Source organism: Onychostruthus taczanowskii, unplaced genomic scaffold, assembly GCF_017590055.1.
Source record: "Onychostruthus taczanowskii isolate IOZ18803 unplaced genomic scaffold, ASM1759005v1 scaffold52, whole genome shotgun sequence".
NCBI lineage: Eukaryota > Metazoa > Chordata > Aves > Passeriformes > Passeridae > Onychostruthus > Onychostruthus taczanowskii.
The window spans coordinates 2,997,438-3,069,526 of NW_024502791.1; positions in this window are offsets into that span (position 1 = coordinate 2,997,438).

Here is a 72,089-nt window from a genome sequence, read left to right on the forward strand (position 1 = left end):
ATAAACCATTCTTGCACACATTCACAGTCTTTCGAACATGTAATTTTATCAATGTTTACCATTCTTCTTTATGTATTTGCAATTGGCATGCTTTCTGTGATTCCCTTTTGGCAGAATGAGTGAATGTCAGATTTCATTTTGAATGTCTGACCCCTATAATAATGAATATGAATAACCAAAGTTGCTCTCTCTTTCATTCTTTCCTACGGAGGCTTTTCTAATTTGTTTACATAGATTAATATTCATTAGGTCAGAGAAAGAGACTAACTTTCCACTTTACCAATAATGGCAGTCACCTTGAATATAAAATATGAAGGCTCAAAATTACTGTTTGAAATCATACAGAGCAGAAAGACAAGCTAAGATCTCCAGTGTTCCAGGTGAGCCACTTTTACACCCCTGGCTTAGTGACACCTTAGGCTAACTCTTGTTTCCTACCTCTTTCCATTGAAAATTTCATTTTGAACTGGAAATGTTTCAGAGAGAGAGAAATTCTGTTGGAATTAGAGCATGTTTTGTGTAGTTAAATGTTCTGATGTGATACACTATGTTGCCAGAAGAAAATACACAAAAAAAATTCCTCACCAGCATGTTAGTTTTTATCTCAGCCTTTTTTTAAAAGACGCTATTATATTAAAAAGACATGATACTACTGAAAGAATGTGGCCTGTATTTTGTAGATTTTTCTTGTAGCAACTTTTTAATTGGTAATCAACAAAAAGGAAAATACCATTTGGAAAGTAATTTGGTATTACATGTTCATTATTTTCTGAAAATAAATAAGACCAACCGAAGAAACACTTGCATGGTAGCCCGACTCACTGATTTATTTAACCCTTAATAGTATATCTACCTCTCAGTCAATATAATTACTTTTTCTGGTGCTTACCTGACAGATCTGCTAGTGTTTATTCCAAACCAGCCATGATACATCCCCCAGTCATGCATACCCAGTATATACCTTAGGAAGTGAAAAATTTCCCTGAGATAGTTTTTTAGGAAAATATCATTTTGCACATGAGAATCAAAAGGATGAAGATCTATTTGTAAGGAGACATTCTGGATGTCATTGTGAGGATAGCCAAAATTAGGAAGGGAGTTTGTTGTCATCCTTCTCACATTCCCCAACTGTATTTACTCCCTTAGCTTCTGAGAGAAACAGAGTGACACACACTCATCTCTTGTAGATGCAATTTTCTTTTCTCCTACTCTTGTTAGTATTCTTCATTGTATACAACTTTATTTGAGCTAAGACAGTAAACTACTTTTATGTCCCTCCTGTAAAGTTATTTTAAATTAAATTTCTCTTGAGCTCTGTATGCATTTTAATCCTAGGAGGAGTACTTTTCTTTGCTTGTTTAATTAGGAAGAACAGAAAAACTGCTGAAGCATTATTCTATCAACTTGTGAAAATTAGAAAACCAGTCAGGATTTCTTTGTAGAATCCAATTTATTGATATTCAAGACTCATGAGCCTGTTCTGTAACATTCAAAATACTTGATACTTTTCTCTACTTTCTTATGAAATGCATTTTCAGTTTACTGAAATTTCTGCATTTTCAGTCTAGGATGGAAGAATATTTTGGTTTGTTGCTCATCAGTGTTAAAGCTTGGAACATAAGCATGAAATATCAGTTGTAGAAGAAGAAGCTTGTATAGTTCATTTGCTATAGATGTCTATTTTTCTTACTCCTCTCTGAGCTGATTTATATGAGCATTTATGAAGTGCTAGAAAGATTAAGTGTAAAAGCAAACCCTAGTGCTGGTGAGATAAGCATAGCTCCTATTACAGTTTAGAAAAACTTTAGTACTATAGTAAGAGAAAAACAAAACAGTAATACAAAAGTATGTGTTGCTTCAATGCCAGATATACATTCAAGTTAATTTTTGAAAGGCTAGCTTTCTAAAAGAGTTCAGATCCCAGAGCTTCTTCAGTCTTTCAAGACAATTTTTATCAGAATCGATAAGAATACCAGTACATAGGTACATTATACAAAAATATACCTTTCAGCAAGTTATGGAAGTCCTATAAAAGAATTCTATCCCTGTACTATTTTCTCCAATGCAAAAAATTAGAACACATTCAGTGTAGTTGATTGTACCTCTTTTTATTATTGTTTTACTTCATATTTAGTAATAACTGAAAAGAAATAGTTCTTGCATGATCTGTAGAGTCATGTGTTTTAAAAGTTTAAAAATAATATATCTGGTATGAAACTGTGTTTTTTCAGGAGTTTTCCAGTTTTATTTTCTCCTTACATAGTTATTTAGCCAAGTTCTTCATTATGGCCTGTTTGTATAAATAAATGTATACATATTAAAAAAAAAAGTGTACCCCAATGGATACTTACACCATGATTCACTTGAAGCATTCTGCAGGATCAAGGAATTTAATTCCCATTCTTGAGACTCAATATCTGAGAATTGCTCATCCTAGATTACTGAAACCATCACAACAGCTTGAACATGTATCCTGGCAAAAGTAAAATTGTCACTGATGAGGAAAATCTTGATAAATTATTGAATTGCTTTATTCCTCTAACTCCATTTATTTTCTTATATATTAGTTAAAACATTGACTCAGATTTTTAAAACTCTCTTCTCTTTTTGATAATTTTGGTGTTCCCTTTTGCTAATCGTAAGAAGGCCTGCTTTGACCAAATAATGGCCTCACTTAAAGGCCCCCATGAGAAACAACTGCTTATGGTCAAGAGAAGTTAAAACTGCTTATTCAAGCTTTAACAACAGTTGCAAGTGAAGCCTTCAGAAAGAACCAAGAGTGTTGTTGCCTGCAATATCTTCTCCTCTCGATACTGCGCCCATTGGTCAACAGCAGCTGGCTGTTTAAACAGATGTCTTTTTTCTCCAGGTTTTCATTATATTAGAATACTTTAAGTGATGATAAGTGCATAATATACATATCAAGCTGTGCTTGTATGGACATTAAAATTCAGTGTAAAAAATGCTAGAAAAAAATCCATTACATTTCTACTCAAGAAAACTCTTTTTATAGCCAGCTGTAGTAATTTACTAACCCTCAAATTTGATAAAGTTTTAAATGACTGTTGAACAGTGCTAAAATAAAACATAGTCTCTATACACAAATGTCCTTGTGTCCTTATACTTTGTGTGCATGTTTATACAAATATATAAAAAGAGGTACCTTTTATTAACATGTCTTAATTGCCTCTTCTGCATAGTAGATTTGAAAACACTCCTACCATTGCAATTAGACTGTAATAGAGTTAATATACATGTACTGGCCCAAACTGAATTCTGTCCTTTCATCTTAATGACATAGACAAAGTGATGAGATGCAATCTCAGTAAATTTGTAGACAACACCAACCCAACTTATGTGGTTGACACAACAGAAGGATGGGATGTCATCCAGAGAGAGCTGGACAAGCTTGAGAAGTAGGTCCATGGGAAGATCACAAGGTTTGAAAAGACCAAGTGCAAGGTGCTGCCTTGGAATCAGGACAACTGCAGTTATCAACACAGCCTGGCGGATGGACAGATCAAGAGCCCTGCCGAGAACGGCTTGGGGGGGCTGGGGGATGAGAGGCTGGACGTGACCCAGCAATCTGTACTTGAAGCCCAGAAGGCCAATTGTGCCCTGGGTTGCCTCCAAATCAGCATGGGCATCGTGGTGAGTGTGGGGATTCTGCCCCTCTGCTCCACTCCTGTGAGATCCCACCTGGAGTGCTGCAACCAGCTCTGGGGTCCCTAACATGGAAAGGACATGGACCTGCTGGAGCAAGTTCAGAGGGGGTCACCAAGATGATTAGACAGATGGAACACCCCTCCCTCGAGGAAATGTAAGATAACTGGATTTATTGAGCCTGGAAAAGAGAAGGCTTTGTGTTGATCTGGTTGCAGCCTTCCAGTATCTAAAGGGAGCCTACAAGAAAGAAGGAAAGAGACTATTTACAAGAGCATGTAGTGACAGGACAAGGGGGAATACCTTGAACTGAAATAGAATAGATGTAGATTAGATATTAGGAAAAAATGCTTTACTATGAAGGTGGTGAGGCACTGGAAGAGGATGCCCAGAGAAGTTATGCATTTCCCATTCCTGGGAGTTCAAGACCAGGCTGGATGGGGGTCTGAGCAAGTTCCATCTTCTGGAAGATATCCCTGTCCATGACAATGTATTGGAAGCAGATGATCTTTAAGGTCCTTTCCAACTCAAACCATTCTATGATTCTACAATCAACTGACAATGCAAAATACCCTGGAAATATGACAAATGGCCACTCATAGACAAATTATGTCTTCTATTGCAATGAAAACCTTGTGAACACTTTTAAACAGCAACAATCTGTGTAAGCCAGAAACTCGAAAAATCAGTTTTCATAGTAATGTGTGTTATATTTTTCACCCCTTTTCCCTTACACTGAGGATAATTTTTATGCTATAAAATATTCTATTCCTTGGTAGTTCGAGGTCTATCCAATAGTCTTTCAAATTCTGCTAAAATGTAGCAGAAAATTATTGCCCCATATAATTCTTGTCTTACCCCAGCACTTTTTTGGGGTCACCACAATGTGTCTTTTTTCCTGCTGCCTTACATCATACCTTGATATTCAAAAAAACAAAATCATAACAGAACACACCTTGGGACAGAAAACTGCTTTATTAGACTCATATATATATATTCCCCAATATTTTAAATGTTGAGTTAAAATTAATTGCATTTGGAGAGGTTTGAAGGCATTTTTGTTTATTTGTTTGTTTTGAGGGTTTCTTGGGAGTTTTTTGGGTTTTTTGGGTTTTTTTTCATCATTTTGTTGTGACTTTGGAGATTTTTTTGCTTCTGTTTTTGGTCTCTATGTGAGCCAAAGGGTACTATCTCATTAACGACTTTTTTTCTCCGTGACCATAATTAAGGGTCACTAAGCCTATCCTGCAGTCCCTGAGGGACAAGGGATTTCAAGAGAGTAGGAATGAGTATGTTAATATCTGAATAAAAAAGAGACCTAACCTTGGTACAGAGAGATGTTTTCATGCTCAGCTATAGCACTGCTGATACTTTTGTTAATTTTCTTTCAGAAATACACAGCGTTTCAGAGCTTGTACTCAATAATTAGAGGTGTTTAATCCCTAGAGATATACAGCCGACACACATACCTCCAAAGATCATTCACCATTCAGTATATTCAGAGTTCTATATGCTTAAACAGTTGCAAAAATCTGTGGCAATTTTAGGCATTACCATAAACTATTTTAATATATCAATATAATTTCTTCTTTGCTGATTTAAACAAAATTGTAAAAAACCCAAACAATACTCATTTTTCTAAAGGATACTCAGTGTTCTATTTTAAAAGATGGAAAGATGATATTTAATGATTATCATTATCTTTTCTGACATTTCTTCATATTTATTTTCCTCAGAAAAGGAGCAGTTTGCTGAGCTTGTCATGGACAAAGCAAAGAATTGCTCTATGACTTCTGCTTTTGCAAAATATTGGAGCTGTCACTATTTTCACAAAGACAACAGCCGTGCTGTCTCCTCCTACTTTCTAAACAGCTGCAAAAACTAACCAGAAAAAAATCAATAAAAGAAGCTTTAAAATGAGTTCTCCATCAGCTATGTAGTGATCAAGGAGATGGCTTTCTTCTACTGGAGACAGATGACAATATAAGTAGTCACTTTAAGTCAAGAAAATAATGTCTCAAATTTTGACAAATGAAGCACTTTATATTTTTATGCCAGTATTTTATTAATGTAAAATGATTAGGTACATATCATATTGATTTTTGAGCCCTGTTATTGTAAGGATTTATGCTCTCACTTCAAGAAGTCCAAGCAGACTTTCCTGGGAGTACTTACAATACATACAATTAAACACGCAAAATCAACTTTCAGGATAACATTTTGCATTCCACTTTCAACACTGTTGTAGCTTTTAAGCTCTACTTATACCTAAGACTTGATTCTCTTTCAAGTTTTCTTTTTCTCAAAATTTGCTGTGCATTTAACTTTTCCACTGCTACATCACCAATAAATAACCTGCTTTTACATTTACGTATGTTTCTTCTATATTTTTAAAAGTTTTTGAATCTTTTCTTAGTGATACAAAAATAGATCAAAATATTAAAAAACCCTATCATAAATACATCCTGCAGAGACAGTCTTTGACCCACACATTTTAAACTTTTGATGTAAGGCAAAGAAGTTACAAAATAAAACTAACTTTTTCTGTTTTGTATTCAAACAGCTATTAGATTACAATGGGCTTGCCTTTAAATGCTCAGTAACATAATACAGCAAAAAGCATTTTTACTGCTTGCAGTTAATGGAAAAGTTTACTTCCCTTTAGAAGAAAAGCATATAAATATCTACATATTCATAATTTGTCAATATTTATTCAGCAGGAATCAGTATTATGGTTTAAGGCATTCATTTTAACTGGCAATTATTACCTTCTAGAGATTAATATTAAAGATCAGTAAGGTACAGTAACATAAATGCAATAGCAAAATAAACTCTTGTTAAGTCCTAAGTTTCTTATCCTTATCAGATTTACTTAAATATGTAGATTTGCAAAGTGAGTAAATGAAATCACAAAAGAGTTTGATTCCTTGTAGTACCTGCCTGTATCTTAGGCACTCAGTTGCTTGGTTGAAAACTAGGTGGCCAAATGTGCTTTCTGCATGCTTATTGTAACACAACTATTAGATATAGATTCTGTGAAATTAGGGAAATGTATTAGAAAGAGTATAAAATAGACTATTCTATGAGTTTTCTATATTATAATTATTTGCTTAAATGCAATACTATATTTAAGAGAGTTTTATTAACACTGGATGCAGCTACATATCAGAACTAAAATCTACTGTAACATTTTGATACCTGTAAGAGAGAGCACCAGTTTTTCAGCAGACATTTTAAACTATTGGAAAGCAAAAGTTATGAATCTTTTTTGGAAACATGTCATATAGCCACAAAGCTCTGGAGTTACCCTCCTTATTTTCAGAGAATGCATGAAAAAAAAATTGCAATAAAGACTTTTTACTAAAAAAGAAGAAATTTCTTCTTAGTTTGCAACAGTCTAATCTATGGTCTGTTTATATGATTCCTTTTAAACCTGTAGAAGTACTGCATGTGCTTGTAAAAGCCATCCTTATGCCACCTTTGAGACTATGGATTTGATTTTACATCTTTGGTGGTACTGCCACAACATCAGTTGCTTTCAATTGTACATTACCCCCATTAAATTATCTTCAGAAATAACAAATAATGGGTACTACCATCAAAATGTACTACCATCAAAGTCCCCATTACCAACACAAATATGGGTAGAACCAAATCCAAAAAAAGGAAGATTTCCCGGCTTTTCAATTTTAAACTGTGTTTATGTTCAATTTAGTAGAAATTTTTTCTAAAGTAGAGCCAAAGGGAGACTCCTTTCCTCCAAAATAACATTTTAAAGAAAGCGCTATAGGTTATCACACATTCCAATATAGTGGAAGGAAAACATGGCTCCATTGTAATAGTAATACAAGATGCCACAAAATATTTCTCTTCCCTGGGTTTAACAATTCAGCTTTAACCAAACAGATAGATCACTTTATTAGCACAGTTTCAAATTTGAAGACTTTTCTATACAAGTTATATTTGGGCAAGATGCACAACTCCATTTTTATCATAAGCAACAAGTAAGAAATATAACTCACAAAGTTTGACTTCCAAAGTAAGGAACCATGTTATCCCATAAGCTTAGGGAAAAAAAAAAAAAAAAAAAAAAAAAAAAAAAAAAAAAAAAAAAAAAAGAGATCTTGTTCACGCCTTCCTGACGAGCAAGATACCATGAAATTCCCAGGAATCATTATCCTTAGAATTGGAAAGTAATTCCTTTCTAGAACTGTAAAATTATTCCTTTGTGTTCTTGTTCTTTTTCTCTTCCTCCTTCTCTTTCTTCTCCTTTGAGTTTCTCTATAGTTTATCTATACTTTTTGTAACATCATCAGTAAAAATATGCAATAATCAGAATCACAGAATCACAAAATCACAAAATCAGAGAATAGTTTGGGTTGGAAGGGACCTTTAAGTTCACCTAGTCCCAATAGGCACCGTGGGCAGGGATACTTTCTACTAAATCACTAAGGCGATAATTTTTATCATCAGACTTCTCCCTTGAAAGGAGAGAAGAGGGTTCTTTGTGCCCAAGAACCCTTTGGAAGTGCCCCTGGTGTGACCCCCATTGCAGTGTTAGACTGACTGGTATGGCAGCCAGTATGGCAGCCAGTGAAAACCATAACTGGCAGCAGGTAACCACAGACCTATGCCATCTCCATCCCCTCCTTTGTGAATATCTGAAAAGTTTTTGCCATGTTTCACAGACTCACAGAATCATCAAGTTTGGAAGAGACTTTCAAGATCATCTGCTCCAAATGTACCCCAAAATCAGTTCTAAAGAAATCCCCAAATGTAACATTGAGAAGGTGACTCCATCACCTCCCTGGACAACCTGGGCAACCTCACTATTCCAACCCTAACTACTCTTCAAGTGGTTTTTTTTTTTCCAAATATATAATTTGAACATCTCCTGGCACAATTAAAGGCCATTTCCTCTTGTCCTTTCACTTGAGATATGGCAGAAGAGACCAATCCCCAGCTCAAGAGAAGCTTCTTTCAGATAGTTGTAGAGAGCAATGAGTTCCTCTCCGAGCCTCCTCCAGACTAAACAATGACAATTCCATCAGCCATTCCTCAAGGGATCCATTTTCTAGACCCTTCACCAGCTTCATTTATCATCAAGGTTTTCTTCTTTAGGCTAATTAATACCAATGACATCAAGTGTTCCTCAATTTATTGACACGTTCTACAGCTGATGTCCATCTGTATTTACAGTGAATGAAAAGGAGGAATTTTGTGTATATTTTGACTGCATCATCTATTAATCTTTGTTTCCTGTCTTTTTCTTACTTCTGTCAAGATCTCCTTGACTGCAGACCTGTCCTCCAGCATTGCTACTCCTTCCTAATCTACCTTCAACTAGAAATTTAGTACAACAGAAAGCAAATCAGAGATAAAGCCAGCAAAATGAGACTTAAGACAGAACCTTGAGTAGCATCAGGGAATAAATCTTTTCTAGAAAGAAATTAGCAATTCTCCTCTATTTCAATTACTTGTTCACAAGGCTTAACACAGAATAGGTCCAAAATTCAAAATGTCTGACTACTGTTTCTTTGCCTAAAAAAAATTTGTTGCCTTGTTATGAAATAATATAATTTGCTCTTAACAAACCATATTGGTATTATTTCCTTCTTATTTCTATATACTAAAATCTATTTTTCCTGTTTCTGGAAAAATTTCTTTTTATTTAAATTTTCTACTGTAATGGGTTATGGTGGGTAGTCCCCAAACCTTGTTATTCTTCAATTTTCTCCTTGCTTTATTGTGTTGCATTAATCAACAGCTAATGAAAAATGCAAAGTTAAGCATTGTTAAAATGTGTATTCAACTAATGAACCATTTAACTTTACCGTGTAAGAATCTTATACACACCTTTTTATTGTTGTTTTCATAATAACAAGCAGTGTTTCTTGGAAAAGTTCCTTATTTTTATGTTGAATACCAGATGTTATTTTGGATGCAGAGATTTGAAGTTATTTTCTTAACTGTTTGGAAAGTATCACTGGTCTTATATCATGCTGTGATATGAAGGATGGGCCTTTCTCTGATGTAATTACAGAATTTTAAATATATGGCAGCCAGTCTCCTTCTAAAGGCACAGGAGAGAGAGAGACACCCCTCTCAAAGGCTTTGTCACTTTCAGATTTACACCTCAATTGTTCGTCTCCATTGACCAGAGAAGTAATTTTTTTATATTACATTTGATGAAAAGGTCAGAGAAATGGATGCCAAGATGTAATGTGAAAGGTAGTACTTATTTCTGCTGATAAAATATCTAACTGTGAGTTGGTAGGAGATACACCACTTAGGCATTCCTAGACTTTGTGTGACATTTAGGGAACTTCTGAGGCTTCAACAAGTTTCTTTAAATGCATGAACATATCCTTCAACATGGTAAAACTACATGTATTCTTGAAATAGAATGAATAAAATATTTTTGGATCGTTAAATAAGAAAATTAGGTGTGGTGCCAAAATACTCAGAGAATCAACACAAAACTTCTCACTATTTATTGAAAGTGTATGTTTATTTTCTGTACCCTGATTTAGAAATTTATTATTGGGTTTTCAATTCAAATTTTTTTATGTTTATTCATATGTTTATGTTTTGCAAGATCTGTCCCAACACAAAAGAACTTTGACCTTGAAATGTCAACATTAGTAAACTACATTGATTTAAATATACATTTTTTTATAAATTACTGCTGAAAGACATGTCTATGCTCCTTACAGAGCTTCACAGTCATTTTATTGATTTGGAAGGAGGAATTAAAATACTCTACAAGTTCTCCATGACATCATTAATTTGTGTTCGTTAAAAATCTGAAGAATTTCTGAGGGAATCATGAACAATACTCTTAATCATGACTTGCAATTGTCTCCAACTCACTGTGGTATTGCATTGCAGAAACTAAATAAGAGAAAAATAATGTTAACAAAGTTGTTTATATTGGATAAGAAAGGAGATTTTTCTTTTTAAGAGGGTTGGCACAATGCAGCTGTTTACAGTTGTCATTTCATAGTTCTGACAGGGTTGGAAATAGAAGAAATTATGTTACAATATACTGGATTTGAATTTTTAAAAATAGTGCTTTAGAAATCTTCCTAGAGGGGAATGTGGGAGTCTTGAAATGCCCCACCAGAGTTTAATTCTAGATTCCCTGGAGATGTTGTGCCAGACTCCTCTGTTCCTTCTCTTTGATGTGTTTAGTTTTGTAAAACTTGTGTTATATTATTAAAAAATTACATAAAGTAAGAAACAGAGGAAAAAGGTATTAAAAAATTTATGCCACATGAAACTTACACATTAATTAGATAGAATATCACTAAGTTCTGCTTACAGCAATTTTTTAAACTTTTCTTACTAGGAGAAGATTGAGAGAAATCTTTTAACAAGTAGCCCTGTACTTGAATCAAGGTTTTCTGCAGCTTTAGTTATCTGCTTTCCCTAGATTTTGGAATATTTACCAGTCAGTAGCCATCATCATGTTACTTAGAAAACAGTGAAGAGAGAATATGAATAGAAATGTATTCTTGAGTACAAACAGAAGTGTCATCTGATATGCACAAGACTGATTTTTGAAATTTGTAACAGAAAATGCTTACACACAATAGTTTTCAAAGTATATTTAGATATACTTTTTTTGGTTTTGCCGATTCGTTGTTAAAATGAGACAAAATTTACAGAAGTAAAAGCAATGCCTCTAACATGTGTTGTAGCTCACTGCTTTGGACATTTTGATTTGCACTTGTCTTTTAAGGACTTGATTCTCCTGTGCACTTGTTTTCACTTCTGCAAAGCAGGTAGCACCTGCTGTCACATTGCCTAGGTAGTACTTTACACCAGATGCACACCAGCAGTAAACAGGCATGCATTACTGGTATGAAGTCTGTTGGGTTAAGAGAAATCACTCCTGAAGTGGGTAACTATTTGCTATGGCTAAAGGTGTCGAAATGTAGTTCACTCTGACTTGTTTTGGGGGTTTTTTTGGTTTTTTTTCTGTGCTGGTTTGCAATTACTTTGTGTATATCAGCTTGGGACTATAGGCAAACCTGGACTACACTTTAGAAAGGCTGCTAATATAGAAGACAGAAGCCATCACAGGAATGTATTATCAATTTTTCCTTCAAAAACTGTTTGACCCAGTTTTATGGCTTTTCTCATAACCCTAACCTTAACCTCCCTTAAGATAATTACAGATTGTAATAGATAAATTATAGATAGTTATAACTCATAAAGATAGAGGCATTTACTTTGAGCCAACAGAAGATTAATTTAGCTTTTAATTTTTTTTTTCCTGAAGGAATGCTAATTAAATAAAATAAATAATTAAATGTAAGTTACTGATTTGCTGATCTTGAATTCAGGCTGATATCTTGGAGGATGTGTCATGTTTTGCTCCAAAATTCCCAAAGGTTTCAAAATTTCACTTTGAAAGCTGGTACTTGAATAAAAATATGGGTCTTTTGTTTGCCATGAAGGTGAAAAATAGTGTACTTTATCAGGACAGTTTCTTTATCAGCTGGGTAGTTAAACAATTTAATACTGTGTATTTCATGTCTATGACTTTTAAGTTATCTTAAAAAGCATCTAAAATTCAGCAGTCATAAGACTCATCTCTGTGTGTCATAATAGAATTAAAAGTTCACCTCAGGTAATGGCTACTCTTTTCCTTGTTTTTGAAGACACTATCTGAAGACAATATTTATCGCATTACCTTTCTCCAAGGAAGAGTACTTTTTAAAGGGTGCAATTATCTATGAACATAGAAAACTATAGAGTAATACAAAGAAAAGCAAAGAAAAATTATCAGGTCTATCAAAGTACAGCCAGAGCTTACTTGTTTAGGAGCACTAACTCTTCTAAGTGAAAAAAAGGGTGAAAACGTATCACATTCAAAAGATTTTAAGGTTTTAGGACAGAATAAATTACTTTTGAGGGAGCATTTAATTATTATGTAAGGGAAAGCATGTTGCAGTTCTTATATGAAAAAGGAATTAGGACACCATTAACATCTGCCTCCATGATTTTGTTAGATTTATTTTTTCTTGTAATTTTTTTTTATTAAAGAATTTTTCTCTTTCTTACTTGAGCCGCAAGAGGATGGAAAAAAGGTCAGCTTATGATAAAGGCTGTAAGAGGAGCACAGTGAGTCCATACATTAAGAACGTAAAAAACATTCAAGCTTGGACAGGATTATTCTAAAACCAAGAAGTACTTTTACCTGAATTCTCTCACCTAAAAACCTCATATGGTTTGAAGGAGAGAGACTATTTTCCTGGTTGTCTTTGCAGGCTTTTGAAGGAACACTGAACCAAAACTCATTCAAACTAATTGACAGTGTCTAGGAGTTCATTCATTAAGGACCTCTTCTTAGTGGGGCCAGTTTCTATGGAAGACTTTGTCTATCAGATCTCACATTTAAAAAAATATTTTAAAATAATGCAATAAGTTTGCAATTGAAAACAAACGGCAAGAATTCCTATTTTTGCTGAAATAAATAAATGTCCTTTTTAAAAAATACCAACATTAGGAGTCCTAATATGTTTAGTGTAAGTTGGTCCATAATTTTAAGTTCCATTGAAAACACTGTGGCTATCTAAGTTGATAGTAAAGGCCATTAAATGAAATAAAAACTGAGTAAAGACAACAGTTACAGAAAGCTGGAAACAGGGAGTTTTAGCAAGAACAAGTGGCCAAGTAATGTAAACAAAACTATGAAATATATTCACCGATACCAAGCAGGAATAAGCAAAACTTTTTCCTGTTACTGTGCAAATATTAATAAAAGGAAACATTTGAGAAAGGACCAAAGGCCTTAAATTTTTTTTCTGAAATTTATTTGTCTAATTAGGTGATTATATTTACTAGATGAAACTAGGAACACAAATGAGGAATCAAATCCTTCAAAAGTCTTTTTCACTCCTTTAAGAATCAGGTTGGTTTACCCCAAAAATTTTTGTAAGTCTTAAATCTAAATAGCTGCTTATATTCATAACCTATTATCTATGGGTTTTTTTATAAGTCACAAAAATAATAAACACCAAAAACCAAAATAAAACACAAAAAACCCAAGACAAACCAAATCAAACCAAACCAAACCAAACCAAAAATAAACACCATGAAACATACAGTACTTATTTGTTCCCTCTCTTAAAGAAAAAAAAAAAAAAAACCCAAAACAAACAAAAGACCCCAAAACAAAAAACAAAAAATTAAACAAACAAACAAAAAGCCAGAAAAAAACCCAAAAATAAATACAAACTAACAAAAAAAAAAAAAAAAAAGACAGTTTAACTGCTCCCTACAGTTAGTAACTGGTTATTCCTAGTGATTGTTTGAGAGCTGAATGAAAGATGAATGAACATAGGAGGCAGGTGATAATCTTTTAAAAAATCTGCATATACTATCATGCCACAGTGACAGAATTACTGTGCAGGAATACAAGCCAGCACTGAGCAATCATGTACATCTACACAGCGTACTCTAAAGCAGGATGACCACGTTAGACAGAACGTGCAGCAAAGGTAAGAGCCTATTTCTAACCACAACTCATCAAACTTCAGAGGGTGCTGCAACAATTCCACTATCCTGTGTCTGTAGCAGGTCATTCTGAAATATCTCTGTAAAAGCACAGGCAACAGTGGCAATAGTTGCAGCCAAGTGAGGAAGCCATTTTTGCAGAAGTGTCTGGATTCTCCTTCAGAAAGAGAAATGGGCTGATATGAACCTCAGGAAGGTTAACAAGGGAAATTACAAAGTTCCTGCACCTGTGGAGGAACAATCCAGGTACCAGTGATGGGGACCACCCATCTGGGAAGCAGTTTGGCAGAAAAGACCCTGGGGGTTCTGGTGGACATGAGATGAACACCTGCCAGCAACGTGTTCTTGCTGTGAGGAAGGGGAAAGGTATCTGGGGCTACATTAGACAAGATACTGACAGCAGATGGAGGACAGTGATCCTTCCTCTTTGCTCAGCCCTGGTGAGGCCACACCTGAAGTGCCGTGTCCAGTTCGGAGCTCCTCAGTACAAGAGAGATATGGACATATTGGAGACAGTCCAAAAAAGGCCACAAATATGATTCAGGGACTGGAGTATCCCTCTTGTGAGGAAAGGCTGAGAGAGCTGAGACAGTTCCGCCTGGACAAATGAAAGCTCAGGGAGGATCTCATCAAAGTATACAAACTCCTGAAGGCAGGGTGCTAGAAGGACAGAGCCAGCCTCCTTTCAGTGGTGCCAGCTGACAGGATGAGAGGCAATGGGCATACACTGGAGATTCCCTCTGGACATCAGAAAGTGCATTTTTACTGTGATGGTGAGCTAAAACTGATGCAGGTTGCACTGAGAGGTTGTGAAATCATCCTCCTTGGACATATTCAAAAGCAAGAGGCATCTGGACATGGTCCTGGACAATCAGCTCTAGGAGGCCCTGCTTGTGTATAGAGATTGGACCAGATGATCTCCAGAAGTGCCTTCCAGCTTCACCTATTCTTTGCTTTTGTGATTCTTTAAGGAAATATTCTAATTTTTTATGAACATGTGCCATTTCATTTTGCACATATTAAAATGACAACTTCTGATTTTTTCTGGTTTGTTTTTCCAGATCTGACAGAGTTGTGGACTGTAGGTTTATGAACTATATCATTATCAAAGACTAAAATTTGATCTGGATTTAAAGACAAGAATGCAACTCCACAGATAAAACTAAGTTTCCAAAAGCTGTGAGAATTAAAATTCAAGCTTTATTTTCTACATTCATTATTTCTTTTAAAACATTGTCTATTGCTTCAGTTAGCACAGCTCTTTGATGCAGAATTTTTTGCTATAGGCTAAGTGAAGTAATTAGCATCATATTTTCAAGCTCAAAATTCTTCATTTTTATTATGATACTGAATGGTTTTATAATTTCAAAAATATCTACAAAAATTTACTTTGTTAAACTTATATCTAATTAGGACAAGCAGAAATCAAAGATTCCCAAAAAGATTCATTGGATTTTTTTTCAGACTAAGCACTCCAAATCTTTTATTCAATATCACAAGACTTTCCTGTCAAATTATGTCACAATTTGTTCCTGTCCTCTAGCATCTACTTGTGCTCCATCTAACTACACAAGATAAGTAATTTGATTGTAAAGAGGAGATGTGAAATGGAACCCAATACAAAACTTTTCTTCATCCACTGCTTTTTCTAATGTAAAACAAAAAAACTATCATGCATTTACATGAACAGAAGACACTATTATTATAGAATTTATTTGCAATTTCATCAGAAACATAGAAAATGGACTGATCACATACAGGAATGACAGTAGTATAATGCCTGGCTTTTATTTTCTTTTGATACTTTCCCTCTTACAATTTGTCTGTGGTGGGAAATCCATTATGCCTGTTTTTTCTTTAATGTATAAAATTAGGCTATGTGTCTGGGTCAATAGCTATCTTCTTTTTCTTCAATATAACCTCATTTTCCTTCTTTCATCACCTTTTCTTGTATGGCATGTTCTAATTTTTAAAACCATGTGATTCTTTACCTGTCAAGAATTGAGAAAGGTAAAAGAAACACTGAAAACATCCTCTCTTTTTGTAGAAGCAAGCAGGTAAAAGAATATAACAGTGGTATCACTTTCCTTTTATGATTAACATAAAATACTAAAAATGTGTATAAATATCTTCATTTATAAAATGAAAGACGGAAAATTAAATGTTCCTTATTTTTATATCTCTCTGTAGTGTTCCAGGTAGAGGAACAGTCTGCAATGTTAGATCTGCAGCTGTTCCTTACATTTGCTTCCCACGAGGCTCTGTAACGCATTTTGTCTCATCAATTTAACACAGTTTCCAACTTCTGAATACTCAGCACTTAATTTTGCTTGTTTTTCAACGTTTTCCTAAGTAGTGCCTAGTGTTGTATACATTTTAGATCAACTAACTGTGACATATCTGCTTATGACTGCAGGGCCAAAGTCGTGGCTTGTGTAAAGTCTGAGCAATTGTGCTTTGTGCCTGAATGTAGGGAAGAGTTGAAAAGATGAAATTCTGTCTCCAAATTAGGTTTAAAGTGTGAGTCCATAACACAGCAGTGCTTTCATCCATTCAACCCTATCACCCCTGTGAATCCCCTGTTGTCAGTCTGGCATGTGAATCGTGCACAAAGCCTAACCTCCATTACATTACAGATCCCAAATTATTTTCACATGACCTGAAGAGATGCTAGTCAGCTCTTTGCACCAAGCACTGAAGTTCAAGCCACCCTATAGAATCTAATTATTCAGGATGTACAGGGCAACTCATCTGAATATGTTGAGAGCCAGATTTTACTGACAACAGCTATTAGATTACCTCTCTGAAATAAAATTCTTCCATGTAAAAAAATGCCAAAAGTGTCTAGTGACCTACTTATAATATCACTAGTAATTTGATTATTTTAGTCTGTTTCAGTTACTATTTTTTGTCATTCAAATAGATATCTGTTGAGAACCAGATTTTACTGACAACAGCTATTAGATTACCTCTCTGAAATAAAATTCTTCCATGTAAAAAAATGCCAAAAGTGTCTAGTGACCTACTTATAATATCACTAGTAATTTGATTATTTATTCTGTTTCAGTTACTATTTTTTGTCATTCAAATATTTCATTCCAGTACATATTACATATGATCCTAGTTTAACATGCTAGTTCCTGTTAGGAACATGTTGGATAAGAAAAAACTACAGAAATACAAAGAAGAAGTACACATGCATGTCTGGAGTAATTTGTGTAATGGACAAAGAAGGATATTATCCCCAGCAAGTCAGTGCTAATTTGGACTTCAAAAATAAAGCTGACCTGATTTTCACAGAAGATTTTACAAGGAGATGACTATTTTTAAAAGCCAGTAGAAACATTAAGATGTGCTGCTTGTGCTACAAGCATAAATAAAAATATTTTCCACACATCAATAAAGCAAAATAAAGCATAAACCTCACTCTATAACACCACCTAGCAGCAGGGGTGGAATTATTAGAGCTTTCTTGTGTTTTCGGTGATCTCCACAGGCACCTCAAAAATTCATGCACAAGAAATGAACTTCCTCCTACCCAGTTTTCCAGATACTGAGGTTTTTGAGTAGGAGACTATAAAACAGAAATTACTTTATGCTGACAGTACAAGCAGAAGAGAGAATAAATAAAGTTTTCTGCTTACAAAAAGCAGTGCAAAGCCATCTTCTTGTGCAGGTGAATGGGATTTCAAAGTCATCCAGACATACCAATTTAAGCATTGGTCTAAAAGACAAGTTATACATATGTGACTAGGCAGGGAAGTAACTTATTAGTATATGCCACATTAGCAACTTATTAGTATATGCCATCTTTCCATGACTTTTATTGTTTCAAATAAATACAGTGGCAACCTCTTTGAAGAAGACTAGTAACTTAAAGAATATGAATTGACTAAACTTTAGAAGAATTGCAGTAATTAGAGTAACAAACCATTCAAAAATAGTTTTTAACTCTCAGGAAGCATGTTTAAATACTAGTCTCATAACTACAATTTGTGTACTCAGGCTTACACTGTTAATTCATATGAATAATCTTTAGATTGTTCACTTGAAACACTGCCTGAATTTCCTGTGAGTGAAGAGTAGGCTAATTTGGAATCATTAAAAAATTCCTCAGCTAAGTTGGTTGTTCATATTTTAATGTCCATGCATCTCTAATTTCCACTGACATCTTACAAGCTACAGTACACTTGACAGCAATCCAACACAATAATCCTCTTGCAGATTTCCAAGATATATTCTTTAGACAGAAAATTTATATCTGTAATTAATACCTAGAAGAATTTATGTACCATGAAAATGAATACAACTTCAGCTGAAATCAAATGTTAAGCCATCTGCAGAGGAGATGTGCAATTTCATTGTTGCTATTATTATTCAGCAAAATAAAATATGTACTCAATGACAAATGTGTAAGCTTTGAAAAGTTTTAAAAATAGCAATTTGGTTTTAGTTTCTTTTCATGGTCTTTGAGAAAGAAAAGGAGATCCATGTTCACTGGACAAAGACAAATGTCACAGCCACCTTCAAAAAAGGCCAGAAAATTAACCGTAGCAGATACAGGAAGGTTGGTCAGCCTTGTTTCAATTTCTGGAAAAATTATGGACTGTGTCCTCTTGGAGCGCATTTCTAAGCATTTGAAGTTGAACACGTGACTGGAAGTCATCAGCATGACTTTACCAAGAGTAAATTATGCTTAACTAATGTGGTTGTCTCCTATGACAATGACTGTATTTGTGAATACAGGACAAGAGCGGATGCTTTTTTTGCATAGACTCAATCAAGATTTTAGCACTGTCATCCATGATATTTGTATTGGAGTATTACAGTCTGCATGTCTAGACAAGTGAATGGATCAAATATGGGGCTCAGAAGGTGATAAACAGGTCACACTTTACCTGGATGCCTGTGACAGATGGATCACCAGAGGCATCTGCACTAGGAGCTCTACCAATGACGAGCAGGAGGTGACAGAGAACACCCTCATAAATTTTGCAGATTATGTCAAATTAGACGTACAAGTCATTACAGTCAAGGACAGGGCCCAAACTGGCTGAAGAATTGAGTCACCAGGAGCATTATGAAACAGCAGAGACAAATGTCAAACTCTCTAAACATCAAGAAACTTCTATTACAGGGGAAGAAAAGCTCCTGCAACAACACAATACTATGTGGACATGGAGAGGCCATGAAACAGCTCTGTGGGAAAGACCCTGGGGTGGAGGTGGACAACAAGATGGTGTTTGCTGGGAAAAAAGGGAAGCCACCAACCTCCTGAACCATATGAACCATGGCATAGCCTGTAGGTCAAGAGAGTGGCTATGTGGCTCTTCTCAGATACAGTCCATCTAACTTTGCTCATTTTTTCAAGAGGGAAGACATGGACAAACTGAAGGGAGCTCAGCAAAGGTCCACTGGTGTGGTGGAGGCTGGAGTTCTGACCATTTGAGAAGAGAATGGAGCTGGGTCAGCCTGGAAAACGACACCTTCAACGCTCTTAACAGACCCCACAGCTGACACAAGACAATCCTTGGATGGAGGCAGGCGGGAGGGCAAGAGAAAACTGGTGTACATTGTGACAAGAGAGTTTCAGAAACAGATAGAAGAGGAAACTTTAATCTTCTGAGAACTTTAGGCTGCTCTGAAAATTGTTATCTCTGTTCTTGGAGGATATAAAGTCCTTGCTGGACTATGTTGTGAACAGCCTGGTCTCCCCCAGATATGGACCTGCTTTGGGTGGCCTAGAGGGTTCCTGAACTCCCTGCCAGCCTCCCTTACTCTTTGGTGCCATAGAAAACAAAGATATGTGTTGGAAATATGCTTTGATCCTGTATTGTGAAATAAAGAAAAATGACCCATGGAAGCACAGAGTCACTGGAGCTTAAAGACAGAATAAATAAGACTGGAAATAGGGTAAATGACATGCATAAATTGTTATTTTCATAGCATTAGGGAAAGAGAGAGAAATGAATACAGATAATTACATTTAGAATTTTGCAATATATATGAAGTACTCAGCACTCACACAAAGAAATACTGCATATTTTCTGGTGTAAAATGAGTTCTGTGATTGCAGAAAATTATCTTCCTTTCAATTTCAGTTCAAAGTTATGCGTTGTACTCCCATATGGAGATGTGCCCAGTGTTGAAGGCGTAGTAAGAGTATATAATTTCTCAAAAATATTCTGCATTTTCTGGCACAAGTGCTGAACTTTAATTGGTTTTCTTCTGTCCCTTTTTGTTATCTAATTTTTTAACTGAAATTTGAGTTCCGTGACTGTCTGAAGACCAGTGGACCACAACAGATGTGGCCCCAAAAAAACCAGAGCAGTTTATTGCATAAGAACCTGTGTCATTTTAACATGGAGGAGAAAATAGCTTGGCAGGAGACTGAGATTGATTGATCCTGGAAAGATTTTGGGTTTTCTTGTGAACAGTTGGATTGGTAAAACAGACAGATGGGTTGTTACTGCAAAGAGTTGGTGTGTTGCTAGGGAGACTTGGAATGGTACACTGGGCAGGTGACAAAATTGTGAACTGGTGTTCAGAATAGATGTGGCATTATTTACATACATACATATATATGCATAGACAATGGAGATATATATATATATATATACACACACATGTGTGTCAACTGCTAATGCAAAACTCTGCACTGTAATCACAGACATATTTTCACTATATCTAGAATATAAAGGCTACATAACCAAAGGCATCTTTTGACAAAAGCCAAACAGACATGGAATTCAGAAGATAAAATTTTATAAACAGACCAGCACCATTCCAGTATGTACTAAAATCACATTCAACTCCTATTATGATAATTACTGCCTTATTTGTCATTTAAAGTAGTATAACTCTCATGCTTCACATGAACTGATTTCATATGACAGCACTCCACAATCAAGGTACCAAACCAATTACTGTGTTCTGTGTAGATTATGAGAAATAAAATCAAATCTTAAATTACCTTCTATCATCCTTCCCTTCTACTCTGGCTTAACTCTGTTCTAGATTTTCTCTAACTCCTCACCTCTAAAGGCACAAGGGGACTGGGAATGCAGGCTGTGGTCAGTTCATCACACATTTTCTCTGCTACTCCATTCTCACTGGGATAACTCCTCACCTTTTTCTCCTGCTCCACCATGGGGTCTCTCCTACTGGAAACAGACATCCATAACTAGGGTTCTTCAAGAACTGCTCCAGCATCAGTCCCTTCCATGGAGTGGGAGTCACCTTCAGAAACAGACTGTTCCAGTACTGGTGGGCCCTGCTGGAGTCACAAGTCCTGCCAGAAAACCTGTTACTGCTCCAGGATGAGGTCCTCTACCCACAAATCCATGGGTTGTGATAGCCTGCTCCAGCACAGGCTTCCCATGGACTCCTTTAGGCATGCACTTGCTCCAGCATGGGGTCCTGCAGGGGCTTCAGGTGGAACTCTGCTCCTCCATGGGCTGCAGGTGCTCAGCTGCCTCACCACGGCCTGTCTGCACCACAAACTGGATAGGATTCTTTGTTCTGGAGCTCCTCTGGCCCCTTCTGCCTTACTGACCTTGGTGTCTGCAGGGTTCTTTATCTCACATTTCTCCCTTCTCTTTACTGATGCTGTTGTACAGAAATTTTTTAATCTGTTTCTCAAATCTATTATCCCAGAAGTGCTACCACCATCAGTGGTTGGCTTTACCTTGGCCAGTAGTGGGTTCATCTTGGAGCCAGATGCTGGACATGGGGGAAGCTTCTGGCAGCTTCTCATAGTAGCCCACTGCTATAATACCCACTGCTTCCAAAGCGATGCTGTTTAAGCCCAATGCACCAGTTTCTAATAATTTGTACATTTAAAGATAAAAATCTATTAATAGCCAGAGTCATGGTTTTTTGTAGCCCATTGTAACAGAAACTAAACAAAGAATGATGCAATAAGTCTAGTCTATGTGTAGCTAAACACCCCTTAATTCTATAGCTATGTTATACCATTATAACTGTAGTGTTCAATAACTATCTCCTCACAAAATACAGGTGTTGGTTTCTCTGTATTAAAGAACAATGTACATTTAAATAATTGAATAATAAAAGAGTTAAATGAACAATATAACCACATACTGTCAGATGACATATTTTTTCAGAAAAAGATATCGTATTTTGCACTTTTAAATAGTTTACAGAATATTATGAATTTTCAGGGAATTTTCTTGCCTTTTATTTAAAAGATTTTGGGTGGGCTTAATATTCTTAATCTTAGACTGTCTGCTAAATATAGCATTAAGTCATAGGAAGAGGTCAGTCTAGAATATTAGTTGGGTTAACATACTGTGTTACTTTCATTTCCCCTTACCAACTTCACCGAAATCTTATAAATTCACAAGCTTCATTAAATACAATGGATTCTAAATTTTTAGAGTATCCTTTGCACTCAGCCTTAAAAATAGCATCAAATGCATTAGTTATATTAAAAAAAACCCAAGCTTTTGCATTTCCATTGTGTGATTTTTCTTACAAATCAGGTTTTTCCCCTATGTAGTAATGAAATAATGAGAAAAGAATAGCATCTGTTCATGCTAGAAAGAGACACGATACCACATATGCATAGGTATATATATGTATACATGTAAATTTGTATACGTATATATGAATATATGTGTATATGTGTGTATATGAAGTCATGGTAGAAGGAAATTGGAAAGTTACCTATTTCTTCTGAGTGTTTTAATGGATTTTTTAAACTTTCATTTTGGAAATTTCCATTAAATACAAGAATGAGATTTTAAGCCATTTAAATAGTTGCTCTCTTTAATAATATTATAAAAGTGTTGAGTAATTAGTCTCTACATATGCAAGATACAATGTACTGTTGCATTTTCCTACAATCCAAACCAACGTGACATGGTAAGTTCTTTAGAGTTTTTAACAAGTTTTAAATAATATTAGAAACATATTAGCGCTCATATGCACACACATGGCATGAAAAATAAAAGTTCAATGAAAAAGTTCATAAGGCAAAACATCCTCCATAGATAATTTATAAGCAAAATAGGTTTCAGCAGCAAGCATGATAAATATTTTTCTCAATATATATTTTTGTCAATGGAGGAAAGAATAAAAATATTTCATAAGATTTTTTATTTTAAAAAATCAAAAAGAGTGATGCTCAAGTTATGTCATTTCTTGCAGCTGTTGAGGAAAGTATCTGCAGATTTTGGATTTGGACCAAAGGGAAAAAAATTCTCCTTCTAAGAACAGATCCAAAAAAATTGTTCCTTCTTATCTGGCTATCCTTTAAAGAGAGTGAACTAAGTCAATGTGCATAAGAAAATAGAAACAGATGGAAGAATACTCTCAGAAACCATTTAATCACTTTCTAGTGGGTTCCCATCTGCCCTAAGTTATTTTACCTTGTTATAACAAAAAGGGAACAGACCAGAAAATCAAAACCAAAAAGCCTTCATGAAGCTAGGTTTGAAATCTGCCATCAAATGAGTCAGTCATTCCTATCCATCTAACCAAAACCAAATTTGCTATCGCAAGTGATTCCCAATCTATGTTACACAGGCTGCAGTTCTTGAAAATTCAGTTATTTGCAACATTGTCATAGCCACAGATTTCCATTCCATAGTTTCCTTTATTTTTGTTTTTGTAAGAGATATTTCAGTAATTATGTCTACCAGGTCCAGTTCTCCTATTGATGCAGAAAGGCCTAAGCCTTAGCAATATATATAAGCAGATAAAAATATACAATATATAAGCAGAAAAAATGTGTGTTATGATGAATACACTAGCATTTCACAACAAGCACATTTGATTTTGCTGCTTGTGTTCTCTGTGATGATGAGAAACTGGCACTTGACTAAGTTTCAGTATAAGCTACTCACACATTCCAATCTTTTGTTACTGAAATAAGAGCTGCTGCTGAAAGTAGGTCATACAGGAACAAATATTAGTCTGAAAATACATTATTTTTGAAAAATAAAGTGATGCTTTTGTCTTGCCAGGACTGGTTTTGACATTGCTGAAATATTAACTGATTGACCCTTTCTCATTTGCATGCCAACATATGTGGTAGTCCTACATAGAAATACCAAAAGAAACAGCCCTTCCTGTAGTCTTTTGATGACTAACAGCCTGGATCATCTGGGATGTAAGGAGAAGCTGAGAGAGCTGGGAAGTCTCAGGAGACATTATTCATGTGTATTAATACAGCATTGTGGGAGTAAGAAAGACAAAGTCAGGCTCCTCATCAGTGCTAAGAGACAGGACAAGAGGCAATGGGCACAAACTGAAACAGGAAATTCTGAGTTTAAGAGGACACTTTTCTAATATGAGACACCATTGGACAGGCTGCCTAGAGATGTACTGGAGCCTCCATCCTTGCTGATAGTCAAAACTTGACTGGATACAGCCATGAGCAACCTGCCCTATCTGACCCTGCTCTGAGCAGAGATTCGGATGAGAATATCTCCAGAGATGCCTCAGCCATTCCGTGATCCTGTGTGTGATTCAACATATAAGACAGAGAATGGAAATTGATCATGGCTGTAAGCCAAACAGACATTCTAACCCTCTTTTGCAGGATGGCATTGTTCAGTCCTTTTATTAGCACTCATTAACTTTGTCAAATGTCACTCTTAGATCAGCTGAATTATATAACTTTATTTACCAACAAGTACGTTAAAAAATAAGTATGGATTTTCTGCAAGGTCTTTCCGAATTTCAGAACCCTTAAAATTACATTGGCCATTGATTTTTAAAAGAAAATTGCTATTTAACTCTATCAAGCAAATAAAGGAAAGTGTATTTTCTAGGCCATAATGCACTGAACAGGATGTTCTGCATGCTATCTTAATTGCAAGCATTGTTTGAGACTAATACAATATTAATTTCAGGGAGTACAAGAGATTAATAGCAGAGTATATAAGGTCTGAAATATTCTTATTAGAAAAAAGACTGAAACTTGCAATATAGGCAGTGCATTTTCTAAAATCTATGCAATTTCATGCAAAAAAATTGGAGAGGATATTAAAGAAATGTGACATGGTAAGAGAAAAGCAACCCATATGCAAGAGCAGAAGGGATGAAATACAGTACCTCAAAAAAACTGCATCAGAATGAGGCCATATGTATAATCTGAGACTCAACCATTCCCCTATTTCTGGAGATTAGCACTATGCTAATCTGGCAAAATTTTGTGCTAGCAAAAGTACCACTAGATACTCTTGCCCAATGGAACATTCCACCAGGAACCAGCTGGATTTAGGATCATTCAGGGCAGCACACCATTTAGACATCAACAGTGCTATTAGCACCATGATAACAGAATGTTCTTCTGCAGGATATACAGTTAAGAATGCAGATATTTTTACCCCTTGGAGTGTGTTACTCTCCTATTTGAAAATTTCTGCCTGAGATACTGTATATAAGGACCATTTTTGATGGTCCTTAAACTGCTTAAACTGCTATTTTACATATAGTATTTCTTTTGTGTAAAACCACCTATTTATAACCTCAACTGTGTTTGCAATGGTAGAAATGTGCAGTTGACTGTAAATGACATTACATTTTTAATTTTTCCTGACAGTATATTAAAGGTTACATATGACATAAGTCATCTGAGTTTGTATTTCAGATATTTCATTTTCATCATGGCTTTTTACAGGAATAGATGGCAATGTCACCAGTGTTAGTTGCTTCCTGGAAATTGTATTATTTAACACTTCTGATTTGATGGCTTTGTTTTTTATTGTAGTCAAATTAGTCATGATATTTAACAATTATCCCTACTATAAGCTGTATTCAGATCAGGCACATATACTGAAACAGGATGTCACCTGTAAAGAGACATGTTGCTATTAAACACAAAATTTATATACAGTAGCTGTAGAGTACAGGAAAATGCATAACATTCAAAAGAGTGATTTATACTGATTAGAAGTACCAAACAGCTGCTTAGCTAAAAGCTTGACTCAAAGCCCTCTGAAACAAATGGAAAGATTTTCATTGATTTAACTTCTTTCTGGATCAGGTCCAAAAATGCCAATTTTTTTAGCTGAGAGAGAAAACTTTCATTAAACTGGGTATTAATTTATCTGGAAAAGAAGATGCCCAATGGAAAAAAAAAAACTTCTCAATATGGAAAAAGTAAACACCACCCAAACAAAGACAAAGGTTTTTTTAAATCATACCACAAGTAGAAAATTAAGTAAACTAATGTAATTATTTAATACTGTAGTTTAAATTACTCATATGAAACATGTCAGAAAACAACAGTTTCACTTACAGCATTTAGCATCCATGAGTTTTCACAATATTTCAGGGGAAAAAAAAGAGATGGCTGAAACGACATAATTTCATAATATATAATTCTCCTTTTACACTGTTTTTCATAAATTGATTCATTTATCATTAAAAAATATGTGCTCCATGCTGGAACTGAAAATGAAAATCTTTTAATTATAAAGAGGCAGATGAAAAAGAATATATGAATTACAGCAGAAATATTAGTATTTTTAGTTTGTCCCTTTCCTCACACACTCATACACTTACAGGTAATTTGTCAAACACAAATTAGATCCTCAAAATAAGCTATGGAAATTTTAGTTTTGCTTATACATAAATATTGCTTGTTTAGTAAACTAGTGATAGCAAAACTGAACAATTTTTAAAGAAAGCGCTTAGGACTGTTTTTCAGAAAATAAAATCTGTATACTTGTATTCCTTACTATTATTCAGAAGTTATCACAGGTCTCCAACCTTATGTCTATTTGGTCTTTCACTTGGCTGATATGCAGATTTATCCAGGATCATTGTCCCAATGTGGTTCCATCCAGAGTATAATCTTATACATGGAGGTGTTTGAAGTTTTAATGAACTGAATGTTAGCTTTGATAGCAAAAAGATTCAATTTATGACATTCAGCTCCTGTAAGAACAAAGAAAGTACGATTGTTAAGTTTCAGTTTGCCCAGTTAAAAAACTGAACAATTTTTTATGATAGTTTTACTTAAAATTAACATGCTCTCTGAACAGCAGCTATGTGCATATTTGTTCACTAAAATAATATTTATGCTGTTATGATAAAGGGCAGTTGCCACAGTACATAAAGACACAGAAAAATGGGACACTCTTCCTTGCCTTTGCCTCGATTATTCTTGTTTCAACAAAGAAGAGGATGAAGAGTGAACTCCATGATGTTGTCTCAGAACAGCTGTTTACAGAATACACTCCACTGGTCACCAGCAAAACATTTATGCTTTATATTTGTTATTATTTAGTTTGCAAGCTCAATTTTTCAATCAGTCTGAACATTTGCACTTGTCTTGAGAATTATGTGGATTAAAATAGTATTAAAAATCATACTTGTGAAAGCAAAAATTTTTCTTTTTTATTCAAGTACCAAGAAAAATTACATGTGAAAAAGTTAGAATTTCTGTTTGAAGCCAGAGACTCACTTTACTCCACCACATCCCAGCAGTCATGGTAGTGATTTGTGACAGTTCCAGGATTCCTCAGAAACCTATATATTCAGACATAGTCTTTAATTTTTGAAAGGTTTTGAAATATGCTTGTTTTGTCAGAAAAGAATTTATTTGAAATAAATCAACTTGCACATGGCAATAAAGCTATCTCCCAAGTATCAATCATTGTAATTAAAGATTGCTTCAGTGGGCAAGAGCACATCATGACACAGCATTTTCAGAATGATGTTTGTCTTTTTTCTGTATGTTAGGTAAGCTTGTGTTTATCAGCATCTTTTAAAGAATTATAAGAAAATTTGTGAGCTACTGACATAAAGCAGCATAGAAATGAAAATTCTAAAGAAAAGCATAGTAGTAACTTCTTTATAATCCATTTTATGGAGTGAATTTATGTAGCGCGTGGGCTTTCTTTTTCTGGAGATGTATTGTAGGACACTACATTCTTCTTTATTGTACACAGACTGCAATATGTAGACAAAATGTTGCTTTAAAAAGTGACTGCAATTAAGCCATTGTGTCTGTGACAGAAAACATGGCTGATTGCTGTGTTGGAATGCATTATTAAATATGTTTGCAACTGAGCCATTGAATCTGTCATAGGAAACATGGCCAACAACATGCATCGAGAATGTATTATTAAACCACACTCCCTTACAAGTTGCGCTATTATCCAACTTTAGAAACAAAAGCACATTTGAAGTGGCAGGTTAGGGAGTGGGTCAGCAGTATGCTAGTTATTCATGATGTTATTACCCATGTGAAGGGTCTTCTTCTCAATGTTATGAGTGGAATAGGGATAAGCCATGCCACTTTTGTCTTAGGATAACAAGAGCAAGCTGGAGGAAGTTCTAAAACAGTTTGAAGTTATCCTCTATCTTGTTTGTATAGCATGCCATTAAAAAAAAAAAAAAAAATATATATATATACTGTAATCATAAAAAACAAGGAATCAAAGCCAGCCCCATCAATTTTCAAGGACAACAGTATCTGCAGTACTACCTGCAACTTTCTATCTCTAATGATGCATCAACGCATCAACGCCCCACATTTAACTTCAGGAGATGCAAAGTTTTTCCACAGTCTTGGTCTACATGCAAAGCATTTAAAGATCAGTCTGTTTTACTATAGGCAGTCTAACAAAGCTTAGGCTTGTTAAAGAAAAGGCACTATTATCTACAAAGTTCAGATGCCATCTTTTCAAACATCTGTCAGTGATTGGAGTGAAGGTTTTTGTCTCTCTCATTAGCTTGTTTTTTTTCCGGGCCATCAAGATGATCAGAGAAAAATGCTTGAGCAAACAAATTATTCTTGATTTATTTGATTTATTGGAAGCATTATATTTTAGTTTGAAGGGTGATGCAAATTTTAAAAGTAATTATTCATTAACTCTTTAGCAGCCCCCCAAAAGCTTCATTATTCCCAGTGGACAACAAGCAAACAAAATACCCAGAAAACTTTTTTAAAAATACAGACTTTCTCTTGCTGTCAAATGTTCAATAATTTCAAATAGGAGAAAAATTATAAACTACTCAGGGGTATTATAAATATTAGTATAAAGAAGTATTTTGGTTTTTTTCCTCTAAAAAATGTAAAACCACTTCAAAATCCAAAAGCTGATCACATTTGCTTCTGTCAAACAGTATACTGAAGTAAATGTTAGCTAGAAGCAAGCCCCCCTACCCTTGTAATAAAAGCAGATTTTATCCTTAAATACTTGTATAAGGTGCTTAATGAAGATAGGAGAGTGGAGACATACACTATAAATTGAATGAAATCTTTCATTTTAAACAAGGATCATGAAATAAGGTGCTGCTAAATTCTTCTTCAGTTGGAATGTACCACCAGCTTCATGTACAACACAGCAGAATATTTTTCAATTCTTTCATTTATACTCCCTCCCCTGTTCTGAAGAGCACTGTATTTAGAACACAATATACAATATTTTCTTATTTAATGCATATTTTGTTGGACAGATTCCTAGAAGCAGACTGGGAAGACAAGCCTATCAGTTACAAAATGCCACATGTAATTTAACAAGTGGATAGTTGTTTGGGATACTGGCCACTGGCCATTGAACATTGTGCGTATTTGCATTTGGCACAGGGGCAGGAGGTAACAAACAGCAGTTTTCAAGACTGTGAGAATGGAGTTTAATATTTAATGGTTTCTAAATGTTCTAGATTTTGCTTATTTTTGGAGTGGTGACTTTAGGTTGTCTAGTGGGGTTCATCTGCTTTTATAGTTAAAGAATTAGTAGAAAGATTTATATTGCTGTAGCTAGAGTTAACTTCGTAAGAATTGTGCAATTTTTTCCCCAGAATGTTAATGTACATATATTTATGGTAACTTTTCATTCTTGATTTTAAGGCAGGATTCCCAAAGCTAGAAGGAAATACTGTCTTGGCAAAAGGAAAAGTTTATAGAAGCACAGTCCAAGAATAAGCTGTATAAATCAATTTCAATTTTGTCTCTCCTGAGCATTGTTGTCATCCTGATCCATGTAATATTTGCATCCTATCACACAACTATGTCTGTTTTGAGTACACAAACACAAGAATCAATGAGTAAATCTTCATTTCTTGAAAGACAAATGTAATCTATGAAATCTTTAGAGTTTATCACAGTGTTTTTCAGCTTTGTTGATGGTAAAAGCAAATATTTCATGTTCAGAAATAGATGTAAGAAAAAAGTTGAAGAGCAGCTTTTGGACAATTTTACCTGATTAAACCATTTAAAATTAATTACAGAATATTTGCACACAAGCACTTTTTCATTACTTCCTGAATTTCTTAAAGTCATTCTCAGACTCTCTATTCTTCTGTCTACTGTGAGCAGATACCACAAGCAGCTGCAGAAAAATCAGCTCCTGCAGTTGTGGCTTGGAACATTGTGCATATCGCTTCAACTGCTTCTTTGGCACACTTCTTTGCAAGAACTTTACACAGACTTGCTAAATCCATTGCAGAAAGAATTATGATTTTTTATGTGCATATATATATATATTTGTATCATGCCACTGGGGTTTTTATCTTGTTATACTGCATGTGCCAAATTACACTGCAGTAATTCCACAGTTACGCTGGTGAGTTCAATAGAGGCAATCCAGATTTACAATGGGATGACTGATTGGAATCTGTGTAATGACTCCTTTCCTGAAAAGCTCTTAGTTTGAGGCAAGATTCAATACTAAATTCTATTGAGATGGAAACTGAGAAAATATGATAAACACTACCTTTATCTCATCCTGTATATAGACCAACCACACAATAGTTTCCTCCAGAAGATCATTTCTTACAAACAGTATTCTTGAACTATATTAAATGACTCTGTAATTCTCTATTATTTATGCGAAATATTGCACACAGATGGAGAAAAGGGAAGACTACAATTTTCTATTACTAATGCAGCATTATATCCTTAAGTGCATAAAAACACAAGTTTTCTGGTAGGGAATGTGTTTTGGTAGCCCTCCCCCTATGCGTAGCATTATGTACAAACACAACATAAGCAGAATAGAACAATTTTTTCTTCATGAACTTCAAAGACATTTCAAGGAATTAAAGCCATTTTTAGTGTTGCCTAGAACAAGTAATTAATTACTAATTCATATTGATTTGTGTTACTTAATATTCGTGATAAGTCTTTTAAAGCTTTCTGTTAGTAAATTAAGACTGCTATTGATCTCACCAAAGACAACATGAATGCAATTAAAATTACATAGCTCTGTTTTGGGATGAAAAAAAAAATTAAGTGGATATGCATTCATACCAAGCTAGTATTTATGATAAGAACAGCATAAATAATACATAAGATTTACAGATATGCATAACTTTTTTTTTTTTTTTTTTTTTTTTTTGACACAGCAAGGGCTATTGAAATTAAAGAAAACATTTTTAACCATGAAAGGAAAACTGTGTCATCTGCATGAATTCTCAGTGTGTATTAATAAGCCAGTATCATCTCTGCACTGAGTTAATGAAGAGTGGTAGCAAATATATTTTTGTTACTGAGGAGAAGTGAAAGATTTATCTCACTGCCTTGAACACTTAAACTTCCTTATGGTGCTCACTTATTCTTCTTAATCAGGATTTAGACAATGTCTTTTACCAAACTGTTGGCTCAAGTCTGAGCAAAGTAATTCTATCTTTCATGCTCCAAACCAAAGCAGTCCAGTAATGATAACAATGCATAAAGGGATATTGCCATATGACTTTTGCATGCAAATCAGAAACTCCATTGTATGAGTAATCCAAATAGCAGAACAAATTATGGTTATGGATCTCTGAAGACACTTCCCAGAGTGGGAATGATACCTGTGAACAGGCACACACAACACCATTTGCAAGAAATAAGTTTATTACTCTTAAAACCTGGTGCACACAAGGGAAATACAGAAGGTGATTTCCTGCTGTACTGTATCTCAGAAAGGGATCTGAAACTGAGTCACACAAACGTACATTGGTAGGTCTACAAATGAGACAATTGTGCCTCATATAAACGAGGGCATTTATTCCATCAAGCCACTGGCATAGGTATGACTGCTATACACCAGGGCAATTCAGAAAGCTTCTCCCAAGTGGAATATTTCATCTTGACAAACACATACATGTGTGTACACACTGCCAACACCAGCAAGGGAAAGAGGAGAGAGTTTTATGCCTCACAGAGACTTTGGCAGTTAAGTATGTGATATCACAGAGACATTTGAGCCACATAAGTAAAGATGACCAGGATACATCTTGGATATGGAAGTGCTAAACTAAACCTGGAGTGGAAGATTAAAATCATCCTGGAGGGGTTCAAAGGATATTTCTAGCTCTTTTAATTGGAACATAATTGGACATGCAGTCCATCAGGAAAGAAGGGGCAGGACCCCAAACAGACATGCATTAAGAAATAGTACAGTAAATCTTTTGAAAGATTAAGCAGAAGATATTTTTTGTTTTAAAATTAAAGGGTTGAACAATGATTAGGACTCCTACTGTAAGAGTGAAAGAGAGAGATACTGTATGCACCCATCTCCTGCTTCACTTATGTACTCATTTGCTACAGAGCCATTCATGTGAACAGATTAAGCATTTCCTCTTTCTTTATCAGTGTCACAGTTTTACCTGTGTTGTGGCTTTTGAATATTGTGAATAAAAGCTTTCCTCCAAATTTCATTAGTAAAATTTCAAATTTCATAGGTTTCCTCCAAACCTGAGTCATTCCTCAGCAGAAAAGCACCTTGACAAATGTTCTTCTGCCCTAAATTTGCTATAAATTAGCAAGTAAGTAAGGAGAAAGGGTGAGCAATCCTGAAGCTATTACCTGAATAAATTTCTGTCTGAACCATGGTCAGTGCTGAATTGAGATCAGTTGCTCAGGTCTTTGCCAAGTCAAGTCATGAAAGTCTCCAAAGATGGCTCCCATAGGGTCTCTGGTCAATGTGCTCCAATGGTGACTGAAAAACAATGCAAAAAATTCAAAAATCTGTTTTTTATATATATATATGCATATTTTAGGGACTCATGTTGTATTCCAGCTGGTGTATAATTCCTAGGGTTGCCCCCTGTACCTTATTCTTGAGCATTTCTTTCAATTTTCACACTGTATTAATTATTCATATTAGAGATTCAGAGAATTCTCAGATGCTCTTTCAAGATTTTTCGGCATCCATTATATGGACAAGTTAGTTTGTAAATTTTAGCCACAAGGTCTTCACTTCTTTGCTACAGCACCACATTGAATCTGTACTCATCTCTGTTTGATTCAGATGCTGCACAGGAGCATTCATCAAAGAGTCCTGCAATGTTTTCAGTTTCTATCAATATGTGATCCATGGCATTACTTGTTCTTAAAAGATATTTAAAATTCTAAGCTTTGTTAATTGTTTCCCCAAACGATTATATGTAGTTTAAACACATAATTTACAGATCCATTATTTTTTATCTCTTTTTTAAAATAATTTTTCATTTTATTTATTTAGTCAAGTACACCAGCACCAGTTGTCCCTTAAAGCATATATATATATGCACACAAATCAGAGAATTATTGTAAATATAAATATCTATGTATTGTACATATAGCAATGTTATCTAATGCCTCAGCATCAAATTCCTGCAGACCTGCATTTCTGTTGATCATGATCTTGCAAATCACTAGAACTCAAGCAATTTTTTTTCATGAAGAGTAAGTCTTTCACAGTAACAGATGAACTGAGTGTTGTTCAACAATTTCATCATGCAGCACAGTGAGGAAATAAAGAATAAAGAAATATAGCTACAATATGGCAGAATCATTTGGTACAGTGAAAAAAACTGTCTTGCACAAACAAGTAAAGAAAGAAAAAGTTTAAGAGAAGAAAACTAGATAGCAAAACTAAAAAAGGATGAATCGTTTTAAAGACAGAAAAATTGCTTTCTGAATCAAAAATGTTATGGTCTTTTAAGTAGAATTTCAAGGTCTGCAGAGGAAAGCCTCCATCATAGATAAACTTTAGACATACAGGAATTCAGTCAGTTTTTTGGTAACTTCTTTTTTAATCCTAGTAATAATATTAATTTAAATAAAATAGCAAGATACAATACTCTTATTTCAATCTAAACAAAGCAATAGTTAAATAGATTTGCTACTTATTACTCAAGCTCTTCCTGCTAAATTTTGGTCCCTAGGGAGGCCCAAGTTAATATCTGTTTCATACATGATATTTCACAGCTTATTCAGCTGAACTAAAGTTCAGCTGGTTTAAACTAACTCATAGTTTTGTGATAAAATATATGTAAAATTCATATTTTATAGAAACTTATTAATAATTAGAATTCAATGATCGGTCTACATATATGCAAATCTGTTCACATTACCAACTATCTTAAGTATTTACATCAAGCATATGGATCAAGATCCTAATCAATTTGTACTAAGCAATGTCACTGAGATTCACCCAGTTGGTCAGAGCTTGGTGCTAATAACACTGAAATTGTGGGTTCACTCCACATGTGGGCCATTTACTTAAGAGCTGGACTCGATGATTCTTATGAGTCTCTTCCAACTCAGAATGTTCCGTGATTCTGTAATTGCAAAAATTATATCAGTGATTAACTTTTGATGCCTACTAAAAATTAGTCCACTACTAAAATGCTCTTGCTGAATACAAGACTTGCTGTAAGATTTTATTAGTTTCATACCTAGTAAACCTCTCTATAATACCATTCTACAGACTATATCCTCAGTAACTTGTGTAGAATAGCAGATACAGAATTATAATACAAAAAATGAATAGATTCTTAAAGAGAAGATTTCATTCACACATTAGTATTTCTCAGACATTAGTATTTCCCTTAAACTTATTGTTTTAAAGGTTACATGTTTAATTATTTTATGGCATTGTAATCATTAGTTATCTGTGAAACAATGGTATCTTTAATGCAAATATGCTCTTCCCTTTTTCTTGTTATAGCCCAATATTATGGCAGCTATAACCATCTACTATCTACAAGAAAAATTCTGTGATAATTCAGTTATATCAAACAAGATATATTCCTTTGAACCCAGAAAGATCTTGAGTTTTCACTTGATCATTGGTATAAGGAATTTCTAAATATCTCCATATCTGGTTTTTCTTGGGTCTCTCCAAGTTCAGCAACAAAAGACTTTGTATAAGGAAGTTATGGAACCATGATTACCTTGGCCCCAGTCTTCAATTTTTTCACTGATTTAGGCCTTCCAAATTCTTTACTAATTTATGAATGGGAATTTTCTCTTAGAAGTAGGACAAATTCATTAGAACCATCAAATAATTTGTAATGAGTATCCTGTGTTTCCTAATTTTAAGCTCTTATCCCTCTACCATTTAATCTAGGGCTCTGCTCTTTTTTTGCTTATCTGTGAGAACATTCAAAAGAAATTGCTCACTTTCATCTCCCTCCACAAGCTGGCAAATTCCTCTACGAATGTCCACATTGCTGCTATGTATCATCAGCAATACTCATTTACCTGTAAACCCCTGAAATTTGTTTCTATGTTAAGAAATGTCTTCTGGCTGATATTTTCCTATTCCTTCCAAGGCAGCTAAAGTTGTTTATTTTCTTTAAAACACAACACAATTGGCTTATCAATTGTCCTTCTATTTGAAACCCTGTTGGGTAAGTTAATCAGCTTCAATATCACAGACTTGTGCTTTTCATTTATATTCCTGTTCTGCCTGAGTATTCAAGCTCTCACCTTTGATTTAAAAGTAGGGAATAAGAAAGAGAGTCTAAAGTCAGTTAAAGCTTGCATGCATAGTATTCTGTATATGAAGACTCCTTTTCATCTTTGGCAAAAACATCTTCTCAGGTTATGAGTTTCACCTGATCTGAATTAATAATTGGTTAGGTGGTTTCCTGAAGTGCAGAAATTTTTATATGGGTTCTTATAACTTCGTCGGTTTTTTTCTTTTTAATATGTCTTACTTAGCATTGGATAATGCTTCAATACTCCTAGTTAGGATGAATAAATACCCTTTTTTATTCTGCAATGAGTCTATACCATTAATTTTAAATTCCTGACTGTAATTGCCTGTTGTCTTTTTTGCTGACAGATCAAAAAAGCCAGTTATTTCAGACTTCACTCTACTACTGTACTAAATTATAAAATGAAAGTTAATGTCTTAGTGATTGATAATAGCAAAATAAAACTTAATATTTCCTTTCTGTAAATTACTAAAAAATACAGTGTTGAATACACAATGTTTCTATTGCAATGTAATAATTCAGGAAATGAAAGATGGAATTGTGAATCTTTGAAGCGGAAAAGACCCACAGTTTATATTCTACATCGTTGAAAAATCATAAAAAATACTTAAGTTTAATTTAGAAAGGCCAAACAAAGATGTTTCTGTGTGAGGTAAGTCATCATTTGATGGTCTAGAGAACAATCGAGGGGCAAGGAGGCATTAATATGTTTCACTAAAAGGAGTCAACCTTAAAGACATGGTTAGTCATCACTGTACATGTAGACAGTGCCAGATTCTAGATTATATATTACCACTTAGAGAATTCAAAGTCACAGTTGCTTATGTCTTAAAATGTCAGCTCAGTTTTCCCCAGCAGTCAAGGGGAAAAAAAAAAATCTGTGTGAAAAATTATGGAGAAAGGAACTGAGAATAAGGCAGAAAACAACCTTGTGATATTAACAGCTGCTGGTAAGTACACACCTTGAATATTATGTATGGCTCTGGCTGCTCCATTTCAAAATGAAAATCGTCTAACTAGAAAGTGAAGAGAAACTATCAGGGACAAAGAGATATTCTGTTCAAGCAAATTATTTAAAATTTGGTAGACGTATTCTAGAAATCAGATCTCCTGCCTGAAGAACCCAAGAGCTAATGAAGTCTACATATTACACGAATGAGAAGGAAATGTCAAGAAAAGAAACAAGCACCTTTTTTTCCCTTATACATAGGATGAATGTGTTGTGCATTGCTGACATATACCAAATACAACAAAAGAGGAGATGTTCAAAGAGAATGTTTATTGCTGAACAACATGTTTAAACAAAAAGAACTTAGATGCAGTCTTTAACTTAAAAGTTAAAGGTTTTGATACTCCCTCTCCCATGAATCTTTCCCTCTACTATGAAAGGAATTTCTTAGTGAAAAGTGAAGAAAAAAATATTTAACAGAGGGCACACAGGCACAGGAGAAAAAGAAAAACTGTTAATATTTGAACCTTCTTGCTGTGGAGAAAGCTGTTGGATTTAGAGCTCTGCTCAGCTTCTCCTGAGGTCCAGAGCTGGGATGAGGCATCCCAGGTCATCCTCGTTGTCTCCGGTGATGGTCTGCTCTTGGACTGGAGTTGAACAGAACAGTTCCAGAAGAAGCCACAGAAGTCAGTGGAGAAATGCTACATGCAGTCCTGGGAAAACTTCTTGCCTCAGCTAACAAAAAGAAGCTGGCTAAAAGCAAAGCATGTACTCTCTCCCCACTGCACAGCATAGCTGAGGGAACACAGTTGGTGTATATTTGGACACAGACCGCTGAAAAAATTGCCCTGGTTTCCCCCTGTCTCTTGGACCCAGCTTAAAGTTACAGGACCCATTCCTGGGCATAAAGCAGATGATAGGGGATACAATACTATGATAAAGCCACCCCAAGACAGGCTTTGAACTTTTGATTCCCAGAATGTGAGTAAATAATAGGATTATATTTTCCTTAACCCAACACCAAACATCTTATACTCTTTGCACTCAGAATCATCAGAATCATCATACCAGGTGAGGTGGTCTTTCCCTAGAAAAGAAACTTAGACTGAGATAAGCCTGAACTAATGAGAAAAGTTCTTTAAAACTCTCCTGTCTGCTTTTATTTCCATCTTCTCTTCCCCTTAAGAAATTATAAACCAAACTCAAAAAAAGAAAAAGAAAATAAGAAGCAATAATTTCTTCTTGAATTAAATGTGTCTGTATCTTCTAAAGGAAAGTCTTCCTTACATTTAAAAGTAGGTAAATATCTTTCCAATAAATAACTCTAAGCCCTGACATATCCTTCCTTCTGGCAGAAAAATAAAAGGTACTTTTGATTGGTAAATCATTCAGTCATTGCAATCAAGCAGACAATACACATGGAACATGGAGCAATTCAAAATCTTTAGACTGCAAAAACTGTTAAGATAACTGAAGGAGAGTAACATTTTCATTGCATTCATACTGAGAAGTTAAAATGTAATTGGAGGACGCAGGTTGCATATCCCAAAGTACTGCAAAAAAATCCAATAAGCACCAGGCAAGGCCCTTTGAATTCAGAACATGTATTACCTTCTGTTGAAAAAGAAATGTAACTCATATAATTGATCACAAATAAGATTTTCATTTGCTTTCATATTGCAAGCAAGAAAACAAAACATTTGCAAAGATTTTTTTTTCTCTCCAACAGATGTGATCTTGGTGGATTTATTTACTTAGGTAGCAACTGTACAGAATTAAACATGATATTACTTACACTGACAAGGCTAACATTAAGCTCTCATTAGGCTGCTACAGACTGCCATAGCACCAGAAACTGAGAAAATGACCTGCATTTGTACAAAAAATTGCATGGTCATTCATTAGAGAATACTTAGCTGACATAAATTTCAGATAATATTATGTAGACCAATCCTTAAGAACAAAAACCATATGTGTCTAATCTCCAAATTCTCTTCTAGAAATCATCTTGTGATCAAATCATGTGTTTGATCATAGCACATTGAAAAATCTAAATAAATCTTTAAATGTTGTGATTCTGAAAGAATCTGACTAAGAAGTGTGTAAAGCAGAAGTAATCTCTGCCCACCCTTTTCAAATAAAGACTTCACTCCTATGATATCTCCAACAGTACCAGAAGGTTTGAACAGTGTTTAGGGACTGTCTGACTAAGGTGATGCTACCCATGTTTATATAAACTTCCTACCTTTTGTATCTACAGCATGCAAAAGTACTCATAAGTCACATTCATAATTCTGGTGGTAAAATTCCTGAGGACACCCATCAGTGGGCTGATCAGAGCAGTTGTGATGATTATAGTCCAAAGACCTGAAACTGTCATAATATATAACGAATAAGTCTTCTTTCTTTTTTTTCTTTTTCTTTTCCACAAGGATAGAATGGCCTTGCTGCATGGCTGGATCAGATTCATCCAAATGATTTATTTTTTAGATCAGCTGAAAGTCTTGTCTCTTTAATAGAGAAGGAAAAATTTATCTAAGGGCTAAACTGTGGAAGAATGCAGTATCTTCCCTTCAGCTTTTTTGCACTGGAAAGTTAGACTCACACTTGCAGAATACTATGGAAATCTGAGCTAGGAACCACCTAGCCAGAATCTGTTTCCAGAGGAAACCACCATTAGGGCTAAAAAAGCACACAAAGCACTTGAAATGCAAAACAGCTGTACTTGGGAGATAGTGTTTGTCTGAAAAAAAAAAAAATGAAATTTCCCTTGAAGCCCAAAATAAACATTTTAGGAGAAAGGGAATATCTATAGCACTTTTTGAGAAGAGCACTTCCTCAGATGTTTCCCTATAGCAACTATAAATTTAATAGAAGAGCTGGAAAGTATAACTTCTGTGTGTTGGAAGGGAAGTTTCTTTGAAAGAAGATTAAATTACAGCCACCATCAAATCTATGTATCTAAATGAAATCGGACAACATATCTTGTTTGGGTTTCACTTAAAAAACCAGGAATACTTAATGCAATTTGTATTCGTGATGCCTATATGTTTTCAAATGGTTAAACTCTAGGGAACTCAGAGTGAAGCACTTCTACATGGAAGGAAATTGACTTGAAAGGTAGTGCAGAAGGTGAAACATTTTAAAAGAATTATTGGTATGCATATGATATTTGCATTTCCTATTAACCTTCACTTGCACAAGCAGAAAACCTGCTTCAAAATGGTGAAGGGCTCAGTTCAATTTGCCTGTCTATAAAATTTAATTTAACCAAAAACCTGCAAGAGAGCAGAAGCTGAAACAAAGTCTATTGCTGATTGGTTTAATGTGAGGAACCTGAAATTGATGTTGACATTTTGCCTGCCTGGAGCAATCACTACACTGCATCTCTTAATTGGCTATGCAAGCCTCTCTCCTTCTCTCACACAGCAGCAAACTCATGCTTGCAGCTGCAGGAATCTCCTATTGTAAATACTTACATGGCCAAAACAATTCAGCTAACAAAAGACTCCCCTTCCTGGATAATCCAGTTAGCCTGTTAAATAACTGTGAGCTCTGCATAAATTCTTGGTAACTTTCTGCATTGTGTGAGAGCATGAAGTATGACATTATTAGCTTAATGTGCAGCTTGGAAAATGTATAAGGCATTATGGTACAGTCACACTATTATCTACTAGATTGAGCCAGGTTTATTAACAGTGACAACCATTACAACAATAAAAGGCATGCAAAACCAAATTCAGTTATCAGAACCTTATGGGAGGTTTGCAATCATATTAGATTATTTTCTTTCTAAAAGGCTTACATTTAGAATTTCCCATTAAAATGACCACTTTTATTGGTTTCACTCTGTCTTTCTGTTAGTACCTACAAAATTTCAGCAAATATGCTTTATTTTATTCAGACTGCCTTTGTGTGATGACAGCATCTACAGTCTGCCAGATAAAAGCTGAAGCTGCCTTAAAAATTTTGTCATTAAATTATTTTTTCTTAAAACTTCAAAATAAATTCCTTCCTGCCTGCAAATTCAAGCACAAATCACTGTCTTCTGCTGTAGAGACTGTCAATGTGGGTGCAAAAAATATCTCACAGGAAATGTGTAAAAATTATTAGGTTGGGAACTGTCCCTAGGTGGAAGTTCAGCTTCAGGATTTTTTCCTCCTATTATCAATATATTTCTGTGCTTCCCCTACACAGACAATGAGAAAAAATCCAACCAAACAAAAATCCAAGTAGCTCCTTCCAATAAAATGCTAGTTTTCCCCTGCAAAATGAAACTCTAAATAACCTTGTGGTAGCTGCACTAGTAGCACATACATACTTAACTGAATGAATGTTTGTGCATATGTCCATTTACATGAGGTGTAAATCATGTAAAGAAAAATTTTTGGTCTAACCCTAAAGTGCATGTTTTTTTTCCCCCCAGAAACACATGGACTGATTGTCATAAATTATTACTTGAAATATTTAATTTGTGAAAGTGACTAACTTTAGAAAGTTACATCAGGCAGTAAGGTCTAAAAAAATTTAAGCTGTCATAGCAACAACTTTTTTTTCGTTCATAATAGAAAGTTTTACCACAAATGTTTGGGCTTTACCACTTTAAAATGAGGTTACTTAATCAATTAAGAAATTAACTCCCTGTATAAACACTACAAAGAGAAAATTAAATTTTCTTTGCTAAGGTCTGTAACTTTTCTTGGCAGAACTTTCTGTTCAGAGCTCTTCAGAAATTTACATTGCTTTGCAACCATTTAGAATTAGAATTTGGAGATTTTCATCACATCTGCTTTGCTATCAGATATCACAAAACTTATTCAGGGTGTGGAAGGGAAAAAAACCAGAGTTTTTATTAAAAGTATTGCCAGCATGAAATCAAAATAGAATTTCAATATCCTAAACTCCAGCTACATTATAGATCTATAGAAATAACCATAAATAGATCTTCTACCAGTAGTCACGTACAGTGATCTGCTTTTGACTGTGTCTACTGAAAACCTTGTCAACAAATGTTGGAAACCTGAAAGGAAACAGGGACACTGGCAAAACATGTAATGTTTACAGGCATTGCTGGAGTGATAACTACAGTAGTCAGGTTATTGGCCAAGACACATTCATGCATGTATGCCAGTAGAGTTAAATGAAAATCCATACACCTGGCAGCTATAAATATGGGTCTCACCTCCATAAAGTGGAACTGCATTTCAGATACCAGCATAGAAGGCATGGTGATTTGGTAAGTGAGAGGAGAAGGATGAAACCATAATAAAACAACTTAATTTAGTCTGTAATTAGATTTTGAAATTACTGCTCCGACAATGAAGAAAAGTCATTAAAAGGGGCTGTGTAGAAGATTTGTTGTGTATGAGGGCAATTCACAATTTGCTAAAGCTAGACCCAGCTGTCCAAATGGGAGATTTCTGTTAGGAAGCTGTAGTTTTCATGCATAAATACGGTACACCAATAAATTGCCTTCAGCATCTCACAAAACTCTTTTGGTTGAGGTAGGTTACATGTCTAAAAATGTGAATTTGAATTGAGGTAGGTTACATATCTAAAAATGTGGGGTTTGGTTCACCAAATATCATGGGCTTAAAACATTAAACCCTTGGTATGACATTGCTAACAAACAAGAGATCAGGCTAAAGTAAAATAATATTCACCCACATATTTTTTAATCTAATAATCCATTAAAAATGGGTATAAAGCTACTGATTCAAATGTTGTTTAGATGGTAAGAGATAATTTAAGATAAGCACTCCATGGCTATTTGGATTGTTCTCTGGAAAACACAATCACCTCTGTTGTCTCTCAGGAAAATCTTAGAAAGATATCATCCTACAAGCATGACTGAAAGAAAGCCTCCAGCCTTTTCAATCCTTTTGACATCTGTGACATCTGTTTCACACCCTTTCATTAAGTAAGCTGTGAACACTATTGACCTAATGTGAGCTACATACACTTGGGCTACCTTAATAAAACAGAATTCAATTGCTCTGACAAGAATTTTCTTGTCTTCTTACTACAATCACTTCAGCTAAAGCAACTAATTTAGACCATATACAGATTTACACAAAATAATTGTATTTTTTTATATGTAGGGGGAAAAAAAATCCAAGTATTTTATTGTCTCCTGCTGTGGTCAAGAATTTTTTGTCCCGGATAGCATCTCACTACTAGGTTGGAAGAATAAAATAATTAAAATATATACAAATAGTTTTATTCCTGTAGATTGTAGCTAAATTTGTTGTTCTTGGATGCAAAGATTGATTTACAATGAATTTAAATTGCTTTTGATTTCCTAGATTATTCTCCATTTCTGACTTAATGTAGTCCATGATTTTTGTAAAAAGAACTGTTGTGATTTTACATAGGTGATGTAGAATGGGAGATAAAACAGAAGAATCTTTCAGAGGTCAGAAGTGGAACAAGAAGGAAAGGCAATTGGTGGGGAGGAGCAATGATTAATAGGGTTTCTCATTGAAGAAGACATATGAATATTAATGTCAGATATTAATGCCTACTGTATGAAGATTTTGCAGCTATATGCAGTTGGAGCAGGTTGCTGTCCTTGAAACAGAAACCCATCTGAAAATGGAAAGTTCAATACACCTAATGGTTGGTTCTTCCTTCACCCTAAGGTCTAAGCCATAGGACTGCCCTTTATGTAGTTCAACAAAGAAAAGCATAGCTCATAAGAGATATGCAAAAATCTTGACATCGTATTGGTTTCAAACCCAGTTTGAAACATCTCAGTTTCAAACCCAGGCCAACTCTTCTCAAGCCAAAAGGTGTCTAGGATAAATTTTCCTGGTAATATTTGGGATAGTAAGAAATTCACAATTTCCTTGTGTTCTTTTGACAGTAATAGCAGTAGTGAAAAACAATAACTCTCACAGATACTGTTTATTGTGAATAGATTGAAATAGATTTCTTAAATCTTCAGATTTAAATCTTAAATAAATTGAAATAGATTTCTTCTGAGTGTGAGATTTTAGGTATTTTAGGCTGTACATTCATTAAAATGCTTCTCATTGACCACAGTCAATGACAAAATTCGTCGGCTTTTAAACCTCACAAATACCTCTCTGCTGGATATATTGTGGCAGGGAATACCCCATGATTATGCTGATAAATCTATCATTCTGATAAATGCATCAAAAACATTTAAACAGCCTGAAACTTTTAATTGCAAACACAGCAGAAAATAAAATAATCTTTGAATACCAGATATTAAGTGGATTTCATTGTGATTTTTCATGGAGAGATAATATAATAAAACTATCAATATTTCATTAACACTGAAGAAGTCTCAGGCATGTTGTCAAAAGCAGCATCTTTTCTAAAGTAGAGAAGCTATTTTTTTCAAAAAGGAATTAGCATTACTTAGCTCATTTGGATGCATTAAGAGCAAAAATAATTCTTCCTGATGATTTTTTAAAGTCATAATAATAAAACCTGATGATAAATAATAACAAACAGCAATAATAACAGAGCAAAATATCATACAGTGAACTCTTATATTTCACTTTAAAAAGCTTTGTGTTCACCACAATGCAACTGAGAAATCTACAAAAATTTTGGTGAGTTGGACATGGAGGAGAAGACCAATATCAGTATAAAAGGCTGAGATTCAATTCTACTACCATTTCAGTTTCTCAATTCAAGCCACACAAATACAATGGCTTTACAAATTTGACCTGGAAGTATTGTAAATAAATAAGTTCCTTGTGACACAAGGCAATATTTTCAAGTTTTTCATAATCTCAGAAAAACATCTCTGCTTCTTCTGTGATATCTTCAGACAAACATCACTTTTTCTTTAAAGTATGCTATACTAACTTGCCAGAATAATGCAAAGCATGTCTTTGATTTTAAATGTAACTGAATGCTTGAACGATGTTCTTTTGATTTCACATTTGTTTGGAAGTTGTTCTTGAAAGTGAAATCACAGAGGAAATATGAGACAGAGATGTGAACACAGCATATCAAATTGACAGTTTTCTATACATACTCTGCTTCTACAATTCTTGATTCATTGCAAGAATAGATGCTTCATGGTAATCTTTGTTGCAAATGCAAAACTCCTGACTTTTCTATTCAAGTCCACAGTAGTCAAAAAAAAAAAAAAAAAAAAAAAAAAGTTGAATATAGATTGCCAGTTCACTTAGTAAACTGACAGAACATTTAGCAAATTACATGACCTACGTGAAACTCATGTTTGAATTACATGGCACAATAATTTGCCTGTGTCAGTCTACTGACTGGCATTTCTTTATGAAAATGAAAAGTCAAAGTCTGCAGTTGTATCTTCATTTAAAAATAAGAAGCCATTTTTTCATGTTTATAGTTGCAAAAGATATTCTGAACAAATATAAATCAGGAATAACCAGAGAATGATGTCTGTCAGTTTTAACTGGAGATAATAAACCCTAGTCATTAAAATGCTATCTCTTTCCATACCTCAGTGATTCTTTCATATGCATTATTAGCTTATATGAAAATGTGCTTCAAACCTCAGGTTCCCTTCATACAAATCAAGATTTCAATCTTGTATCATCCTCTTGACCTTTTAGCTGAAGTAAGGTTTTATAAAAAATCTGAGGTTGTTGATCATGTGGATAGGACACAAAATGTCCCTGATGCTCATCTGACTCTCCGGTGAAACAGTTTAATGACATAAGGCACCAAAAGCTAATGTTATAATAAAGTACAAATATTTCTTGAATGTTTAATGGCCTACATAACTTCAGAATCAAACCACTTCCAGTATCAGCAGATGAAAACACAGGAAACATTATCCAAGAATGCAGAGAAGAAGAGGCAGAAGGATTGAATCATTGAGCAATTACATGCTTTTGGAGCAGCTCAGCTTTGTGGCAAATCACAATAGGCTGAAAAGTCCTGATTAGAAAATTACTATCCTTCCTGTGGAAATTAAAGAAAGGCAGGCTTCTTCTATTCAATGATTCAAGTTTGAGGAAGACTTAGCCCCCACTGAATGAGCTTGTCTCTTGCCTTACAAAGCAAGACTACCACACAGAGATCCTGAATTTTGTGACCAAGGTTAGATGGAAGGAATAGAGACCTGCCCTTTACTTTTGACTTTCAACAGGTTTTTATTATTTCTGTTCTCTTTCCTCCAGTACTTCTTTAGCTAGCAGAAATTAGGGTTATTTTGACATGGATTCACAGTTAAATGAAAGTAATTCTCCAGATCTTCAGCTATGAGAAAAAGTTGAGAAAGTTAGTGCTTCTTCAAAATTGTTATTAAAGTCAAAATAATGTTCATGACTGCAGAAAATCTCATACTCACTGTAGTGGTATAACCTTTTCCCCTTAACAAACAATACAACCAAATTAAGGGCTTCAAATTCAAGACTTAATTATTGCACCTTGCTCAGCAATTAAAAGGGAATTGCAAAATAGATGCTGTGGCATATGTCATAATTAAACAAGCACTTTACAATACTATTTTTGTTCCTTTTTTTAAATTTTTATAATGATGCTGATCAAAGCAATAGTGGGAAGTGAAAATTGTCTTTACATAGAGGTGCATAACCTTCAGCACAGAACTTGCAGCTTCTTAAATCAAATCAAACCTTTACACAACTAGAAAATTAATTATAGCACTATGTTTTTATGGATATGAAATGTAGAAGTGGTGCTGTAGTGCATAATAAGACAATCTTAAGGCTCTAACTCATATGCAGGCATCTATTTCATCACAGATGGAAAACATGCCTTTGGAGACAAGTATGTTGATAACCATATTCTGCTCTAAAAGATTTGAAATTAGAGCCACAAACAAGTAACTTTAACGGCTCTGGGATAGTATTATGATCACCCAAGACAAGGCAAAGTAAATGCATTATGGCAAAATTAAACTCCTTTTCACATTGAAAGGTAGCTGTTATGTTAATGTGCAGTACATGTATTTGTTTGAAGAAAATTCTCTTGTGCTGTTTCAGGAAGGGAGTGGTTATATTTAATCACCACTTTGGTTCCAGTTTGAGGTTGTTATTCCAGTATCACAATCTTTCCACTAAGACCTGCAATTAACTTCTTCTGGAAATGCTCAGGAAGAGTCTTGAGTTTTGTTTTATACATTGAACTCTGCCAGAGAACAAGACTCAATTTTCTGATTTCATTACAACATCCTTGAGGAATTTAATAACTGAATCTTATTCTTTTCATTTAAAACTCATACTAAATAAAATTTTTCAAGATCATTATGCTTCTATACTGACAGTGAAGTCCTACATGTTAATTAAAATTCAGTATAGACCTCCTAGACAACCTCACAAAGATATGATTCCATACAAGGTGCCTCACACCATAGCTCAGAGGCAGTAGTACCAGCCATATAAGTCAGTGGGAAACAGTACCATCCATTTTGTACAGGTTTATGATGATACATGTTCTGTGTAGACATAAATATCCCCAGAGCACTGAAATGCAGCTTATGGTAGAAATGAATGAGAACAGTATTCCAAAGAAAGCTGCATCCAACTTATGCAGGTGCACAAAACCATTAAGTGCTCAATACTTAAGTGAAAGTAAAGAATATCCCGCCTAACTTGAAAATACCATTATTATTCATAACAGAATACAATTATGCATAAAACTAACTAACTAAACATTAATTAGCAGCACACACCTCTTTAGTGGCAAATGACCCTGCATTAAAAAAGCAGACCATCCTCTGAATTGAAAACAAAGCTTCCTTTTATCTTGTTCAATTTCAGACCCACTAATAATCACTAAAATCCTAGGTAACTAACAATGTGATACAATTTAAGTGCTAATCAGACATCAGTTAAAAGAAAAGCTTACTGAAACCTGTGGTGGTGATGTCTAATCTGTGTTAATTTGTGATCAAATTCTATCATGACATTGCAGTATTGTCATTGAAAAATTAGAAAATTGTCTTGTGTGCAACATTAAAGTATCATTCATATTGTTTTGAGGGTTAGATCATGCAAAGGGGAAAACAAAAAAGGAAAAAAAGCCATGGAAACCTAAGGCATAGCAACTTGGATGTGTCCCTACAGATTGCAGACTAGGACTGTAAAGATCATCTAACTGGAAAGTAAAAGTCAGTCTAGGTATTGTCAACCTGAGCTGTTGATGTCAGATCTTCAAATACCGATTAACCACAATAATATATTTTGTGAAAACTTAGCAGTTTGACAAACCTCTGAGCAAGTCCTCCTGGCACAGCATGTATCAAGCACCTGTGATATGCCTATGGTCTCAACAGGAAGATTCTACCAATGTGACTATTACTATTTGGCCATTGTCAATTGTTCCGTATTTCAACACATGTGAATGCATCTGGAAACACTCCAATATCTACAATTTACACAAAAATCATTATATTTATTTGTTTTCAGAAGGTTCTTCTAGTGACAATCACAATATTTAACTACAACCTTTGACCTTCCTCAAATATTTATGGAATTTTTCAAAAATTAGAAACTTGATAAATGTGATAGTAGAATAATAAGTATTAAATATTGTTTGCCCTTTCCTTAAGGGAGTGAATGACAGCTGCCTTTTCAGACTGATCTGTTGAATGAAGATATTGATGAAGTGAATTTCACTGTAAATTGAGAATTGCAACTTTCTAACAAACATTTTTTATTGAAACACTTCAAATCATTTAACATATTAATCTATGAAGTTTTTTGCAACCTGATCTCAGGAACTTCTGTAAACTGTAAACTGTAAACTCAGGAACTTCAACTGTAAATCTGAATGAAGACAAGCTGAAAGTCCCCTAAATATCTTTCAGGCACAAGGGATACAAGGAACCACCTAACAAAAAACTGTACTTAATTTTCTCAGATCAAATTATTTCTTGATTTCTTTAAAGCTGCTTTTTTTGCAGCTTTTAATTCTATAGAAGGATAAAGAATTATTATTACTATTATTATTACTCTAGTATCACTATTGGAAATGCTGTTCAATCTGTCCATATCACTCATCACTCATCACTCATATCACCAAATTCACTTCTGTTGTACTTCAGAGCTACACAGAAGAAAGAAAATTGAAGAACTGTCCTTCCCCAAACCGTATAAGTAGTAGACTTCGGCTCACAGACTAAAAGAAAAAACAATGAAAGCAAGCACCAAAATAGTAACCAAACCCCAATTGGGCCTGGCACAATTTCTTTATTACTCAGTATTATATTCTCAAAGAAAACCAAATCTCACACTCAAATGTGTTTCTCTTCAGAAAAAAATGCTCTAACATCCACTGCCAAATTTCAGATTATGAAGTATGATCAGTTGACCAACAAAAACTTTTTAATGCTCCCTGGCTATCCTTGGATAGGTACATTGTTAGCAAGTTGGGAATTCATTTTGGAATATCTAGCCAAAGTAGTGGTCACACAAGGCAGCAAATAGAAAATGGCAGGGTGCAAATGGATGGCATTCAAGACCAGCTTTAGCCCCAGTATGGTCAGGCACTGAGACAGTCTTGTTTGAAATTACACAGATTCTGATAACCATGCAAGAGAAGTAAACAAAGAAGCCTAATCCTTAGCTACTCCTCAGAGCAGAAGACAGTAAAAAGCAATTCCCCTGCAAAGTATTCAAAATGTTGTTTCTGCGAAAAACACTTAGATGTGAGAGTAATGCAAGATGCCAGCGAGAACAGAAAAAACGGAACGTGAACTCTGATTTTGAGAGGCATGTACCCTGTGGTGACCCTTTTGTGTTGTTTTGTTTTATAAAGCAGAACAGAGCACAACTCTTGGATGGCTAACAAGAGATATGTCCAGATATTTGGGAAAGCAAATTAAGTACAAATTCAGTGGATGAATGGAAGAAAATAGAACTATGTCCACTTGTCCACCATTAGTATGTCTAATATGAAGCATGATTTTTGGCTGCAGATAGAGGTAACTTTTCCATAACCAGTGGCTCTCTTTCCATTAGTTATTTAAGAGTATAAACAAGAACAAACCAGGGCAAGCTAAATCAAGAGAGAATATAATCTTATTTTAAATATATGTTTCAATAAACCTTTCAATAAATAATGACTATTTATATGCCTAGTGAAAATATACTTTAATCTGAAGGTCTAGCACTAAAGAGTCCAACACCTAGAAGGCAAATTCCCACTTAAGTAGAAAAAAATTATTATTTCTGTTACTAAATCTAAGATATAACTGGTTTCTTGAGCTTTATTAAACTGTGAAAAACAGGATCTGAAGATAGAAATATTTATCACTTCCTTTGACAGGACTCCTGATACATGCAAAAAAAACCCCTTGTATAATATTATTTTTTTCATAATTTTTGTCATGTATTTTGTTAGGTTTTATTTTTTAATAAAATTTTCTGAAAAGTTAACATTTCTTTACAAATAAAGCAACTAATTCATATTCAGATAAATTTTGCTTGCTAAAATCACTTTGTTGGCTATCATATTGAAACATAAAATCACAGAATTATTTAGACTGTGGTTATTGAGTCCAAAATTTGACTGACCATCACCTTGTCAACTGGGCACTAAGCCCCACATCCACCTGTTTCTTGAACATCTCCAGGGATGCTGACTCTACCTTCATTGGCAATCCATTCCAATGCCTGCCAACCCTTTCGGTGAAGAAATTCCTCTGGTTGTCCCGCCAGAACCTCCTCTGGTGCACCACTTCTTCTTATCCTGTCACTGATTCTGGGAGCAGAGGCCTACCACCGTCTGGCTATAAGGTCTTTCATGTAGCTGTAAACAGGAATAAGGTCATTCCTGAGCCTCCTCTTCTCCTGGCCAAACACCAACAGATCCCAGAGCCAAGAAATTGCTGAGGTGCAGCCCCAGCACTGTCCAGTACAGGAGGCACTTCCCTGATCCTACTATGGATTCTTTCTGAAAGGCTTTTAATTTGTCATATATGTTTTTATATAATAACTGTGTTTTTGGTCAGTTACTAGATGACAAATTGCTTCCAATGATTTTTCATAAAAGGGAATTCATTGCATAATAAAGCTACCATTCTCTTAGTACAGTACAAGAAGGACAAAAATAATAGTTACTGAAAATGTGTGTTATTCCTTCTTTCAGATAAACTTACACATGCCAGTAAAAGACACCTAGCATAAAAGGCAACACCTGATAATGCCCCGAGCATCTTAAGCTCGATTCCAACATGAAGCACATCAAGTCAAAAATACTATTGCGGCAATATCTCAAATTTTCCAAATATTCAAAATTGTTATCTTATTGCAAGTCTCTTTTTGAAAGACATAAAAAAATAGTATACAACTTTTATTACACAGACCAATTAATGAATTATAGATTGTTCTGTTGTATCATGTGATAAATTATCTGGGCAATTGCAGAAAAGGAAATAATCATTTTTATTTTACTGTGGGTATTGTGAAGACAGAACAGTGTTTTCTACACTGTCCTGTTACCTACAAGAGGACACAGTGTCAAAGTTCAAATTTGAATTTCCTACACTTTCATATTCATTAATACTTTTCTAAATATTTATAATGGAATTTCATCATTGTCTTGAAAAGTCAATTATTTTTTACCTTTCAGCTATAAAATAATGAGAAACTATAGAAAAAATTTAATATGTTAATGTCTTTGGGCATATGTGGCTACAGATCTGCAACAAATACAAAATAGATCCAGAAATTTCTCCTTGCATAGCTGAGCTTTTTTAGGCAAATTTTATATCTTATTCAAGACCGTATGGTTTTTTCTGTCATAATTATATGGGATAAAAAATTATTCTCAGAAAATAAGGTTTGGGAATAGAAAGTAGTCTTAGCTGCTGACTGCTTTTTAATCTACTGGTACTTTCAAAAATATATTTCACACTTTTTCTAGTAGTCCAATAGTGAAGCAACTTATGTATAGATTCAATAAATTCAAATATTCACTGAGTTCTTTGCACACTTTACACAAAAGTGACCTGTAGACATTTTTGATTATACATACAAGAGTTTGCCTCAAAAACGTAATTCTAGGAAATTATTTATCTAATTTTCTGAATTAGTAATTCAGAAAACCAGGGGCGAAATAAGTACCTATGATATTTCACCCATTTGTTCTTGTCTAATTCTGTCCAGATGCTGAACAACACATACTGTCTGAACAAGAATGCTGCATGATTTCCTTTGTAGGTTGGCTGAATCTTTAACTTTCCTAAACTGTCTACATCTTAAAGGAACCCCATTTCCCTGTTCATTTTAACTGTACAGTTCTGAAGCACTTCTCCTACAGTCATATAGACTTCTCCAGTCCTGTTAGTAATTCTAACTGACAAAGAAAAAAATGGGTTTTCTTCTGTTTAAAGAGATTTTCATCCATGTTCAACCTTACTTGAAGTATTGAAATAATTCTAGAAAGCTCATACTTGATAAAACATTTCAAAGTCTTTCCATTCATGTTTTATCAAACTTGCAATAGAAGTGTAGTTGGAATAAGACATACTAATTCCCCTATGTGGAAAGCACTTGCTACTTAGATTTTATATTCTATATATTTTGTTCTTTGTTCAGCATTTCATTACCAGGCTGCTGAGTGCTAAAAGTGAAACCTGGACCATTACAATACTTCAGCAAGAAAAATATCACTATGAAGCAACATTATTGATTTTTTTTTAAGGTGTGAAAATCAGTGTAGATCAGAACAACAGGAAAAAAAAAAAAGAAAAAATAAACAACAACCCACCCCCAGGTTCCTTTGTGTAGCTTTTCCTTGCTTTAAATAATTTTAATGACAAAAACACCTTGTTGTTGTGCTTATGAATATACGTCCTTTAACTTTTTTTTTTTAAAATTGTCCCATTCCATTACAAAAAATCTCTCTGCTGCAGAATAATAATTTATATAAGACTCTCAGCATGAAGGTTTATTATTAGATAGATGACTCAATTTACCTAGCCTAAAAAATATAGTTTTGAGTCTCTCATCAGTTCACTTTATTTTACCTTGACTGTTTTTTTTCCTACACGTACTAAGAAGAAAATTAATACTTTCTCAGCTGAAACCAGGACACCTACACAGAAAAAAAAAATAAACACAACTGTATAAAATGCATTATTACAGTGACAATGAAAGTTTTAAAATACTGTAAAACATTTAAAACATTATCCTGAAATAAAATTAAGGTCTACACATGAAAATTGCTCTATTATTTGCAGTTCTTCTACGTATTATTTGTAAAGCAGAAAGGACTTCCATATTGCTTACTAGTCATATTGATGACAGAAAATATGGAAAATGGCAATAAGTATGATATCTCTCTTAGTTTTCTACCTGGCAGTGTACTGTTCACATTTTTTGGCACATTACGAATGTGTAATGCCCCTGGTAATTTACGATATCTCAGATCAGGTGGTTCTAAAGGGCCTAGCTGTGTATGGAACATTAGCTGAATAATTCTTAACTAGTCTGTGTGGGAGGTGTTCTTGAGAACTTGGACAAAGAAAGACTTTCCATCCCATCTGCCTCAGGACGGGGCTCACCTAGCCTCACTAGTGTCTCCAAAACAGTCTTCTAACACTGTAGGAAAGCACCATCTGAAAAGCCAGCATTACACCGGCCAATCCAAAAACCCCAGGTCAGTATCCTGCCCTGGTCTTCTTGAACTATGTACCAAAATCCTTGCAGTTTACAGGGAGCATGTCAAAAATTGTCATGCTATCTGAGAACAAACATACTATCAGAAAAGCAAGATTCATGAAAGAGAAAACTGTCAGTGCTTAATAAGCATAATTATGCTGTTTCTACCCATAAAAATCCATACAAATTGGATTTTGAGGCGCTGGGAGAATAAATTGATGGATTTATCACTCGGCATCAGCCCTTCCTCCTATACACTACCTCAACATCACCAATTAGGTCTGGCAGTGAAAGAATTGCTGCCCAAGTAGACTTCCAGTATGTCTCACTGAAACTATTCCCAGAAGAAGGTGAAAGCTGTGAACACTTTAAATTTATTTGTAATGATCCTATATGATTTATATTCCTGAATAGCCTGGGGGTAACAGGAAGGAAGTTAGTGGTAAATGGAACAAGTCACAGTGTGAAGCATTTCAGGACTGTCTTTACCAACTAGTTCATTATCTCTTAAAGGTTTGAAAAATACAAAGTTTGTGGAAGATATCGCTACTAAAATTGAAGTTGTCATTGTAAGCCATCCTTGAAAAACATTTTCTTTGAGTGACTTCATGTAACTGGCCGTGTCTGAAGAAGCACTGTGCAGAATAAAACTAGTAGAAATGGAACAGTACACCCTGCTTTCAGCCTTATAATTTGGGGAAAAATAAAAACTCCCACGCACATAATACTTTTCAGTTGGTCAGCATATCACCGTGAACTGTTTGTAACATACTCTTTATATAACCACTATGCAGTCACATTTGTCAGTAGGCTGAAGTCATATATAATGCTGCAGTAAAAGTAAGTTCTATCTGGGTTTCAAGAACTGAGATTTATATTTTACAGGATGTTAATTACAGCTATAAAATTCAGCTAGCTTCCTGCAAATGAATCCAAAAAAACCAACCATAAACACACAGCAAATGGACTGTGCTAGTGGTACCAAGGCTGCAAGTGGGAACACATTACAAGTGCCTAAACAAGGCTGAGGGATAGAGGTCATGAAACCTATTAAGAGCTGCAAAATTTCTCCTGGAGGTTGAGGTTTTGTGGACTGACAACAAATACTTTTATCTTCTTGCTAGATTGGAGCAAGAGAATTTACAATAGAAGACAGTGACAGACACAGTCTACAACAGCTCCACTGAAGAGTGCCAAAATGGACATGCTTGTGATATTGTGCCATTTACACGAAAAGACACAATTATGATTAGCTTCATGTCTGTACACTCTTTCTTGGTGGCTTCAGTTAACCTATTTAACAGGGAAGAAGAAAAGAAATTTTGGCAGCTTTCCTTAAGTTTCTTAATGACATCTGAAGGGGGAGGTAAAATACCTCAAATTTTTGTAATTTTTTGTGAAAATTTAAAAGCATAAATATTGAATCACAAGCAGAAAAACTGAGTGTTAAAATAACATGACAGAATAGTCATGTTATCTATATTTACCATGTGAGGAATAGAGTGTCTGCTCTTAACTGAACTACAGTAAAATTAGGATAACCTTCTCCCAAGAATATTGAACTAAATAGGTACACACATCACCAAATCAATAAAGACAATGTAGTACTAACAACTTGACAGAGAAATAATGCTGTGAACGGGTGCAAAGTCAATACCATAAAAATAATCCAATATTCAGGAAGAGATTTGGAATTAATGACTAAGGGTTTCTAGATAGATTCTTCAGGACTTTTCTCCAGAAAGGAAAGAAAATATGCTATGTTGCAGTTTATACGTGCTATCAGAGCCTGAACACAACGTGTTTAGAGTTATTGCTTTATATTTTGAAAAGAATACAGGAAATGCATGCCAAACAGAACCATGTTCATTTAAAGCAGATGGAGGATGCTTTCAAATGTAACACACACCTTTCAAAGCATATAGCATGACTCCTTGTGTCCAGATATGACAATATTTCCACATAAATAAGAAATAATTGCCAATAATCTAAGACTGTGTAAGGAAACCTACTGTTCTTGGCTACTCAGGAACAGCTTTGAATACTGTAATGATATTCATTCCTCTGCTGACTTCTAATGAGACAAGTCTCTTTTAAAAAGCTGTAATTGCAGGATTGTCAATCTTTACGTGGGAAGAGTCTGTACTTCCATTGTATTATGACTTAGGTTGTAAACACAAGTATGGATTTTGATCATAAATATAAGTTCATTAAAAGGAATATTATTAGTAACTTTAAAATCAAATTTTGCAATTGGTGACTCCAGAACTATCAAAGGAATAGAAAACAAGCAGTAAAAAAGGCCTCAAAAATGAAGATTTTGACTGAACACAGCCAGGAATGTGGTGCTGGTTTTGATCCATCAGAAAGAAAAGATTTACCAATTCATATCAATTATTTTTTGAGAAAATAATTAATATGCTCTTCAACTATCTTGATGTAGATGAAGAGCAATAAGTAGATGAAGAGCAATATATTTAGTTCTTGGATTAGGAAATAATTTTGACATAGTTAAGAATACACAGGTACAAAATTTTAACAGATGTAGAGAAAATGCTAATCTGTCAAGGAGTAGAGCTTAATTTTTTTTCTGTATTTATGAAAAGAAAAAAAATCAATAAACACTAGATTTATAATTTAATATTTGGTATTTGCCAAAGGTTTATTGAATTTTTAAGGCTTGGAAATCCTACATTAGAAATCCATGATTCTTAAGTTGAAATCTGAAATTATAAAATTGCTTGCAGACATAAATTCTCTCATTCAGATTCCCTGGATGCTTTGCTCTAGTACTCCTCAATTTGGTGATTTTATCCAAAATGTGCTTAGAGTTTAGGCAACTAATAGGTTCTTTAATTCTGTTTCTGCTCCACAAATTTATTTTAACTACCATTTACATCCTGATATGTGCTTCTAGGGATACTCTTTTTCATTGTCAAGGGAAATATATTCATTCTAAGACAACAACCCCAAGGGAACTGAAAATTAAGCATTATACTCCCTCTCTTCACTAATGGACCCAAATTGGTAGACTTTTAGCACTTAAAATAACTGGTTTTCACAAAAGATGAGGAAGGAAATACCCACATACCTAACAGACAGCAGTCAGAGCACTTCTTTTTGATTTTCATAATGGACTTCCAACATCTTAAAAACCCTGCTTTGGACTGGTTTACCTCCAGATTTGATAGAGAAAAAAAAAAAAAAAAAACAAAACAGATAAAATATCAGATTTATTGACAATAGGGATTTCTCCTACCTAAGAAAAAAGCTTGTGAATGCTTACCACATCAAATTTTATGTGAAATAAAACTAAAGTCCCTTCAGGTCTTTCCTTTTCTATCCTTTTTCTCCCTTTATCCCATTTCAAAATAGCTTTAAGCTATCTCCTGTCCAAAAAGAAATGATCTCTCACTTTAATTTTTATACAGGCTTTCAAAGCAGTGATACATAATTTATAGGTCTCACAAATATCAACTGAAAACCAGTTTATTATAAGGCTTCTTTATCTATGAGTCAAATCTAATTTAGCTTGTCAAGCCTTTCAAATTAGCTTTGATTTTGTTAATTCAGGGAGATTAAAACCCCTTCCACAAAATTCTGGGATAAAATCCCCAAGAGGTAATTGGATTTATCTAGATCTTTAAGAAGTAATGTTACATTATTAATGGCTTGCACACAACTAACTAGAATACCCTCTATGTTCAGATGTGGATGAGGGGGAAGAAACATATTCTTGTATATTTGTATTTTCTTACGTTTTCCCCAAATGCACTCACTTATATTTTCCCATTTACATATTGGTGATACTAATTAGGATATTGACTTTAATGGTAAATGCAAATGAGCTGTTCCTTTATTATATAAACAGGACATTTGGGAATGTTTGACAGTTTTGGGTTTTTGTCAGTAAGAAGTTTGGTTATCTGGTTCCTGTAACTCTAGCCTTGTCTTAGTGTATTTATCTACTCCAAGAGAGGATAGAATAAACTACTCTGCCTGAGTAAAGTTTCTCATCTAAAATAGAATGAGTGTTACACAATTATAATGTTTATGAACATAAACAAATACATAATAAATTATCTCGCAAAAATATTCCCTCCAAGATGTTTTGAAATCAAGCAAGCATTATTCTAGTTCTTTATCAATATTCTCTATATAACATTTAAACAAAGGATAGGTTTTCTCAAAAATACATTGCTTTTTAGCATATTTTGTTGTACTCCTTCTGATTTGCCTTTCTTGTATTCTACAGAAGCTATTTCAAAGTTATTTACATAAAGTGTGAGGTTTATTCATGACTTTGGCATAACAGGGGCCAAATATGTGTATTATAGTATAATACAAAAAAGAAGAATAAGTTTCTTTATTATTGTTGAAATAGAAAAGTGAAATAAATCCTTTGCTTATTCTCTACCTTTTTTGCTTGTTTGGATTTAGATAAAAGGTATCAAGAAATCTGAGAGATTTTCCCCCAAGTGCAAATTGAAATATGTCAGGTATGACATGTTTTCATCCTCATTCAGATCAAAGAATAAATATATCAGGTATAAAAAATATCTTCACCAATGAACTTGTTCTGGGCATGTGTTTCTCACTCTCAAATAGAAATCCTCATATTATGCATGCTGAAAGAGAACAGACATGCTGGAAAGAGCGTCTAGAAAGATCATTATCTATTTCAAGTTTAACTGTTAAATTTAGCTAGTATTTCTTGTAGAAATTGAATTAATATCCCCATCATTCTGTGCTTCTGTGTTGGCATAGCTCTTGCACAGAGCTCCTAATTAATGTTTTTGTCATTGAAGGAGTTTCCATTTGTTCTATGAGAACACTAATCATAAGCACATATCCATTGTGAAGAAGCCCATCTAGAACAAATTTGTCCCTGAATCCACTTGGACATGTAGTTATTTAAATTGGATGCAACTCAGATATGAAGAAAAAAAATGTTTTCATTAGTAGAAAAATAGATAATAATATTCTCACTATTGTCTGGAGCAAGGAAGAAACAATCTAAAAGAATCTACACTTTATTTTCAGAACGCATGTCCCTGAAGAATTTTCACCTTCTCAAGCTATAAAGTAGTTTATTCCTCTACACTTGTTTATTAAGGCTCCACATATTCCCCACACAATATTTCATTGTTTTGTATTTCTACCATCAGAATTATTTGAAGAAAGCTCCTTATCGCCCCAATACATCTTTACGTGTAGAGTTATTAAATAGAAATACGATATCAAATATTGGGTAGAATCCAAACCAACTTATTCATGAAGAATGTATTTTCATGTATATACTTTGCCTGTTAATCATGTTTTTATGTAGATTATATGTATCTGTGTGTGTATAGTGGGGCTGTTAAAAAAGGTGGAAGTAATTCCAAATTCTCTTATCCAAGTTAGCATAGGATCCAAGATACTGACTTTCAATCTACTAAGACTCAAAAGCAGCTTCACCTGGGGTTTCTCAGATAAGGGTGGCAGTATGAACACCACTCTGCCTATCATAGCACAAATATCCATTATTTTTAAAAATACTGTCAACGAAGTCTAAAAAGAAGTGGGACCACAGGCTGTATTTCAAGAAAAAAAAAAAAAAAAAAAAAAAAAAAAAAAAAAAAAAAAGTTCCATAAACATCAGCCAAATATAGAAGAAATGAAGAAGGGTTACCAAATTTACCTGTACCAGGTATCTAGCTCACAGGCTGCTCACAGCAACCATTTTCCAGCTGGCTGGATGTTTTGGATGCCATTCAACAGACCCTTCTCTACTGGCACTGAGCACAAAAAGCAGACTAGGGAAGATACTAGACTTTTTTCCACACAGGCTGGCAAATTGCAGGAGAAGGTGGTGGAGAAAGACTTTCTCCTAATGACTTCACTAGCATGTACAGATATTCAACCTCTCTAAACAGAATTCGCATTTTATGAGTAAGAATAACACAGCTACATACGCACTTATCAGATTTCTACTTATTTTTCATTACTTGACTTAGGACCCAAAAAGGCTTCAACTAGACTTTGCTGTTTTTGTGACTTTGCTAGACACCTCTCCTCCCCATCTCAAAAGCACTATTTGCCCTAAGCCTAACCCTATGATGCCTCAGGTCAATGATGTACAGTTCTGTGACAAACAATTTTTTCTGTATTTAGAAATGTGGCATGCTTTTAAGGCACACAGTCCCACGATTTTTCAAAACTAAAATATGTGATTATAGAGAAGCACTTAAGTTTTCAAGAATTTCTGAGATGTCAGATTTTCTTTACTAAGAAAAAGAAATAAGAAAAAATAAGTAGAATTTGTTTATATCTTGCATCTTTTTATAACTTCTTTGAATATTCTATACTTGTGCTTTTTATAACTAAATTTACAGACTGTGCATACATAAAATAACCCTTAAGTATTTTCAAAGGTTATACTATACATGGAAGACTAATTGGCAGCACTCCCATGCAAAAGTAAACCATGCTTTAGTTATGATGTAAAAATCTTGCCATTCATGTGTATTGACCTATATATGTCATGGAAGAACTTTCTTCATGCCCAAGGAATAAATATAGTGTACTATTGTATTGCGGTGTATTTTCCTTTAATGGTTCGTTCTGTTGCTCCCTATGGCAATGGTTTGGTCTAAATTATGGTCTAAACTATCCCAGTTGTCAATCCTGTGCTAGTCCCACCCCGGATTCCCAAACAGTCCTGGTTCCTCCTCCCCTCAGTTGTCAATCTTCCCTTGTGCCGGCTCCTTGTTCTGAAGAGTTCCCTGACCCTCAATACCACATTGGTTTATTTGAATTTTACCCTCTCCTGTATTACACCATTGGTTTAAGCTTGTTAACCCCACCTCATGCTCCTCCCCTAAAGTCTCCCTGATTGGTTATAGATCTGTACTGTCCCCTGAAACCTTCCCTCTATAAAAACCCCTGTGCCCCCAGTGTTCAGGGTCCTTGGCTTGGGTCAGCCTTTAAGTTAATAAATCCTTGGTTCTCCAGGCAAGGTCCCTCCTGTTTGTTGACGGTGTTGATCTGCGATTACAGGCTGGGACTCCAGGGCCCTGGGGGAGTGTGGCCCCTCATTAACACATACACCAGGCTGTGTACCTCAACATTATTGCCTACATAAAAAAGAATAAAAGTTATTGATGATCTTTGTGTGTACATGTTGTCTCTTAGTCAAGTATTGGTGACAACATCTTGCTGTACTAGGAACTTAAAATCATAATGTGTCCTCTGATTTTCCAGAGACATGAAAATTAATTTTTACCATGGAAAACTGTAAGAAATACTTAGCACTAAAAACTGTTGTCATGTTCCTATTTCCTCTTTTTCATTTTGCTTTATGCATTGTGATGCCCCAGAGTAGCTGCACTATAAATGCGGACAAGACCTTGCTTACTGGGCCCTGCATAATTCTGTGAAGCCGTCAGAGAGCAAAACCTATTTGTAGCCTTTGTGAATTAAGGAGCTCAGAGAATTTAGACACATAGACAAGTATGCAGAAAAACATTTTTATTTCCCAAAGCCAAATCCCACTTCTACTCCTGCAGAAGAAGCATCATAAGAAGTGCTATATAACATCTCAATGCTGCTATTTTAAAAGGCCTGTACTTCGTATATATGACTTGAGAATATATTTCCCTATTCCCAGAAGTTCATCAGTTTAAATCATAGGTTTCCACACTATTGCTCGCAAAGACATGGCAAATTATCTGATTAAAAGAAACATCTTAAAAACATTTCTAATATCACCTTTTTTTTTTTTTTTAAATACATAGCTGACGGGAAAATTTTGTGTATTGATATCTTTCTGTTTCATCTGTCACCTCATTCTGTTAACCAGTAAACAGTGTCTGTTTAGTTTCACACATTCATAGTGCAATGATTCATTGTCCCCTCCCCAATACCCTTTTAAGATTTGGAATTCTTCAGTACTTTTGAACTAAGAATTCAGCATCTTGGCTCACATTTAGAGCTGGAAGTGTGTCAGTGCTCTCTAGTTTTGTCCATGTAGGAAGCAGTTTATATTCATTCATTCTCCATTGCAATGCATGTTATTATTTTTTATATTATTTCCATGATAACAAAAGAGAATTTCAGATTGAGTATTAAATTCCTTAGGCTATTTTATAAGCATAAAATCAGTGGACTTTCTGACTGCTAAGATGTCTGACAAATCAGTCACTTTGATGATATAAAATGATAATTTTTCTCCATCACTCAGTTTCTTTCAATTTAATCAAATAGTATTTTTTTTTTATTTAATCATAAATGTAACATTTTTAACTTTTAAACTGAGTCATACAGTTCTAAAAGCAAGGAAAGTCTCTTTGGGAAGTCTCTCTGCAGTAGCTGGAGTGACAGTCACTATTAACACAAAATTGTTGCTTTTTTTTCTTAACAACCTTTTTCTGTCTTTCTGTGTGATAGGTTTTTTTATTGTTCTCCAAAAAACATGAATGAAGACATAAACATGAATGACGGCATACACATGAAACTGTTACATGTTTTCTTGTTTGATACATTGTCATGGGTAACCCAAAAATTGTGTATTGTATTGTTTTCCATATCTGTGCTCCGTCATATGACCCAAAATTGTAACTGTTCCTGTAAAGTCCTGGAGGCTGCAAGTGGAACGGGAGTTCTGGTCCTGGCTTTGGGAGATCAGAGGTGCTGGGGGTTTTTTTAAGAGTTGGGGTTGCTCAGGCAAAAGCCTTTTCTCTTTCATTTCCATCAGGAAACTGAGACAGCACAAGCCAGAAACCTTCTTCAGTTTCTCTGCAAGCTCCTTGCCTGTCTTAGATCTCCAAGAAACAGTAGCCTCTTGGCAATCCCAGGCTACTTCAGGGCAAATTACTCAAATACCTGTCTGCAGTGGGACCTGTGGAGGTGGGAGCTGCTGGTTTTTGGTGTTAAGTGGCACCATTTCCTCCTCCCACACACATTCCCTGCAGTGCACCAGCAACTCTGAGTGCAGTGCCAGCGCCAAGTGAGTCCAGCCAGCTGAGGAAGAGGCAGAGAAATTGACACTGCAGGGTTACTGCTGTCCCAGTTCCAGAGGTTTTTTCCAGCTGCCATTGTAAACAGAGTTGCTGCCACTAGGAGAGAGAAAGGTCTTATCAAGTGGCCTCAAGCACAGAGCTTGAGAGGCATCGGACTTTTTGGACTCCAGGTTTCCTTTTTGTTTCATTGTTCCTGTTCCCTACTGGTTTTTTGTTTGTTTGTTTGTTTTTGGGGTTTTTGTTTGTTTGTTTGTTTTGGTTTGTTTTGGTTTGTTTTAAGGGGAGTTTTAGTAACCACAGAGGTTCAGTTGCTGTGTTGCTTTTCACTCTTTGTTCTCTCTTTCTCCACATGTGATCGGGAGGGGGTCTTTTTGGCCATTTTGCCTTTGCAACCCTGGACTTGGTGGCAGAGGGTGCTATCGTGAGGGGAGGGTTTTCTCTGCCATTTTGTTTTCTTTGTTCATGGGAAGTCTGTGGGATGGAGGCCTTTCTTTCTAGAGATTATTACTGTTATTTTATCTGTTGCTGTTTCATTTTTTAGTATACTCTTATTTTTTCTCTTATATGTTCCAGCATTCCTCTCTGCCTATCGGTGAAACAGGAGTGGTTAAAACTGAAAAAGGAGGTAACACATTTTGGACTGTCCACCCTGCATAGTTGTCTTAAACCAAGGCATAAATTTAGCAGTTTTATGTGAGGCCATTGCACCAGATTGGTTGCTCTGTGAAATTATATTGCCCTTGACATGATTGCAGGATATTAAACCTATGTTAATATAATGCAGTAGGTTGGATATAAATGTACTGATTTCACAGAGCAGGAGTTGTCTCAAATTTCTTCGATGATTGTTAGTCCTGTAACTGTTGAAATACTCCAGCAAACAGCATACATCATATAAATGTATTTGGTGTGCACTTCTTCTTTTGAAATAGCCAAAGCTTATACAGTTGACAAAAATTTTGTTATTTTTATGTCAACTGTAAGAGGACAGCCTATACCTGATTTAGCTTAAAGTTAAAGAATCATGAATAAACTGTATTTAAAATTTTACATAAAGCCTAACAGTACAGTGATAACCCACCATGTATTTCTGCAAGGATTTCAACTAACAGAGTGCATTTATACCAAATAATCATTTTGTATCATACAGTTATGAGACTTTTGATACAATACTGGAAGCTCTAAAAAGATTTACTGGAGTGAATCATGACATTCCTGTTAATGTAGTTAATCTCATATTATTTTCAGCATTAAATTTTTTTACATATTCTTTTTATAAACATTTATAAATAGTTTTACTGAACAGCAATGAAGTATCTAATGAGGTTCTTTTGCTTACTTTGTGGGAACAAGGAGCAAAAATTATGAAGGCCAAGTATAAGGGTGAGGGAGAAATATACTAGAAATTTTAGTCCTTTAAGAAAAATTTCATTTTCTTTACTAATAAAACAATTTTTTTCTATCTGTGGAGAAATAATAATTGTAGAATAAAGTAATCCCAGTGTGAATAGAGGAAAAAAAACTTTTTTTTTTCATTTTTTATAAAGTAGAGCACTTTTGGACAGTTGGTTAATGTTGCATAATTGGCAGGACAGATGTAGTGGAAGCGTTGAACTGTACATAGGGGAGATATTTGACTGCACAGCCTTACAGTGAGGGTTGATGTGTTTGTGAAATTCTGGGTAAGGATTAGGGGGATGAACAAAAGGAGGTTGTGTAGTGCCCCTATTCCTAAGGGAAACTTTGGAACCAGTTACTAGATGGTTCAGTTAGTCTTTCACCCCTAGACCTGGGTGGGACGACCAATTTGCATGTCAGGATGGCTACAGAATTCCACCAGATTTTCCTCTGACTTCGCCTTGGCAGGCATAGTTTGTGAGGGTTTGAAGATATTTGGTCTCTCCCTGCCTGTAGCAGTGGGGGTTTTGAAGAATGTGTTTAGTCTGTGTCTGAAGTTTTTTATCCCATCTCGTTGTGGCAGTTACGAGAATTCCAGATTTTTCCCTGTCTATCCTCAAAAATCCTGCCCCTGTAGAATGTCTGTCATTGTCTGTCCCCCCCCTTTATCTAGAGAATTCCCTGTCAGTTATGATTTTGCCTTTCTGCCATTGGTCTGTACCTTTCCCACTCCAGGTTATGTTTACAGTTGTGTTCCCAGGATTCCACCCCCTTCTCTGTAAAAGCCGCTGTTTTTTTCTGTTTTGCTGCTCTTTTGCTGCAGTTCCCCTTCGAGTCACGCCGTTCCCACATCATGCCCGGCACAGCGCAATGGCCGGCAGCTTCGGTGCACCCCTCTGCCACGAGAGAGAAGAACACCTGCACAGGGCAACATCAGCTGTCCCGCTCCAGCAACGGGAAAGCCCCGCTGCCACCCGCGCTGTTGCTCCCACCCAGCAGTCGTGACTCCTGCTGTGGGGGAAAGCCTCGCTGCCAGCCACGCTGCCCTGCTCCTGCCACAGTAAAGATCCAGCGTGGCTGCTCCTGCCCACGCTGCTGCCGTCACCGCCTGCGCTGCCTTTGCTGCCGCCCGCGCACAATTGCATCACCTGCCTCGCTTTGGTGCCGCTTGCGCCACGGGAAAGAATAACTCCTGTGCGGCGGCACCACCAATTCCACACAGTGCCACCCTGGCACCGCTTCTGCATGGGAAAGAAGTAAAGGCAGCTCGGAGAAACAAGCATAGAGCCCTTCCTTTTCCTTTGTCCTGATCCTTCAGCGTGGATCCACATTTATTAGCTGCTTCTGGCAGTCTGGATTCCAGCCAGTGGCCGAACCGTGATCCTGCCTGCTGGCAGCAGAGGTAGGGCACAGCCACTCCTGTCACGCATGCCACTCGCCTCCCGCGACCAGGATGCAATGTCAATAGTTCACTGTCTTTCAGGTCCTAGCACTGACACTCAGCTCCACCTCCCTGGCCCCGCAAGAAGGAGGCAGGCAAGATGGCTGGTGGTGCGCCAGGGGCTTCCAGGTGCCACACACACCCCGGGATCCCACCTCAGCCGGTGCGCCCTGGCCCTCACCTTGATTGCTCCGCGGGCTTTCAACACTGGCCCCAGACTTGCTCACGTCTAGACTGACACAGCCCACCAGAGAAATCAAGCAGTGGACACAAAAGAGCAACCAGTAGGGGGATGTCTGGGGAGGATATCTGCCAACCGGTGGGGAGAAAGGCTCAGCAGCAGTCCTCTCGCTTGGCCCAGGATCCCGTGAGACCTGCAGCCCGGGGGCTGTAACACCCGCCACCATCTGTGTGGCGCTGGGCCACCTGCCCCAGCACCATCATTTTCAGGGCTAGTTGATTCAGCAGATGAGTTGTTACACATTCCTTAGTGGATTGTGACTTCCCATGGCCACCATCCTGCTGTCTAGATTAACCAACACCTTTTCTGGGCTCTGATGAGCGTCGGCATCGAGCGCCTTAACCCAGCATTCTGCTCATCCCACAGAGGCAGTTCTGTTTACCAGAAGTGGCCCACAGAGCACTCACGTTCCATGGCGCAGCTCCACACTAATGAGCCAGCCCCCTTACCCTCTGAAAGTTTGAGAATAGCTTGAGATCGTTTCAGCCCCAAGACCTCTAATAATTTGCTTTACCTGGTAAAACTGCCCATTGCCGAGTGCCAGCTATCCTGATGTTACAGTGTTTAGGTAGTTCTGTGCCCTCCCCTCTGTAACCAGGATTCCCTGAAATTTAGCCAGCCAAACTGCTGGGTTCTGCACGTGGGATGGAGTAATGCTGGCCAAGATTACAAGTTGGGAGAGGGTGTCTGGAGAGAAACCCTGTAGAAAGGGATGTTGGCTGATGAGAAGCTCAGCAGAAGTCAGCAGGTACTCTGGCAGTCATGAGGACTGTCCTGGTTTTGGCTGGGATAGAGTTAATTTTCTTTGTAGTAGTTGGTACAGTGCTGTGTTTTGGATTCCGTATGAAAGTGATGTTTTAGCTGTTGCTGAGCAGTTCTTACACAAGTTGGATTTTTCAGTTTCCTATGCTCTTCCAGCAAGAAGGTGCAGAAGAAACTGTAAAGGAGCATGGCCAGGACAGCTGATATGATCTGGCCAAAGGGATATTCCATACCATAGAATTTCATTCTTAGTGTATAAACTGTGGGGAGTTGGATGGGAAGGGCCAAACAGTGCTTGGAGATGGGCTGTGCATGGGTAAGTAGGTGGTAAGAAATCATATTGGGCATCAAGTGTCATTCACTTCTTTTTTTTTTTTTGGGGGGGGGGGTTACCCTTTTTATTACTATTATTATTTGGAATTTTTAAAATTTTATTTTAAGTATTACACTGTTCTTATTTTTCTTATGTCAAACTATAGGTTCTCCTTTATTTCCTGATTCTCCCTCCCTATGGCACTAGGGAGGGGGTGAGAGAGGGGCTGTGTCGTACTTAGCTGCCAGGTGGAGTTAAACCACTGCAAGTGCAAATGGTATCCTGTGGTGCATAAAACACAATATAACAAGCTGTGACGCAAACACAGCATAGCAAGCCAGTCAAAAGAGGTGATCAGCCCACTGTGCTCATCATTGGTGTAGCCTCACCTCAATCACTTGTGTGCAGTTCTGGGGCCCCACAAGTTAAGACGGATGTAAAGGTCCTCTGATGTGTCCAGAGGAGGACAGCAAAGCTGGTGAATCCTTTTAGGAAGGGCTGAGGGCTTTGTGTTTGTCTAGTTTGGAGAAAAAGAGAGGTAATGTCATTGCTTTCTAGAGGTTCCTGAGGAGATTAAGTGGAGAGGGAGGTTTTTGTCTCTTCCTCTGGGATCTAGTGATAGGACACATGGAAGTAATTTATGCTTCAGGCCTGGACTTAAGAAAGCACTTCTTTAAATAGTGGGTGTTCAAACACTGGATTAGGCTTCCTAGACTGCTGGTCAATGCCCCCAGCTTTTTAAGAGGTATTTGGATGAAGCCCTTAACAGTATTTTGTAACTTTTGGTAAACTCTGAACTGATCAGGTAGTTGGATTGGATGGTCATTGTAGGTCCCTTTCAACTGCAATAGTCTATTCTATTTTACACCAGACACCTACAGAAAATGTAGGTTTCTGTCTTTAAGATCAAAGACGTAACTGCATCTGAAAAAAGACTAAATCTACTTTTATTTTCTAATCTGGAAGAAATCATCTTCAGCAATCTGTAACTCTTAATTATTCACTTATATAAAAATAGCCACTGCTGTGCTAAACCTGTTGAGAACTTAAAATGCAGCTGAGAGTATCTCAGAGTAATATTTAATGAGATTATTAATGATTACCATATATTTATTTTATTTGAAAGGTTACGTTGTTAAAATTTTTTACATGTCTAGCACATAAAAGCCACAATGGGTGTGTCTATATGTATCTTAAATATTGCTACTAAGACCTTCTATTGTGTGTATTTCATGCAATATGAGAATATTTTTCCCTTTGGTTGCAGTATTGTATTTGTAAAAGTCTTCTGAAGCTAAGGATTTTTTTTGTTGTTGTTGTTTTTTGAAGCTGACAGGGACAAGCAAAACTTTGCAAGGAATTGTGCAGAGAAAAAGATTTACTTAGATATAAAAGTGTTCTCTAAGCCCATATCAACAAATATAGGTAAAGCAGTCACCATTTCCATCTCAAATAGACAAAAATAACAGCGTCCTATGACATCTCCCCATAGTGCTACTCTTCCTCAAATGAGCAGGGAGCAGCCATGCAGCACAGTTCTTTCTTCGGAAAAATTTTTTGACTGTTCTTGAAAATGTGATCCCACAGACTCAGTCTGGCTACTACTTATGGGGAGACACAAGAATGAATTAGTAGTGCTGCTTTGGGAAACAAATGTAACTTCAATGTTGACATCCTATTTATCCCCTGTTGAGGAATAAAGTATTCTGTGTATTGAAATGATAAATTATAACCGTTAAACAAAAATGTAATGCGTTTGTTACAGCCTCCAAGTAGACAAATTACCATTATGCTGTGCAAGTAATACTTTACAAACCCATTTGTCACACAGGAGAGGTGTCATATGCAATCTGATTCACCCAGCTTAATGTATGAAATGAAACCTCGATTTTCTTCAGCAGATGTAAAACAATAACAACTAGATTCATTTCAGAGCCAGTGAGAAATACTTCGTTTTCTCAACAAAGCAAGCAAACAAAAACTCAGCACCTCTTGTACATTGCCAATAAAAAAAAAAAAAAAAAAAAAAAAAAAAGAAAAAATCTAGGGTTACATTGCATTTTAATTGGTGGTAAGTATACTGGAAGCTTCTACATGTCCCACAAATCAGAGCAACTACCATGTTACAGTTAGCAATTCAATAGAGCTCGCTAAACTTCAAATAAATTCAGCATGATATATTGTTTTTGGATGGAAATCAGTAAGCATTTGGTCAATTTATGTACAGCTACACAGGTTAAAGAGACATTATTTCTATCCATGTCAGTAAAATTTAATCTCCAATTTATAGCAGTGTTGACAAGGCCATAGATGTGATTTCCTGTATACACTGAAAATGAGATTTAGGTAAAACTTAATTTCTGGGTTGAGGAAAAGGGATCTAGAAAGATCCCTTCAACAGCACTCTCAGGCTGGAGATGCCTAAATCAGCAACTTCTTTGCCTTGAGTGTCAACTTCTAAGCCAAGTGCCACCCCCATGCGGCAGAATTTTTTTCTGCCTACTCAGGCACTGGGTCCTACCCTAAACTCTCCATGTATTTAGAAGGAAGAACTAAAGTCAGACATCTGTACTAGAAGCTTACACATCAAGTCTATTTATCTAGGTAATCTTTATTATGAAAAGAGAAAAATTAGGATCTAGAGTGAAACAACCGATGAATCTCACTGTCTTACAAGTTCACATTCTGTCTGTTTCCCTAAATATCCCAAAACTAGTAGCCTAGCTTGGTACACCATGGATGCAAATAGCAAAGTTTATGTGTGTTCAGCACAGTACATAGCATAGGTACTTCATGGGAAAAAATAAAAAGGAAAAATGAAAAAGGAGAAAACCCCAGCTCTTTTGATAACAGAGAAGTAGATGCATCAGTCATCTGCATTTTCCTCCCTTTCCAGCTTTAGGATAGAAAGTATCACTTCCTTCCTTCCTTCCAGCTGGGTTGCCAATACCACAAGTATTATGGAAACAGAAAAAATGATTACGTTTGAAACTACTGTTCTGGATGTCTTTGTCATTTTCAGTTGGAACTTGTCAGACAAGTTCAGAGCTGATATTTGATGAAATAGAGTCTTTTGTTTCAAGCTCAATCACAATTCCATACCAACAATGCTACTTCTGTTTTCCCATAAAAACAGTGCTAGAAACACTCATGAATAGTGACTGTTGTCCATCAGTTTAGGTCAGAGATGAAGCAAAACAGCAAGCACCGTGTCAGCGACCTTAAGTGAGAACAATAAAAACTGTACATAAAATATAGCTCTTGGGCAGATGCAGTAGCAGAAACAGAAAACTCTTAAAAGATACCCATTCTAAAAAGTCATGCCTGTCACTGAGTTCTGTTAACATCAGTGAGAGCTTTGGCAATGAGCTCCAGGGAGGTGTAAGCCTTGTGATGTTAGTAAATAATGTAAATCAATGTCTTTTGGAGGCTCCTAATCTGTGGCTTAGGAGCCATGAAGGAATTCAGTAGACATTATTATGAGAAATACTAAAGAGTCTTTATGTGTACATATATATACACATATATATCTCCTAACTTATCTGCTAAAAATTCCAGTTATGTCTTTGGAGAACCCAGTGCAGCAAGCTTACTCTGTGCTGAGAGAGGAAGAGTATTAAAAGTGATCAGAAAATGCAACCATTTTGAGAAGAAAACTATGATTTAGAAGTCTTTACAAGAGAATTGAATGGGTCAAGGTAATAACCACACAGAAGCCAGGAAGAAAAAAATACCTATGTATAAGGAAAGGTTATTCTGTTATTGCATTTCCATGGGAGAATTCCTGTGAGTGTGTGAACAGGATAGATAATGTGTATGTTTCAGCAGAGAGGAAAAAAAAAAAAAAAAAAGTGAGTAAATAGTTTGGGATCCAGAATTCAAAACAGGAACTGAGAAATCACTTGCAGGTCATTTTATCATCAATCAGGATGCTGTCATACTGGAGTAGTGAGTTTACAAATTCTCCAACCACATGAAGCCCTGGCCGCCTTTTTTTTTTTTTCTTTTCAGTAATTCACAGCAGTTTTGTGATCTCATCACCTAATTTCTGGTATCACTAATGAACGTAAAAACACAAAAAAACATAGCAAAGTATACTTGTAATACTAGAGCTATGTAACAGAGTAAAAATTTTGATGGTCCTGGTCTCCTTCCTATAGCACATGATTGCAAAAAGAAATTAATATCTTGATGGTAAGTTTTGTGGTGGGATATTTTAAGTGTGAACTTCCTTTTTGACTTTGAGTTTCTTTCTGACTTCATTAAAAATCTAAGTTTCCCAAGTGTTTTAATTCTCCTTCCATTCCTGTCTGTGTAACAAGAACAGTACCGTTTTTAATGGATTACTCACTCAAACACAAACTTTAGGAGGGCATTCAGGTGTCTGTAAGACAGGTGAATTTATTCACTCCTAGAAATTCACTTAAACAATCTTTATCTAATTTTCTTTTCCCCAAATGGATTGATTTCTATAAACAGGGTTAACTGCTCATTGTTGGCACTCTTTTAATACATCATACTGCCAGAAGACTTTTCCTCTCCTATCACTCATATGTCATTAAGAAAGTTTAAAAAAAAAAAAAAAAGGGCTATGTATTTTGGGGTAATTTTTTCAGAGCTCTTTTTCTGATCTAGTAAAAACAGTTTTACCATGTGTGAAACTGAATAACTGTATAGAGAGTACAGTGTATCATTCTGGCATTGTTAAATTTTCATTTATTCGTATCTTGATTTCTCTAAAGTCACTTGAAAGTACATCAAAACTGTAAGAGGAATTTACTTTGCCTGAGTCAGCAGCTCTTTTGGGTTTCTGATCTCTTTTTAGCAACACTGGAGGTCCAAATTGAAATCTCAACACCAACACACTGGAGTAATTTTCCTGAACATTACTAGAAAATACAATGCTATCATGGTACAAAAAAAAATAGATATTTCAAAGTATGAAGTCAATATTAATTTAGAAGAGAGGCTAAGCCTGTACTGTGCAATGCATAAACTTTTCTGACTCATGCTGATGATACAGTGTGGCACGAAATCTGTCTCTTTCCAATGCATTAATGAAGATCAATTATATATTGAATGGAACTTCAGTATCATAAAAAACAGGATTTCTACACCACAATATTAAACTTACAGGTTCTGATTTCTTCCCAAATTTCTGTGTCAACCCTTTAGCAAAGGTCTGAGCATTACATTCCTATCTGAGCACATTTTAATATGTTCACATCATAGAGTTGAAGGGTGATTCAGCTGTGCTTTTTTTTTTTCCCCTAAATTATTGAACAAAAATAACTACAACATTGCAATTACAATAAGAACTTGTAGCAAACATGAGTGCCTTTAAACTTCAGTCCATGAAATAACGAACATCTATTTTTAATAGTAAAAATTCTGACTCTAAAAAAACCACTAAGTTAACTTTCAAAAAAACCCAAAAAAAAAAACCGCAAAAAAAAGACTCATAAAAGTAAAATGGAATTACACATATGTTAAACATATCCCACTTTCTTTGTATTC